At 51.3% G+C, this 64,241-nt stretch overlaps 4 protein-coding genes across 4 annotated transcripts; 3 read left to right on the forward strand and 1 right to left on the reverse strand.

Annotated features, from left to right (window-relative positions):
* Nucleotides 1–8,804: 8,804 nt before the first annotated feature.
* LOC144942694 (uncharacterized) lies at nt 8,805–18,352 on the forward strand. Its single transcript, XM_078869531.1, has 5 exons — nt 8,805–8,831; nt 11,513–12,056; nt 13,090–13,188; nt 13,975–14,076; nt 14,632–18,352. Exons 2-5 carry the CDS (start codon nt 11,585–11,587, stop codon nt 15,438–15,440), a joined length of 1,482 nt encoding a protein of 493 aa, XP_078725657.1. The 5' UTR covers nt 8,805–8,831; nt 11,513–11,584; the 3' UTR covers nt 15,441–18,352.
* A 13,421-nt stretch (nt 18,353–31,773) lies between these two features.
* Nucleotides 31,774–34,700, forward strand: LOC144942839 (phospholipase A and acyltransferase 1-like). Its single transcript, XM_078869846.1, has 3 exons — nt 31,774–31,909; nt 33,176–33,444; nt 34,596–34,700. Exons 1-3 carry the CDS (start codon nt 31,774–31,776, stop codon nt 34,698–34,700), a joined length of 510 nt encoding a protein of 169 aa, XP_078725972.1.
* A 1,747-nt stretch (nt 34,701–36,447) lies between these two features.
* On the reverse strand, nt 36,448–41,278 carry POLR2D (RNA polymerase II subunit D). The gene is made up of 4 exons (XM_078869532.1): nt 41,169–41,278; nt 39,288–39,468; nt 38,635–38,730; nt 36,448–37,983 (listed from the first exon to the last, which is right to left on the reverse strand). Exons 1-4 carry the CDS (start codon nt 41,239–41,241, stop codon nt 37,905–37,907), a joined length of 429 nt encoding a protein of 142 aa, XP_078725658.1. The 5' UTR covers nt 41,242–41,278; the 3' UTR covers nt 36,448–37,904.
* A 1,156-nt stretch (nt 41,279–42,434) lies between these two features.
* Nucleotides 42,435–51,757, forward strand: SSR3 (signal sequence receptor subunit 3). The gene is made up of 6 exons (XM_078869533.1): nt 42,435–42,710; nt 45,062–45,188; nt 45,754–45,852; nt 46,942–47,073; nt 49,016–49,106; nt 51,599–51,757. Exons 1-5 carry the CDS (start codon nt 42,575–42,577, stop codon nt 49,077–49,079), a joined length of 558 nt encoding a protein of 185 aa, XP_078725659.1. The 5' UTR covers nt 42,435–42,574; the 3' UTR covers nt 49,080–49,106; nt 51,599–51,757.
* Nucleotides 51,758–64,241: the final 12,484 nt, after the last annotated feature.

Consider the following 64,241-nt stretch of genomic DNA (forward strand, 5'->3'; position numbering starts at 1 on the left):
GGTGACAGGCAATAACGTTGCCGTTGCTTTGTCACATGTTTGGAAGAAGTAAAAACCTTCCTGGGCAGCAAAGAGCTCACCTTTGCTGAGCTGGAACAGCCAGAGTGGCTGGAAAAATTACATTTTATGGTAGACATGACAGCACATCTAAACACGCTAAATACAACCCTTCAGGGGAAAGGAGGCACAGCCCTGCACATGCTGGAGGAGGTTTTGGCATTCGAGCGCAAGTTGACAGTGTTTGTCAAAGATTTACAGAGAGGTACACTGTCTCACTTTCCCTCTTTGAGAGAGTTCAAACAAAGTCATGATACGATAAATTTGGAATATTTCAAGTCTGCAATCACCACAATGCAAAGTTCGTTTGGGAAACGATTCTGTGAGTTCAGAGAGGAAAAAACGACATTATCCTTCCCTGTCACTCCCCTGGCGATCGATCCATCCCTATTGAATATGACTGCATTTGCAGGTGTAAGTCAACCTGATCTTGAGATGGAACTGGCCGATATAGCCGACAAAGATATATGGGTGTCCAAGTTCAAATGCTTGACCGCTACTCTTGAGGATGTTGCCCGTCAGAAGGCCATTCTGGCTCAGAATCATAAATGGAGTGATATTGAAAACCTTCCCAAACAGGACAAACTTGTATTCGAAACATGGAATGCCATCCCCAACACTTATATAAACATGAAAAAGTATGCATTTGGAGTCCTGTCGATCTTCGGCTCCACATATGTATGTGAGCAGGTCTTCTCCAACATGAACTATATTAAAAACAAACATCGATCACGCCTCACAGATGACAGCTTGCAAGCCTGTGTGAAAATGAAGGTGACGTCTTACAGCCCTGATGTGCAGACACTGTGCACTGAGGTTCAGGAGCAAAAATCCCATTAACCAGGTAATTTAGCTATTAATTTGCAAAAATATATTTTACATTGTTAAGTGAAAAAGTCCTTTTTTTATTCAGATTGACAGCTGACTGCACGATCCTGTATATAGCAATAAGGTAAGAAACAATATATGCAGTGTTATATTTGTTTTAAATGTTGCAATGGTTTTGCGGCTCCCAGTTTATTTTTTCCTTCGGAAACGGGTCCAAGTGGCTCTTTATGTCTTAAAGGTTGCAGACCCCTGCACTATACCATAAACCGTCGCGTGAAAGGTACTAAGAGGAAGCAACGAAATATGTCAGTGGGAGAGTGGTGATAGGAGCTTGCAGCGGAGCAAAGAATCCATTCCCTGCGGAGAATACAGGATATATAGTCAATGTCAGTGAGTGGAACGCGGTCTGAAAGTCACCGTAAACGTGGACACAATCAGTTAGGATCCGAAATGGTTTATTACGTCCTTCAGATGATTGCTAAGCCGGAATCCATCTTCTCGGTTGAAATTGTCTCTGTGTTTGTATATGTGGATCGCCTCATGAACGAATCTCTCATGGTAGCCAGATGGCTTGCCGAGAACCTCTGTCTTGGAGAAGTCAATATCATGTGAACCCACTGAATTGTAACAGTGATCTGCCACGGCTGAGGTGTTTGTCCAACCGTGTTTCAAGTCAGCTTTATGTTCACGGATGCGGTCCGAGACATGTCGTTTGGTTTCTCCAATGTAACTGCTACCACAGAGGCAACTTAGTGTGTAGACGCCAGGGTACTGTATGTCTGGAACCACATCTTTTACAGACGGGACCAGATCACGGATTTTATGTACTGTGTTGAATCGGACCTGGATCTTGTGTTTAATCAGGATTTTGGAGATATTTTTTGTGACCCCAGCTATGTAGGGTAAGGTGATGGTCTTGAGAGGCTCCTCAACAGGATCCTTCTTAATGGTTGGAGTGATGGCTTTGCGGATTGTGTAGTCGGAGTAACCATTAGCCTTAAGAGCTTGGCGTACGTGTTTGAGTTCACTGGCAATGTGTTCCTGGTCGGAAATGCATTGGGCTTTATGGTATAGAGTCTTGATGAGGGAATTCTTCTGGGATGGATGGTGGTGGGAATCCGGTTTTAGGTAAGCATCCGTATGGGTGGCTTTCCTGTAGACAGAGTGGCTCATTGAACCATCAGGTCTCCTTTTAATTAGGACATCCAAAAAGGGTAGCTTGCCATTTTTTTCGACTTCCATGGTGAATCTGATGGCTGGGTGTATGGAATTGATGTGGTCGAGAAATTGGTCTAGAGCAGGCCGGCCGCTCGTGACACGACATTAATAGCACGATATCAGTATCGTGGAGATAAAAAAGCCAATCAACATGCACAGTATTCCTATAGCGCACTTCACGTCAATAAACCAGTCTCAGAACCATTTACACAACATTTACCTGAATGCCCAATACTCGGAATGTATAATTTACAAGCCATTTAGTTAAATATACCAAGTGTACCCTAGGCAGTATAATTTAAAACGAATAAAAGCTTTTTCTTGGTTCTTTCGGTAATGTCACGTAGAAAATGAAACATAATAAAATAAAATTCTCACGACGTTTCAGCCACAACGCAAGCAGCCGTCCTCAGGTGAAGAAACAGGGCTGTCGGAAAGACAGCGTTCTGTCGGAAAGACAGCGTTCTGTCGGAAAGACAGCGTTCTGTCGGAAAGACAGAACGCTGTCTTTCTGACAGCCCTGTTTCTTCACCTGAGGACGGCTGCTTGCGTTGTGGCCGAAACGTCGTGAGAATTATTTTATTGTTTTATTTTTATTATTTTATTACTTCCCTTCTACGTGACTTTACCGAAAGAACCAAGAAGATGAATCCCTGCATTCACGAAAGCTTTAAATCGAAACATAATGAATCAGTTATGAAAAAAATTACCTTTCTACAGGGAATACAATACCTACCATACCTGCACGGTCAACTCAACACATTCATCATTGGCAGTGGTGCACTGTTGGAAGAAACAAGAGTTTCTCGGGCAATTGTCATTCTTCATAGCACATTACATGATTTACTTTCGCGCTATACGTGTGCTAAATTGCCGGCGTGGAAAATAATGCGTGTGTATGTAAATAAAGAAATATATTGCGCGTGCTCCGAGGCAGGGCCATCGTCCGAAACGTCGCCTGTTGTTTTCTTTTAAGGCCCACAGTGTTAGGTTTGTTGTTGTTGTAAACTTGACATTGTTTGTTTCGTTATTATGTGACGCATGTGGTGAATTGGAGAACGTATTGTTGATAATTAATATCAAGCGTAATAATATTGCGCGTAATATTAATCGTAATATTAATATTGAGCCTAATATTCATCTTAATATTAATATTGCGCGTAATTTTTGACTTAAAACTTTCGTGACTGCAGGAATTCATATTCTTGGGTCTTTTGGTAAAGTCACTTAGATAGAAAATATAATAAAAAAAATAAAAGATAATAAAATAAAAATTTCAAATATTATTTTAAATATATTATTTTAATTTGTAATTTTAATTTTATTATCTTTTATTTGTTTTATACTTGTTAATATTAGTCTCTTGATATTACGCTCAAAAATGTATATTACGATGAATATTACGCTCAAAATTAATATTACGCTCAATATTCTTGGTTCTTTCGGTAAAGTCACGTAGAAATAAAATAAAATAAAAGATTAAAAAATCAAAATAAAATATTATTATTTTCAATGTATTCTTTTTGATTTTATTTAATTATCTTGAGCGTAATATTAATTATGAGCGCAATATTGAGCGTAATATCAAGAGACTAATATGAACTAGTATCAAAATTTATATCAAAATAATATGGGAAAATGTCAAAACTGGGTGGTTTTTAACTTTTGCCGACAAAACTGGATCCCAAATGTCAAAACTGGGTGCACCCTGGGTGGCCAAAAACTTGAGTTTTGGACACTCAGGGTGCACCCAGTTTTGACATTTGTCAAATACACTTGATAATTGTATACTAGCACAGTGTGCCAGCACCCCATTCATCCAAACACTTGGTATTTGTATACTGGCACACTGTGCCAGCACCCCATTCATCTAAACACTTGGTATTAGTATGCTGGCACAGTGTGCCAGCACCATATAACTACACACACTTGATATTTGTACGCTGGCACAGTGTGCCAGCACCCCAACGACCAACATTTCAAGCTACGGCTCGGACTCGGAAGTGAGCTCGGGGCGGGCTTGCGACCAGGCGGGCGCACTGCCACCTTGCGTGATGACCTAGACTAGTGACTCGCGTCAATACCAAGCTTTTGGATTGTTGGTTGATGCTACGCGCTACTGTACACCCATAAATTTGCCATGCATTCGACCATAGCCCGCCAAACGACCAACATTTCAAGCTACGGCTCGGGCTCGCAACGGACATGCGCCATTACAGAGGAATCGACATTCCAAGTGCGCTATGGCCAGGTTTGTATACTAGTACCAAGGCCATAAAAACACTAACTAGTACTGTATGTATCCTTCGCCAGCCGCCACCAAGCTCCTAGTTTTGGCAATATACAATAATGACACTGCACATTTAAAGAGCGTGTCAAAATGTTTTCTATTCCGAAATGCTACCAGCAACAATGCACCTGCGCATGCGCTCACGGTAGGTGTCCATGGTGCGATCGTTCATGTCCGTCACGGTGGGGTACGCCTCCTTGATAAACATCTCGGCGACTGCCGAGATGTTTATCAAACGCCACAACTCGTCGTGTCGCACTGGTTCAGCTCGACGTGCGTGATGGACCATGTCGTGTCGGACGGGCTGCGAGCGCGAGTACCACTGATGGCCTTGAACTCCCAGCGGGAGCTATCGAGGCCATACTCGGTGCCTTGGTCGCGCACGTAGGCTTCCAAAAAAGGCAGCCAGCTGCCCAGTCGCCTGACGAAGCCCAAGCCGTCGTACATCACGATGCGCCGTGCGCGGATGTCGATCACGATGAGGCACCAATGGCACTGTGCGAGGTTGAGCGGGAGCATCACAAAGTCGTGACGGAAAATGTTGCGGCCGCCCTCGCGGACGGGCTGGCCGTTGCGGCGCATAGCCTCCCACCGAGAGCTGTTGATATACCGCGCCCTCGGCGCAGAGGCGACGAAATAGAGCCATTCATTAATGACCTAGTCAAATAAATAGTCTTGATAACCGTTGATCTGAACATATACGTAGATCATAATATACACTTACCCCATCACAGAGCCAAGACCCGCGGTTTAGGGTTGCAAGGTCCTCGGCGCTGAGCTCAAATCGACCTAACGTTGCAATGTACGTTAACGTCAGTCGGCAATATTGCAGCATAACGATTTGTACCGTCGGCATGGGGGCTCGAGTTCAGAAAGGCGCCGTGATCGCGGCGGCGCCGACTAGTGGGCTCGACATTACCACTGCTCGAGCTCTTCGGCGCTGGCGTAGTGCTCGCCAAGCACAGAGACAAAGGCGACGTCCTTGGGAGATGGACCAGCCTGCTTGACGCTCCTGACCATGGTCCCAATGGTGCGGAACAAACCAACGAATGCGCATCTCGTTGATTGGTCAATCCTTTGGCCCACCGTTACGGTGATTGGCGGAAATATTGTGTGAAAAATCAAATTGCTGGCAATGAAAATAGACATATTGTCTCGTGAAAAATTGAAAGTAGACGTAGAAACGTGATTTTTCACAAGCATTTTTCACGAAACAGGTGGAGGAGCGGCTCACATTCGAATGGCAACCCTCCACCCCAAGAAGACTTTTACCACGCGCCGCGAGGCCATCCACGGCATCCAAGACTTTGCTTTGCAACAAGGCAAGCGCGCGGTCCTTGACCTCAAGCGAAGCGGCGGACGGCACGTTGCCATCGTCTGCTCTAGTTCAACACCTTGTTCCTTCAAGGTGAAGCTGACGAAGCTCACGGGGGAACGACGCGGCTTCCGCGTCTTGGCGCTGTGCACGGATCACCACGGCTGCACGGGCACTACCAAGATCACGCAGCGCCAAGTGGAGGCGAACACGACAGCCCGTTCGGCCTTTCGCGCCAACCCCCGTACCTCCGCACCGACTGTCATTGCCCAGGTCGCCGACGTTGCTCGCGTCATTGTCCCGACCCGGATGATGTACCGCGCCAAGGACACGTGCATCGCGGCGAACGAGAGTGCGGCCCATGCAGGCTTCGAGTTCATCAACTCACTGGTGGAGACGTTCGGCAAGCTCAACGCGACGACCTGCAGTGTGCGAGAAGACGCGGGCATCTTCTGGGGTGCGTTCATCTGCAACCCGATCGCACGCTCGTTGCAGCCAAGTCTTCAACGCGTCGTCGGCATCGACGGGTCGCACATGAAGGCGCGCGCCTACAACGGAACCATGCTCGTCCTCGTTGGGCGCGACGGCAACAACCGCAACGTCCTTCTCGCCGTGGCGCTGGTGCCGTCCGAGACGGCAGCGGCCTACGACTGGTTTCTCAACTGCTGCACGACCAACGACATCGAGCTCGACGGCACGCCGGTCTTCTGCGATCGTGGCACGGGCATCCTAGCCTCCGACTGGAAGGACCTCATGCTCATCCACTGCACGCGGCATTTGATCTGCAACGGCGTGGACAACATCGGCTCCGCGTTCACGCCCGACCTCCAAGGCATCATCTACGATGCCCAATGGTGCGCCTCCGAGGCCGCGTTCCGCAGCTCCTTGGGCTGCTTGGGCGTAGCTCTGCCTGCGGCGGCCACGTACTACAACAAGATCGACCCCCACACGTGGGCGCTCTACCCGCACCTGCACACGACGCCATTGTACGGCTGGCGCACGACGAACTTTGTGGAGTCCACGAACAGCGAAGCCCTGCCGGCTCGCGAGATGGACCCCTTCCACTTCCTCATGCACCACATGGAAGACATGATGACGACGGCCTTTGCCCACCGCAGCGACGCCGAGAAGTGGGCCGCTCAAGGGCGTGTCATTACGCCGTACGCTCAAGGACTCATCGACGCTCAGCAGGCGTTGGCCCCGAGGTACAAGGTCTGCGAGAGTACCTCGACGCGTGCATACGTCAAGGATCCAGACGCCTACGCCTCTGCCAAGCGCCGAGTCGATCTCAGCTCTCGGTCGTGCACGTGCGGGTACATGAAGCAGATGGGCTTGCCGTGTCGGCACTACATTCGTGCCCTCATGGCGTTTGGGCGGATGCCCGAGCTCTACGACGCATGTGCGGTGTGTTACCAAGTCTCTGCCATCAACACGACATGGACCTCGGTTGCCGGTATCGAGCTGCCCATTGCCGAGGAGCTGCAACGCGACAACACCATGATGCCACCTCCTCGCCAGAAGAAGGCTGGCCGCCCGAAGAAGCGTCGGATTCGCAACCGTGGCGAAGGTGGCCCATTGGGCCTCACGCGGTGCTCCTTCTGTCGCGCCAAGGGCCACAACAAGCGCTCTTGCCCGTCGAAGTAGTTATATATATGTAACAAACATGTTTTGTTCTAAGTGTGCAGCACCATACTTCTCGACGCAAACACTATCTACCGTTGTTCTACTGTAGTAGGTGTAGCATGCAAGCTGGCACACTGTACCAGTATACAAATGGCAAGTTCGTGTATGTTCGCGAGCTGAAAGTGTTACTGTAGTTGCAAGCTGGCACACTGTGCCAGTATACATATGGCAAGTAAGTGTTACTGTAGTAGCGAGCTGGCACACTGTGCCAGTATGCAAACGGCAAGTAAGCGAGCTGGCACACTGTGCCAGTATACAAATGGCAAGTTAGGGTATGTTCGCGAGCTGTAAGTGTTACTGTAGTTGCAAGCTGGCACACTGTGCCAGTATGCAAACGGGAAGTTTGTGGTGCAAGGTATGGAACATGAGCCACGAGAAACATCATTTGGAACGCTCTAAATCTGTGGCGACATATGGATGAATAACGCAAGGACCTAAACGTGTACAAAATGATACATTAAATCGTACACCTTCTTCACCCAGTTTTGACATTTGTCCACATTGAACATCACCCAGTTTTGTCATATCAAAAAGCACCACCCTGTTTTGCCTGTCGTTTTCCAAGACCACCCAGTTTTGACATTTGGGATCCAGTTTTGTCGGCAAAAGTTAAAAACCACCCAGTTTTGACATTTTCCCAAAATAATATTAATGTCAAAATAGCGACTAATATCGACACCAGAGCGATGTCAACACAAAAGCCCAACGCGATCCAGGAATCTGCAGGTGCATCGATTCTCCCAACCTGCCACTACCGCATTGTTTAGTAATCGAGGAATCGACCCGTGAGCATTGAGCGAGAGTGTAATCTGACGACGCGATTCGGCGCGCGCGCGCGAGCACTGAACGGGAGTCGAATCGAGGCGCCCGTGCACCGGAAGCGGAAGTCACGCGAAGCCGGGTTCACGCCGTGAGGGTGAGAGGATGGAGCCCGCGAGGTCCCCGCGTTAGAGGATTGGGGACCCCTCACAGCAACAGCAGCAGCGGGGGGGAGACACAGAGAGGGGGACCCCTCACGGCAGTAGAGGGGGGGAGACAGAGAGGGGGGAGACAGAGAGGGGGGAGACAGAGAGGGGGGGAGACAGAGAGAGGGGGGGAGACAGAGAGAGGGGGGGAGACAGAGAGAGGGGGACCCCTCACGGCAGTAGAGGGGGGGAGACAGAGAGGGGGGAGACAGAGAGAGGGGGGGAGACAGAGAGAGGGGGACCCCTCACGGCAGTAGAGGGGGAGACAGAGAGAGGGGGACTCCTCACGGCAGCAGCAGCGGGGGGGAGACAGAGAGAGGGGGGGAGACAGAGAGAGGGGGACCCCTCACGGCAGTAGAGGGGGAGACAGAGAGAGGGGGACTCCTCACGGCAGCAGCAGCAGCGGGGGGGGAGACAGAGAGAGGGGGGGAGACAGAGAGAGGGGGACTCCTCACGGCAGCAGCAGCAGACATCGGTGAGTGGGAGATCCCTCGCTGACATCAGCGGGGTGGAGGAAACGCGTAGCAACTGGGGGTAAGCACGCGGCCGCGGTGATAACGCGCGACGAGACCGAGACACGGGGACACGGAGGGAGATACGGCGAGACCGAGACACGGGGACACTGAGACACGGGGACACTGAGACAGAAGGAGACTGGAGCAAGGCACGGGGAGACTGAGATACACTGCGTATTTAAGGAGATACGGGGAGACTGAGACGGTGGGAGACAACAGGGGATTGAACGAGAGACCAGATTGAACGAGGCACAGGGAGACAGCGGATTGAATGAGACACAGGGAGACACATGGGATTGAACGACAGGGGATTGAATGAGACATAGGGAATTGAACGAGACACAGGGGATTGAATGAGACAGGGGATTGAATGATACACAGGGGATTGAATGAGACGGGATTGAATGAGACACAGGGAGACACATGGGATTGAACTACACAGGGGATTGAATGAGACATAGCGAATTGAACGAGACACAGGGGATTGAACGAGACACAGGGGATTGAATGAGATACAGGGGATTGAATGAGACACAGGGGATTGAATGAGACACAGGGGATTGAATGAGACAGGGGATTGAACGAGACACAGGGGATTGAAAGAGACGGGATTTAATGAGACAGGGAGATACATGGGATTGAACGACACGGGATTGAATGAGACGGGATTGAATGAGACAGGGGATTGAACGAGACACAGGGGATTGAATGAGACAGGGGATTGAATGAGACACAGGGGATTGAACGAGACACAGGGGATTGAAAGAGACGGGATTGAGCGAGACACAGGGAGACACATGGGATTGAACGACACAGGGGATTGAATGAGACACAGGGGATTGAACGAGACACAGGGAGACGGGGGACACGTGAAGTAACACCAACGTCGACTGAACGCGACTCTCGCTGCGTCTCCAACTTGTCATTCAGCTCCACGCCACCGCCGGCGCCCGGATCGGTCGATTTCAGAGTCGCCGCCAGCTGTGGATCGAATCGAGATTACCTCGAAATCCGGATTAATCCACTCGCTGCCGTCCAGCATTCACCGAGCGGGGTGGTGCCGAAACGTCGTCGCTCGTCAGAGGGGGGCTCTGGGTGGAGCGGCGTGCGAGCCCCGGTGTGTGGTGGTGGTGGTGGTGGGGGGGAGGGTTTTGGTGAAGTACGATGGCTTGTGTCCGCTGTGGCGGTGTTTTGGATTTCATCTCGGACTGAGAGGGTGGGTGGTGGTGGTGGTGGCTGCTGCCTTTGGACCGGATCCGTGGCCTGCCACGCTGCGTCCTTTGTCCTCGTGTCGCAGCAGAACGCAGCCCTTTAACGCGACTTTGTTTTAACACATTTAAAAAAAATGTGGAATAATCACCCAAAGGGGGTTATCGTCACAAATGATTTATCCTACGTGTATATATTTCATAACGCCTTATTGCAAAGCGCTTTACGGCAATTAGAACATTGTACACGAGGTGATAGTGGTTGAGATAAAGTGACATTAAAAGTGGCGATCTAAGTCACGGTTTTTGTGCTCAACACCGGACCGCTGCCTGGAGTCGAACCTACCCGCCTCCCGCTCAACTGCATGTGCCGAAGCAAGTTGGGGGCAGCGTTGTCCGTGTCGTTTTAAAGTCCACGCTCCAGTCGCCGCATTCTCTTCTGCGAGCTGCGGTTAAAGCGTCAGATCCCTCGTGGTTAATCCAGCAAAGTGTGGTACGCGGCTGTCTGCGGGGATAATTCCGCCGCGTTCCGTGGCTGTGGAGATGAACGCCAGCGGTTGCCGACGATCGATGCATCGTTGGCACAGGTGACTTATTTTACGAAGGCACAGGAGGAAGAAGAGGAGCCGACGTTTCGGGACCGTGGCTGGGCGACACTTTCCCCACGCCCTGCATTATTTAATGTCCTCCCCCTTTTGCATGGCAGTGTCTGGTGTCACCTTCTCACAGACTCGTTCACACTGTAGCGAGAGAGAGAGGAGTGCGGATAGGGTTATAGGAGTCTTAACATTTGGACTGCTATTGAGACGCCTGGGAGGTGTGGGTGTGATGCTGTGTAGCTTTGTTGCGCCTTACATGAGGTTTTTTTTTACTTTAGGCTGACCGGTTTTACAACACAAGACCTGTGATTTTACAAGAACAACGTGCTGTAGGAATTCTCGACGGCACAGTACTGCAGTGTTAGGTGCGGAGAGCAGTATTAGAAGCCAGATGCAACATGGTGAGTAGTGACCGGTGTCCGGTAGGATGGTTCATTATCAAATGTAACTACGGCTGTGAAAAACGTGGACACACAAATGTAGGACATCTCATCACTGGAAGTCTGGTTAAACCAAGTGAAAGGAGCCACACGTGGCCACCTCTGCCTTCCACGTGCTGACTTTGAGGTGCATCGCGAGGTATTCATTTGAGGAGGCTCGGCAAAGTTTGGGGTAGTAGCACGTGCCGCTGTTGTAGTGCGTGGTTGAAACTCAATCCCATGTCACTGGGATCATAGTGCAGTGCGCGAACGACTGCAGCAGCGGTCCATGTACACGGACGCATAGAGATACGGGCACACACAGACATACACTCGCAAAAATCCACACGACGTAGACATACAGACGCAGACGATAACATACAGACGAAGATAACGCGCATACAAACCGCCGCAGACGAACATCAATGGGCATCGGCCATTGAGGACGCGTCTGGCGGGAGCTGCGGGCCCGTGGCACGCGGCGGCGATGGAGCGCTCGAGAGAGATGCCGGCACCCGGCCGCTTCGAGGGCGGCGATACGTCGCGCACTCGCTGGACCCACGAGGAGACGCTGGCGCTGCTCTCCATCCTCAAGCAGATGAACGTGGGCGGCGCGATGGACGCGCGCAACCAGCGCAACACTCCCTTCTTCCTGCGCGTCATGGAGCTGCTACGCCAGCGCGGTATCGCCTGCTGGACCCTGACACAGGTGCGCGTGCGCTGGAAGAACCTCAAGGCGCGCTACCTGATGGCGCGGAGGGCTCGCGAGCGTGGCGGGGGAGGTGGCGGTGGCATTGGAGGTGGTGGAGCGAGGGACCGCGGCAAGGGCGCCTTCGCCTACTTCAAGGAGATCAACGAGATCATCGGAGGGCGGCCGTGCATGGCCATCACTCGGGAGGGCGACGGTGCTGGCGTCGCTGGTGATCGGCACGTGGAGACCGACGAGCGACGGTGCTACGGTGCGGACTCGGCTTGAGTTTCTATTTTAATCTTTTCCCTCGGTTCCATCTCGTTTGTGCTGTCAGTGTAATGTCAAGAGAGGAAGGATCGGTTCGGATCCCTCGCAGAGCAGGGCAATGCTGCATGCTGCAGAATGGTCCGTGGAATATCAGAGAGTTGCGTCTGAAATCTCATCACGTGACCACTGGTCCACACAGTAGGAGACGACACTTTCCTACTCGCTCTGCCGCCAAGAGTAATGTTTGCTGTACGGTATAAAAAAATATTTTAATTCTCAGAGGTAGAATTTTGTCAATTTAACTGTAGAATTGTATGATAATGTTAAAAAAACAATTCCAGGCTGAGACCATCAGCTCGTTTCACCAAAGAACCCAGTTTAAGCACAGGCAGCTGCTACTCCAGCCCATGATCTGAGTGGTACCACCAGACACTTACAGTTTTATTTATGTCCTATGGTTTTGTGGTGATGCTGGGTCGCCAGTTAAAAAATAATGTCATCCATTTGTCCAGGAGAACCTTACTGAGTCTCAAGACTACTTCTGGAGGGTCCTGGATTGTGATGATTTAGTCGACTGTATTGTTTTAGTAAATTGCTTTATCTGGAAGGACACTGATATACCCTGACGGAGAACTCACCATTCACATGACAGGATAGCACCCACAAGTCCACAGAGATGGGTTCACAAATCCACTTTCTCTAAAAAAACTATCTTGCTCAACCAAGCTGAGGACAGAGATTATTGGTGGGTCATGGTTAAAATATAATGGGCAGCACTAGGAGCCAAGCTAAGGTATTCTAATAATACCAGGTGGTGTGGAAGGAATGTTACGCGGATGAGGGCGTGTGTTTGCCCAGAGGGGGGGCTCTCTTGGAGCTGAGGGGTTGTAAAGGTGAAAAGACCCTTTTTGACTTGGTGATGGCAGAACATGAGCAAAACAGCTGCAGATGATGAGAACACATCGCCTGAGAGCCGACGGGGAAAATGTACACTGAATTGGCGATGCTGATGTGTTGCCCGCGACGTTGAACAGAGTTCCGTGAGGAAGACCACGTGGAGCCTAATTTCAAGCAGGAGGCCATGGAGTCGAAGTCTTGTTCTCCACCGTACTTCGCGGAAGTGGAGGTGTCTGGTGAGTCGCAGTATGTTACTCGTGGCCGCACTCGATCAGTTTAACGAGACATTCATCGCCAGAGGCGGCCAGAGGTCCAAGTGCTGAGCTGGCGTGGCTGAGATCCAGGTTTAGAGTCCAGGCGGCCGCATGTGATTAAACCGGCCTCCCCTGTGTGTAAGGAGTTGATGGGTCTCAGCCTGATCGCCAATTACTATTAAAAGCCCATCGCATAAAACTTTATTCTGCGCCTAATTTGGCTTCAATCCAGCGCTGGAGTATTAAACATATCGGTTTCGCCATCATGCGACGGAGATTACACCCTCGACGGCAGAGTGGTTGGAAAAGGGCTGCCCGCTATTGTTTGGACCAGGGTCACTTGAAGGCATCTCGGAGGTAGGTCTGTGATATCCACTTCTGTGGGCCATTCTCTTAACATGTAGGTTGCACTGCATGTCATGAGATCTGAATGGATGGATTCTTTGCATCTTGATGTGATGTCGATAGCATGAGATGAAATTGGTAAAAAAATATTTGTAAATAATAATAAAAAACGAATCGCCAAACCCAGGGCGCATACACTGTATACAAACATACATGCACAAGCGTACAATACATACGTGTGGATTAGAATCGCGACCTCGTGAAGGGGAGTGAATTGTTCCATGCCTGATGGTAAAATATCCTTCAATTGTCATTGGTCACTTCTGTCCATGCTGCTATTGGATGCTTGTCAGGGATGAACAGCAAGAATGGGGGGAGAGGCTCCCATCTATTTATCTCGCGTCTGACGGGGATTGGATGCAGGGTTTACGGATCACATGGACATGGCACAGGGAGTGAAGGAGGAGGTGGAGGGTGATGTCGAATCCTACTCGCCCCAGTGCAACTTTGAGGGCGACACAGCAGGTGAGTGGGTCTCCGTTTCTTGGTTCTTTTGGTAAAGTCACGTAGAAGGGAAATAATAAAATAATACGTGACTTTACCGAAAGAACCAAGAATATTAATCCCTGCAGTCACGAAAGCTTTAAATCAAAGAGTGGGTCTCCGTCGCGCGCCCTTCCTGAGCCGAGTGCCAAGCGGATCCCACGGAGGTGACATTCATTTCCAGCGCTGCTATGGGCGTACATTTAACTATTTCCCTTTCCGAGATGTCTGCAAGTGGCAGGGTGGGTGTTCTGTTCACCGCTGAATCCCGCAACGTGCAAGCGGTTAGCGTTCATTTTATCTAGAGAAGCGTAGTAGCGCCGTTGTTTTTAAAGACATTGTACTCACCGCGGAGAACTGTAGCGACACGACCACATGGCCTTGTGGGAGTCTCGATACCAATAACGTTATTTTAGTTTTTTCTCTGGTTGCTATTGGAAAATGGTTAATCGCTCCATCCCGCCCAACGCCGTCATTCTGACAAGTTGTTCGCAGGGAAACGCTTAACATCCTTAGCCTCTGACTTCTATTTGCCAGGCACCGCATGCATCGTCCCACGGGGCTGGACGTCGAACGTCGATGTGACCGGCGAAAGTGCGGCTCCCTCCACGTCGTTGGGTGGCGCCACCCCCGCACCGCGGCCCTGCAGCGGCGGCGACGGCAGCTCAAGCGACGGCTCGGGTGCCGGGGACTTGCCGGCACGGCAGCGCGCGTACCTCGGGGCGCAGGAGCGCATGCTGCTGCGGCTGCAGCGCAGCAGCCAGGAGGCGTCGTTCGCGTTCCAGCGCGAGCTGCAGGCCGACGAGATGCGCCTCCTGGAGCCGCACTTGCAGGCGGCCGCCGGCGTCGCCGCCTCCTTCCTGGGCGTCATGGAGCGCCTGTCGTCGCTGCTCGAGGCCACCGTGCGGGACCTTCCCTTTGTCAACTACGCGGGGACGGCGGCGGCGGCGGCCGGCAATGACCGCACGCCATCGTCGCCGTCGCCGACGCCACAGACTCCGGGCCAGGCGCCCCCCACCTCGAACCAGTCGCGCGGAGAACAGACGGCACCGCCACGCTCGTCCCCGCACCACCGTCGCCACCGCCATCAAGGGCTGCTCGCGGACGCGGACGTGGACGGACCCGTGCCGTCGCTGGGTCCGCACGGACGCGCGGCCAACGGAGCTCGATCTCACGGCGACGAGACGGCGACTGAGACGCCGATGGCGGCTAGTCCTGTGGCGGGCACGGCGGCGGCGGCGAGGAGGGACGCGCGAACCCCACTGCTCGCCACGTCGTCGCCGCCTCGGCGCTTGGGCTACGGAGGACACAAGCTGCCCGCGCGGTTCAGGACGGCGGAGAAGTAGCACTCGCACCCGGCACGGGGTGGGCGTGATGAGAATCCGTGCGTCGCGCGGGCGCTTGGAGAGAAATTTACTTCGGACGCTGATGGGAAGCGGATGCTTGTCTTCGGATGCTCCCAGCCCAGGGTGCAGAGCCACGCTCTGGCTTTCTCGGTTTACCAGTTGGCGGATTGAAGCAAAACACGGGTTGTGGACTGGCTACCACTTGCATTTCTTGTTGCGACGTTCAAGTCTGAAGGTGCCTTGGTGATTCGTGCGCAAATGTTAAGCGTCTTTTCAACCTCAACTTCATCCTATTACGGTTTGCATTTACTTAATAGTGAATACGCTGAATTGGTCTTAAAAGCACTGTTAACTATTTTTTTTCCTTCCATTATACGAGAGTTCTCATTGCGATTTCTGCTGTAGTGCGGTACCTGTGGCTTGAGCACTTTGACCCCGCAATCGTAAGATTGTGAGTTTAAATCGGAGCCTGTGGAGAACACGGGCCCCTTTCATAGAGATGTGGAATTGACGCCACTGGCTCAGAGCCAAAATCATGGAAATGAACGGCACAAACCAATCCATCTCATTTTAGCAGGGAGACACTTGTGACGTTTGTTTTTACTTTAACTGAAATTCCCCAAGTTTTGGACCAAGTGAGCGAGCTGAGCAGGGGAGCTTGCATGAGCTGGCACGTGGCTGTACGCCAGCTGGTAGAGCAGTGAGCGTCGTGACGTGGACCGAAATTTGACAGAGCAGAAGTTTTATTGAGCCATAGTGAGACTTAATTGTTGCGATTATTGGTTTGCAAGGTAGAGAAGAATTACGTTTTTACTTCATGTACGTATTGTGCACACGTGCTACACTGACGTTATTGTTTTCAATGTTAACATCGTATCATAGCAACACTGAATAGTAAAGATTGGTGGATGTGTGGAAAGGTTGGACCGTCAAGGGGCGTGAACACTAGCTTTTGAAATTAGCCATCGTCACAATTCTTAATTGTTGAGAAAGTAAAACCAAAAAGTGTTTTTTTTTTATTCATTTAAGTACAAACAGAGCGGTTGTAGAAATGCGTGCAAAGAACAAACCTGGCCCAAAAGTGAGAACATTAATTGTCTTTAGGGGCAAAAGCAGTTTAATGGGTTTTTTTCCCCCCTCTCGCATGTCAATTATAAAAAAAAATAGTGGATAGAGCAGACAGGCATGCCTGACTGTGCGCTACTTTTATTTGTTTTACTGTGACGTTAATTTACTGGAATGTAATGCTGGTCAGTCTCGGCTCACTTGGGGTTGATGGGAGCGTTGTAATGCTTTTGTGATTTTGTTTTTCTAGACAACTGCCGGTTGATGTCGTCATCCGTTGTGAGCTGTTGTGCCATGACGGATCGGTTGTGTGGGACACGTTTTTCGGAGCATTTGCTCTCCTTGTCAACTTGATTCAGCCTAATTCTAGACGAGGTCAAAACAACATCACGGTTCCCAACACAAATGTGTGTGGGGTGGTCCCGTGCCGGAAGGTGGAAAGCAGCCCACGTTTTGACCGCTCCTGGTTTCCGGTTGTCCATGTCACGTTTTGGAGGTGGCTCTGTTTTTTCCCCTCGATACTGAATGCGAACAAGAAAAATGAAAGGGGCCTCTCACGAATTTGCCACAGGTAAGGAAACACATTCTTTGGTTTGGACAATTAATCAGAACGAGGGCCAACAATAATTTCAACTGAACTTTTTATTTTATTTTTCCAGGAAAGGCCCACTGAGCTATGCAGCTCGTTTTTCAGAAGCGACCTGGCCACAAATGATAGCTCAACGAAGTGGCTCATCAGGTGGAAATGTATAGCAGCAAAAAACTCGAGATGCATATCGATTCTAAATGTGGAGGGAAAAACCCGGAGAAAAATCCACGTGACCATGGGGAGAGAGACACGCAAACTCCAAATATACAGGCGTCGGGTTCGAACCCACGACCTGTATCCCAGGCGAGATACTGAACATTTCGCCACCGCAGCGCCCATCGATCAATGGTCTTGCACTGCCATCTGGAAGGATCAAGAAGTCGAGGCTGCCCATGTTCGAGATGCAGTGACGGCCTCAACAAGCGGGAACTTGCAAGGCAAGAATGTAGATCTTCAGGAAGTGGCGATCGCCATGGCCAGAGATGGGAAGTAGCGGACGTTTACGCATACTTCACGTCAGCCGCCATGTACCGACTGACGAGAAGAGGCAAAGGCAGGATGCCATGTGGGCACGCCGCGGCAGGTTATGGGGATGTTTCTAAAGCTGTGGTGAAAGTCTTTAAAGTGTCTCCATGCTCGAGCATTGGGGCAGCATCCATCTCCATGATTGGCAGCCCTGGACCAGTGTTGGAAATTCCACTTTTTCATGGTGGGGTCCATTGACTGCGTTAGATGACCACTGTTAACTTCGCAGAAGTGGTGCTCGTTTTTACACTTTGGAAGGACGATTGGCTGAGCCAAACTCCCGATTTAACAAAAACGGTTTTAAAAATGTAAAATGTAATATTATTGAGATGTATTGCAGAGATAATGACAGGAGCCAGTCGTGAAAACATTGGCAGATGCTGATCCAGCATAGGGCACGCTTTAGAACCCAATAACATTTTACAGAAACTGCTGCTGTGCTGCATTAGTATGAGAATGAGATAATTTTGAGGCAGTGGCTGGTGACAAGTATTAAGATAAATGAATTAAGTATTTAATAGATGGATGCATCGAGCTCAAGTTCATGCACACACACGCGGTCTATTTTCGTCAACGAATTCAACCACTCAAAGTTTGTCAAGACTGTAGTATAATTTTTTTTAGGAATATGAGACTGTAAAAGGTAACATTTTAAGAGAATTTGCAAGCCGTCGTTCTTCATTTGTAAATTGTTGGGGAGGGGGTGGGATTTGTAAGAAAAATAAACACGTTGTGAAGACCTTGTCTCAGCTTTGCCGACTTACCCCTCGGCACTGCCTTTCGACTGCTTGCACCACGATTGCACATACGTCATGAACTCATCACAAAAGCGGCTCCTCTTACCGCTTCACGGAAGGGGGTCCCGTTACAGCAGCGTGTGAGTAAAATGCATGGCTCTTCATGTATAATGCAGGGCGCCGCTTGTGCACGTGCTTGAACACGCCGGCAGTGGCACTTGGCCCAGGATGTAATTCCGCAGGCGAGGTCCTGTACATTGGGCCTGCCATTGTAATCGGCGTTGCCCATCGCTCATATGAAGCTAAAATATGCTCTGTTTTATTATCACTACGCTTGGTTTACCCAGGAAAGCCTCACCGAGTCTCAAGACTCTTTTCAGGAGGAGCGTGTGGGTGGAAAGTCATACCAAGTCGTAGGACTTTTTTAGGAGGGTCCTGCCGCGCTGAATATAATGAGATTAGTGGGACAAAACCGGAGCACCCGGAGAAAAACCCCCACGCGTGCGAGAGGGGCCAACACAGATGGAGTGCACAGACGGCGATTAGTCCACTTGCCGTACTGCCTTCTTGTCCGCGAGGCAGGGAGTTTCACAACGTGGGTGTGTGGTGATCTGCCGACCCTCCCTGCTACATCCACAGGTGCTGGGTTAGAGGCCGCCACGTGCAGCATCATAGCCGCCCTGCTCAGCTGTCACTGCGCCATGCACGCGGTTGCCATTCGGGAGGTTCACGTCGCCGCGATCTGCCGTCGCGCGATGCCGGTCCGGTACACGCGTGAGGAAGGCGCGGGGCGTACCCTGCCTCGGGCCAATTGTGCAAATCTCACAGCCCCTGTGGCAGAAATCAGGGGTCGCGTTGATCAGCAAGAGCTCGGTGCCGTGCCCGTATTGTTATAGACACGTGTGCGGCACAAGGGTGGCACAGTCGGGTTTTTTACAATCGAGTTTAATTGTCTTTTTTATATTAAACCCGATCATCTGAGATTGGGAGAAATCCGGGTTAATTGGTTCTAATTGCGGCATCCGAGCGGAACTTCTCAACGATGGGCTTCATCCATTCCAAGCTAAGGAACTCACTGGCGCCCACGATTGTGGAGAAGCTCGTGTTCATCAAGACCAACCTGCCCGCCGCATTCTACGACTACCCCGTGCCCGACGGCCCCCCCGAGTACGATAACAGCACCGACGAGGAAGCAGCCTAAGCCTTGGATGAGAGTTTCGTATTCATAACACCAGGTTTTAATTCCGCGAAATCGGGTTTAATTGTGTAATGCGGGCGAAAGCGACCTTCCGGATGTGACGTCACGAGGAGGCGGAGCCAGGTGACGTGGGTGAAAGGTAGGGGGTCCTTAAGCGCGTAAACCGGAAGGAGAAGTCAGTCGGGGTGTGAGCGGAAAAGAGTGAGGCCACGCGGGCGAGTGTGGAGAGGGGGGGGCGCCGACGGCCATCGGGAGCCAACCCCGAAGATAAGAGGAAGCTGCGGAGTGGTGTGCAGCTGCAGAGGAGACAGCCAGAAGGGCTGCGTGTTAGAGGCAGCGGTGTGGCTGCCAGGAGGAGCTGCGGAGAGAGAGAGAGAGGGCTGCATGTTAGAGGCAGCGGTGTGGCTGCCAGGAGGAGCTGCGGAGAGAGAGAGAGAGAGGGCTGCGTGTTAGAGGCAGCGGTGTGGCTGCCAGGAGGAGCTGCGGAGAGAGAGAGAGACAGCAAGAGGCTGTCAGAGCTGCGGAGGGAGAGGAGTTACAGCGAGTACAGCCAAGGGGGGCTGTGTGAGAGAAACAGCAGCGGAGCTGCTGTTGTGGATCGGGCCGACATTGGAGTCAGCACCGTGGAGAAGCTACAGAGTAAAGACAGCCGTGTGGGTGTACAGCACGAACCGAATAAAGGACACTGAGCCAGACATCGTGGTCCAGTCGTTTATTACACTGGTGTCGGAAGTGCAACGGCATGTCGAAACAAGTGAGGAAGAAAGTTAATCCGGCGCCTGCATCGGCTTCTTCGTCCGACGACGACGAACTCCCTCCAACCACGGATCCTGTTGGGGTGGTGGAGGAGAGCCCGGCTGAGGCGACCACGGGAACGGGAGTGGAGGATGTTGGCGCGGTGGCGGGTCCGTCGACATCATCAGACGCGGATCAACGATGGCAAGCGATGGCGGTACAACTGGAGGCACTTAAGGACGTCCTGGCGCATCTATGCCATCTCGTCGCGCCAGGGACGATGGATGATGCAAGTGGTGCTCCGCGGGCCGCCACGTTGCCTGTCCTGCCGCCGCCATTGCCCACGCGGCAAGAGGCCGCCATTTTGCGCGCTCCGTGGCGCCAAACCGCCATCTTGGCCACGCCGCGGGCCGACGCCATTTTGAATTTGCCATCACAACCACCACCATTGGAAGACGGCGGGAAGAGGAGTCGGAGTCGCCACCTTACAACGGTTAAAGAATTTTCCGTCGGTGGGGACTGGAGCGCGTTCGCCTGCCGCTTCTTGGCGGCGGTACGCACAGCAAGATGGACCGATGCGGAGGCTTTGGAGGTGTTGCCGACTCTCCTGGACGACGAATCTGTCCGATTCTTCCGTTCCATAACGACCGATAAGAAGGCAACTTTATGTGGTGTTTTTCAAGAAATGGCCGATGCTTATGAGCCACCAGATGATGCGCATCGGCGATTCGCTCAACGACAACGAGCACCAGAGGAGTCGCCCGTGGCGTTCAGGGGTGCGGTGCTGGAGCTGGCCATGGCAGCTTATCCTGAGACGCCACAGGACCTGCTCGAGCCTCTCATATTAGGGAAAATGTTGGAGCTGTCTCGGGATCTAGGGATCCCCATGCCTGTGTGTGGGCATGAGAAGCTAACTTCCCGGACGGCTGCTAAGTGTCTCGATGCGCAATTCAACCTCCGTCGCTGGAAACAAGCGACGGCGTGGACGGGGGGGCCCGTCAAAGAAGGGGATGCGCTGGGGTGGAACCCTGCGCAGGCTGTCTATGTTCCGGATGACCGGGGCCCTCAACAACTGACGGCCGCCTCCGCTCCATGGACGGGACGCGGCGGGCCGAGACCGCGCGCGGCGCTACCAGAACGGGGCCGTCAGGAGGCGAGGCCTGCGCTTCGGCGCAACGAGGCCGAATGTTTCCGCTGCGGGCGTAGGGGCCACTACGCCAGAGACTGCTGGGCCCGCTTCCCGGCTCCGCCGCAGCAGGAGGCCTCGGCACCGGTCAAGTCGGCTAAAGATCCTCCGAAACAGGCATGTCGGCACGCACCAGACACTCGGCAAGGCTTTACACCTCACCCATCACCGTCGTTGCGCCATCCTAACGTTGTGGTTAAAGCATGCCCTTCGACGGGGCCTTGTCGCTCGGTCACGCAATGGCGCAAGTTGGCACGGAGAGTCGTCGCGGCCGCTACGGGCTCGTCCACTGTACCGGGGTCTATACAAGGGGTGGACGTACGCATTTTGGTCGACTCCGGCGCGTCTGCGACTATTATTTCGGATGTCATTTTTCATCTGTTGGGCATCCCGCCGGGGGCTGTGCGTCCGGTTTATGGGTCGTGCGTCGCTGCCAACGGGGGTAGCATGGGTATCGTGGGTCAGGTGGATGCTAAGATATCTATTGGGGATGTGTCGGCCTCGGGTGTTGTGTTGATATCGAGATCTTTGGCGGTTCCTTGTTTGTTAGGCACCGATTTTTTGGCTAAGATGCCCATTTTGATCAAAATCAATGAGAATTGTATTGAACTGCCGGGGGGCCGTCAAATCTCGTTTCTGCCGTCGCCCTGGGGGCGACCTGCTTCGGCCGTACAAGTGCAGGCGCTGTCCGTCGCATCTGTGGACATCCCACCTGGTACACAGATGCTTATACCCTTGCGGTATCGGAAGCCCCTGCCTGATCGGCTAGGAGCAGTAGGGGTCTTGTTGTCACCGTCCGCCGCGATAACAACCGGGTTGGCGTTAGTGGGGGCACAGACCATCGTCCGGCCGGATCAATTACCGTTTTTACAGGTGCTTAATGCGGGGGGAGAAAACGTCCGTGTCCCGGCCGGTACGGTTGTGGCACATGCCACTACGGCGTTTGCGACCCATGATTGTCCACATAGCCGGGGAGTTGTTGCTGGGGTTTCCGAGCCAAGGAGTTCGGATGATCGTTGGGTTGCTCATTTATGTGACGAAAATTCTTCCCTGTCCATGGAGCAACGTGGTGAGCTGCGTAAATTGTTGTTGACATATTCCGATGTGTTCAGCTCCGATGATTTGGATTTGGGCCGCACTTCGTTGCTTTACCATCACATTGAGACGGGCGATGCTGCCCCTATTCGATTAAATTCGCATCGGATGAGTCCTGCGGAGCGAGAACACGTACGGGGGGCAGTGGAAGACATGTTGGCTGCGGACATTATATCGCCATCTAACAGCCCATGGGGCGCTCCAGTCGTCTTGGTTAAGAAGAAGGATGGCAAATTGCGATTTTGTGTTGATTTCCGCAAATTGAATAAGATATCGGTGGCAGATGCGTACCCCCTGCCGCGTATGGATGACTCCCTCGACGCATTGTCGGGGGCTAAGTTCTTTTCCACACTGGACCTCTCTTCGGGATTTTGGCAGCTTCCCCTTGACGAGTCCTCACGGGAGAAAACCGCATTCCGTACGCCGCAGGGGTTATTTCAATTCAACTGTCTCCCGATGGGATTGAATGCGGCCCCTGCTACATTTCAAAGATTGATGGAGCTCGTTTTGACGGGGTTGCAGTGGGAGACATGTCTTATATATTTGGACGATATCATTGTCTTCAGCCGCACATTCGATGAACATTTGACGCGGCTGGAGACAGTGTTCACGAGGATGCGTTCTGCCAAATTGAAATTCAAACCAAAGAAATGTCACCTACTGCAACGGTCCGTCCGCTATTTGGGGCACATTGTGAGCGCTGAGGGAGTGTCCACGGATCCGGAAAAGACGGCGTGCGTCCGGGATTGGCCGACTCCGGCCACCGTGGGGGATGTTCGGCGGTTTTTGGGATTTGCCTCGTATTACCGAAGATTTGTGCCGGGTTTTGCGACGATTGCGAGGCCTTTGCATCTCCTTACGGGTAAAGGACGGAAGTTTGTTTGGGGACAGCCGGAGGAGGCGGCCTTTCGGAGTCTGCGTGATCTATTGGCCACGGCCCCAACATTGGATTATCCCGATTTCGATCACCCATTCATTCTTGATACGGACGCGAGTGACACAGGTATTGGGGCGGTGTTATCACAGTCTAAAGGGGGTGTAGAGCGTGTCGTGGCGTATGGTAGCCGAGTCTTGTCTCCTGCGGAAACCCGCTACTGTGTCACTCGCAGAGAACTATTGGCGGTTGTTTTTTTCCTACGGCAATTTCGACCATACCTCTACGGTCGTTCTTTTATTGTGCGTACGGATCATGCGGCCTTGCAATATGCCCTTAAAATTGACCAGCCATCCGGACAGTTGGCACGTTGGTTGGACACGCTACAGGAATTTTCCTTCCAAATTCAACATCGGAAGGGAGTGCGCCATGCGAACGCTGACGCACTTTCCAGATTACCGCGGCGCGCCCCTTGTAAATGTGAGTCGGGGACGCATAGGTGTTCGCCGATTCCAAACCCCCCTCAGCCGCTTACGTTGGCCGTCGAGAAGTCGGACACTCCGATGGAACCGGGACCGGCTGACGGGGTTTTGAATCTGCCGCGGTCTGTCTGGATCCGGGAACAGATGATGGATGAGTCATTGGTGTCCTTGCGGAAGCGGTCTGCTAAGGACAATGGGAGTCCGAGTACGGCTGTGGGGCCGCAAACCGCTCTCCGAGATGGTCTGCTTATGTGGCGGGAGGGGTTCCAGGAACGTTGGCGCCTGGTGGTACCAACGTCCTTGCGATTCGAGTTGATTAGAACCCTCCATTGTGACACTCTCTTACATTTAGGGGTGCAGAAGACCTTGTTGACGTTACAACGTCATTATTTTTGGCACGGCATGGCGACAGATGTCGTAGGGCACGTGCGCGCGTGCCCTGAATGCGCCCGGCGTAAGCCGCCTAAACATCCTTACGTGCCGCCTCTCCAGTCGATTCAGGTGTCTCGAGTCAATGAATTGGTGGCACTGGACATATTGGGACCCTTCCCACCATCGGCGAGGGGAAATAAATATTTGCTGGTAGGGGTTGAGTATCTCTCCCGTTGGCCGATGGCCTGGCCGTTGCCCGATCAGTCGGCCGCGGCCATCACCGACGCCTTTTTGTTTGGGTACATTATGGATAAGGGGGCGCCGGAGAGACTCCTCACGGACCAGGGCCGAAATTTCTCTTCTAAATTATTGGCTGAAGTGTGCGCAGGCCTTGGGACTAAGAAGATACGGACATCTCCATACCATCCGCAGACGGATGGTATGGTTGAGCGGCTGAACAGGACATTGTCTGCCATGCTTTGCCATACCGTGAGTGAACAGCAATCGGATTGGGATCTGCACATCCCCGGAGTGCTTTCGGCGTACAGGATGACGCCCCATGCGGCTACAGGGTATTCGCCGTTTTACCTTATGTATGGTCGGGAAAACGTGCCTCCGGTGGATGTGCAATTGGGTACTGGGGTGAAGGGACCTCGTAAACCACTCCCTGAATACATTCAGGACACGGTTCGCCGGGTTACGGAGGCGCGGGAAAACGCCCGCGTGGCTACGGCCAAAGCCCAGGCCCGGAACGAGCGGTATGCTCGGCGGTCTGAGGGGGAGTGCCCCTGGAAGGTGGGAGACCTGGCCTGGCTCCATTGCCCGCAGGTGCGGCCGGGGACCTCTCCTAAATTGCACAAACCTTGGCATGGTCCTGTGCGCCTCATTGAGGTTCCCAATCCACAGTCGGCGCGCGTTCTGTTTGGTTCTCGCCGTTGGTTTGTTCATACGTCGCGGTTGAAACCATATGTTGCTCCCCTACGTGATGCGTCATCTCCCAATGTTGCCTTGCCGGGGTCTGTTGCTGCTGACTCTGACTCTTCCCCGCCTGCGTCCATTGATCTTGCTGGAGCGCCTGTCGTACCTGTTCCAGACAGGCCGACCGTGACACCGCGGGGGAGGAGTGGGCCTGTTCGGAGGGCGCCTGCCAAGGCTGCGGGACCTTCTAGCCCGGCGACCCTTCCGACCCCGCTGCAGGCGCATTCGCGGAATATGACCAAGACTGATTCGTCAGGGACACGAGATGTCGGTGGACTTCCAATCGCAGCAGGGGAATTACCCCCTGTCATTTCTCGTGTTCCATCGCGTCCCCGTTCTACAAGCGGGCCGCCGACCGTCCGGGACGGGCCGGCGACCCGCACTCGTTCCAAATCGCTTACGTTTCGTTGATTGTATGTTGTTATTGTTCTTGTTCTTGCCGTCGTATTTATCGCATGCTTCCGTACGTTCGTCGATGTTACTTGTGTGTTGTTCTTGTTGTTATATTGCATGCTTAGTGTCCTTTAAGGGGGAAGGTCGGTTCACCGCATTACGCTTTGGTGTTGTTCAGCCGAGGTCGGCTGGGTTTTTTCTATGGGGGAGGGTGGTGTAATGCGGGCGAAAGCGACCTTCCGGATGTGACGTCACGAGGAGGCGGAGCCAGGTGACGTGGGTGAAAGGTAGGGGGTCCTTAAGCGCGTAAACCGGAAGGAGAAGTCAGTCGGGGTGTGAGCGGAAAAGAGTGAGGCCACGCGGGCGAGTGTGGAGAGGGGGGGGCGCCGACGGCCATCGGGAGCCAACCCCGAAGATAAGAGGAAGCTGCGGAGTGGTGTGCAGCTGCAGAGGAGACAGCCAGAAGGGCTGCGTGTTAGAGGCAGCGGTGTGGCTGCCAGGAGGAGCTGCGGAGAGAGAGAGAGGGCTGCATGTTAGAGGCAGCGGTGTGGCTGCCAGGAGGAGCTGCGGAGAGAGAGAGAGAGAGGGCTGCGTGTTAGAGGCAGCGGTGTGGCTGCCAGGAGGAGCTGCGGAGAGAGAGAGAGACAGCAAGAGGCTGTCAGAGCTGCGGAGGGAGAGGAGTTGCAGCGAGTACAGCCAAGGGGGGCTGTGTGAGAGAAACAGCAGCGGAGCTGCTGTTGTGGATCGGGCCGACATTGGAGTCAGCACCGTGGAGAAGCTACAGAGTAAAGACAGCCGTGTGGGTGTACAGCACGAACCGAATAAAGGACACTGAGCCAGACATCGTGGTCCAGTCGTTTATTACAATTGTATTAAAGAAAAAACCCGATGCCTGTCGCTGGAAAAAAATCGGGTTTTTTCCACCCATGGGGCATGTGACGGCTGCTTTACAAAAAAACTATTCAAATCTATTTGACCAGATAATGCCCCACTTCGCTATACAGCTCTTTTTCAGAAGCGACCTGGCCACAATTGATAGCTCAACGAAGTGGCTTATCACGCGGCAATATATAGCAGCCAAATACTCTAAACGCGTGTTTCTAAATGTGGAGGGGGAAAACCCGGAGGACCCGGAGAAAAATCCACGCGACCACGGGGAGAAAGACACGCAAACTCCAAATATACAGGCATCGGGGTCGCGATCGAACCCACGATTTCCTGTATACCAGGCAAGGTAGTTATCATCTCGCCAACGTGGCGTCCATGTATACTCATGTATATTGTACATGGGGCGGACGTGTTTGCTATTTCAGCGGTAACTCATGTTGCGGGAAAGGAATTTCAAGTTGCAAAATCGCGTACAGCGTTGTGCTTTGTGAGCTATCCCCGGGTTTCCCGCGGTGTCCAGCGGTTCTTATTCGGCTGCTCAGTGCTGGTTGAGGCTCTGCTATTAGACACCAGCGCCTCCACCACCACCCGCCACCACCACCACTACCCGCAACCACTATCTGCCACCACCACAACCACCACCCACTACCATCAACTACCAAAATCATCACCACCACCGCCACCACCAACCACCACTATCGCCACCCGCCACCACCATCACAACCACAATCCAAAAGTGCAAAGACAAGGATCCACCGTATAGCTTTAACAGACTGTTGGGGCAAGTGTTGTTAGCGAGCACCTTTGAAAGCCGGCACTGTGGCACACGAGGGGGTGGGTGGCCAGCACCACGCCCGACCGCCTTTGTCTCCCTGAGTGGCGATGTTTACTACACACCGCACCAGGTACTCATTTGAGACTGAGTCGACCTAGTGGAGGCCCAAGGACCGGTTCAGATAATCGTCACTGATATTGGCCGTTGGTGGGAATCGAACTCTGGCCGCATGGGTTCGTAGCGCTAACCGCTCCACCATGCACCGCTTCCCCATACACCACTTCAGCGGTCCACTAGCGGCCCCTGGTGACCTTTAGCGCGCCCCCCCCCCCCACACACTGACGATGTCTCATCGGCGAAAATGCCCCCCACCTCCCCTCTGAAAAGTAGTGAAGAACACTGAACTCGATCCATCTCCAACCACCGCCGCCGCCACCGCTGCAGGCTGAGTACCGCTCGTGTTGCCGGCGTTGCCGAGTCAGAGGTTCCCCGCCTCAGTGGAGCTGACTCGGCAGGTCTACGACTCCCCCACCACCACCACCAGCACTACCCCCGAGTAAACAATGGGACGTTTTCCACTGCGCGATGCGCGCTTCGCATCAGTGGTCGCGAGCCCCCGTGTGGCATTCGGGACCCAGGCAGAGAGAGAGCGGCAGAGGGCATGGTCCTGTCCACTGCGCGTGGCGTGATAGCCTCAGCACTGCACCCCTAACTGGTGAGTTGTTGTGTGTGTGTGCAAAAGAAATACCTACTTACATACACGTACTATACGGCCCTTTGACAATCCACTGCTGGATGAAGGCCACTACAATCGGGTTGCCACTGGTCTGGGGTTGACCCGGACATTCCGGGTATTAGCACGTATCTATTCGGGGTGGCAGGAATTGCTTTATATCGCCACCTGGTATCCGCAAAGCGTGAAAAACAATGTTTTGCAGTTTTCTCAATAGACATCGGTGACTGAAAACGATGCTTGGGGTTTGGCGGAGGGTGGACAAAGTTGTTCTGTTCTTGCGTACGATGGCAAGCAGCGATATGTTCGAAATGCCAATGTGTAGGTCTGCTACGAGAGGGCTTCACGAGAGAGAGAGAGTTCGTGGAGTTTTGCTGTTCCTCCTCCGTCGAAGAGGCGCAGACGACAGTGGGTTTCTGAGTTTTGTTTTGGGTTAGATCGCGTAAATATAGAAATGTGTCGTTACAACCCGCCACTACCCGACACAGCCAACTAGTAAGGGTTGTCACGTAAACAGAACGTGGCCAATTCGTCACTAGTACAGCACTAACCGGTGTGTTGGAGAGCCAAGCCACAACATGTACGATCTGAGTACGACGTTTCGCCAGTAATTACAACTAGCTTCATCAGGCGACAGCCAGATTTGTGGAGAAGTCCACCTGTTTCTGTCCTTATATAGAGGTGTAGATGTGGTGACCACGCTTCTGCGCTCTTGCGAAAAGTGGGGGGGGGGATTAATGAGTCAAAGTACATTATGCATGCCTATTATGCGAACCCTTTGATCTTATCCTTCCCAGTCAATTGTGTGTATAAAAATGGGGTTATAATAACACACCTGTGTGCTGTACTAGTAACGAATTGGCATGCTCTGTGTACGTGACACACCGTACTGATTGGCTGTGTCGGGTGGTGGCGGGTTTAACGACACGTTTATATTTACGCGATCTCACCCAACAACAAACCTATATTATGTATGATATTGGTCGCGAGAGGCTGCGTGTTAAACCACAGTGGGTTGACGATATGGGTCATAGTTTGGGGTCCATGGCCACAGAATCTTATATATATAATTTATATGTACGGTATATATTTACAAAATTGCTTCCTCATTCGCATCAATGCGTTACACGCATCTATACACGACGTGTTATTCTTTCACAAAAGTCGTTCGGGATTCACGGCGAGAGATTGTTGTGAAATAAGTGACATCTGGACTGGTTCACGTCACAGTCGGGGTTGAGACGTGTAGGGGGGGGGTGGTGCAGATGCAGAGACGACAACCAACAATTTCACAGTCAGGTGGTCAATTGAGACAGCAGATAACCGCATCAGGAGTAGAGCAGAGTGCATCGCTGTGAAGATGCCTCCTTCAGAAGTTGTGTATGGGGGCATTGTGTCCGTTATGCGTTGTTACGGTCTGTTCCGGATGACCACAGTGGCACACTCCTACCGGGGAGTTTTTTTTATTTCCCATTTGTGCATCAGGTATCCGCACCTGACATGGTTTGTGCAGTGGATGTGGTTCAGGGTGGACCGTGAGCAGCTTCGTGGAGTATCTCCTGCGTCGGCTCCTTCACATCGGTGTCCGTGAGTTCTTTTGAACTCCATTCGGCTCCCTAGGCTCCATCGGGGTTGTATTTCGCATTGTCGATGGTTAAGCGTGCGGGTTCCGGAAAGGGGCTTGCGTGGCTTTCAAGCGACGACGGCGAAGGGGGCATTGTCGACGTCGTCCTCGTTTAAATTGGGAAGGGGGCGACTGTTTTCCTCCATTCGCAGGACTTTCCGTGGGGGGGGAGGGGGGGGAGTCGCAGCGTTGCGGGTGGACGCGGTTGGGGTGAGAGATTTGTGACACAACACGTGGGCGTGATTGTTAAACCACGAAGTTCGAGATCACGGTTTCGGAACGGTCTCTATGCCCCATGGACTGTGGCAGCAGGCAGGCAGCAGGCAGCAGCACGGCCGTGCGGTGTCCGGTGAGCGGCATCAGTTAGCACCACCACCAGCAGCAACGCTCTTGTTCTTGCTGCCGTCGCTGGAATCCGCTGGAACGCTGCTGGGTCATCATCACGGGGGCGGGTGGCGATCTCCGGCCACGAAAGCGCTCGCGCGGCACTTTGCATTGAACGGCAGCCGACAACAACACGGGGCTTTGAAGGCAGCGAGGGACCCGCGATTACGCTGCACCGGCCCCGTTTTGCGTCAATCCGCCGCTGCATGGAGGGCCCAACCACGGCCCGTGCGTGGGTCACGGCCGCGCGGGGTTGTGTGATGGAAACAGACGCGTGGGAGCGTAGAAGTGCAGCACAACAAATACATTTCGTGCGCGCCGCCCGCTGCAGCCACGACGCAGCCGTGCCGGTGGCCTCCAACGACCTCGATTTGGTCGAGGCTGGGAGCGTAGAGATTGGGCGGAGTGCAGTGCAACACTGGATTTTGCTGCACTGCCCTCCGTTGACAACGTAGCCCGCAGCAGCAGCAGCAGCCTGTGGCACCTGTTTCGCGCATAGCGGTTGCTCCATCCAAGCGCTATGCAGGCTCAGTCCTGCTTGGCTTCCGATATCTCGGAAGCCATGGGGTCCATTCCCGGCGATTCCGGCAAGTGAGGGAGTCGTCGATCGCTGTGGATCAGGCATTACGTTGCATTCATTGCCTTGTATAAGCTCCACGTTCGAGGCATTTATAGGCTGATAAAGTACAACACGGATACCAAATTAAACGGACAGCTCATGATTGTGTATATGAAATTTAGGATTGAAGCTTTCGTGACTGCAGTCTTTTGAATACGCGGTCAACCAGGTTAGTGTCTAACTGTGTTGTTGGCCGACTGGTTTGCGTCACATTAAGTTTCTAAGGTCTGGTGAGTTTCTCGTCTCCCATCTTCTTGTTGCATTTGTTTACGTGCAGTTTGCCGTTCTCTATGTGCCATGTACGTGGTGTCCCCCTGTGTGTTCCCTCGCTACGTGTTTCACCCCATGTCCACCTGACGATGAGCGCTTGTGTTGCGTTCGAAACGTCGTGATTTATTTATAAAATATATTTTATTTCTACACACGTGACTTTACCGAAAAAACCAATGAATATATGAAATTTATCAGCCGATGCGCAAATGGGAAATTAAAACCGCGGTCATCCAGAAGAGACCGCAACAACGCTTAATGACGCAATGCCCCGATTCACAAACACGAAGGAGACATCATCACAGCGAAACACTCCGCGCTGCTCCTGACGCCGTGGTCTGGGCTTGACCACCCTGGATGTGAAATTGTAGTCGTCGTCTCTGCATCGACATCAGCCATACGAGAGAAGAAGAAGAATAACAACAGTAAGTGTTTTACAGCTCCAGAGACAGTTGCAGAACCTGCACGAATGTTGGACTTCTTTCGCACCGTACGTAGCCAACCATGATCATGAATCACCCCGCGTCAGGGCCGCCAGTGGCCCGCTGGCCTTGCAAATGAAGAACCACTGCCGTAGCCCTTCGATGGCAGTGTTCCTTCTATGGCGGAGGGAAGACTTTCGAGAGGAAGATTCACTGCATCTTTTCGGCAAGGAGAGAAGGTTACCACCACCGCCAACCTGGCCCTCTCCCGCTCGCTGTTGTTGCCGCTCCCTGCCGCCCACCACACGATAACCCCCTCCTCCTCACCACCCCGCCGCCCCCCTCCGACCGCCCCCTTCCTCAGCGATCGAGCGAGGGATCGATCGTCGATGTTCGCGCTGGAGCCGGTCGTGCCCTCCGGGGACCCGCCCCAGCCGGGCGACCTCATCGAGATCTTCCGCGCCGCGTACCAGCACTGGGCCCTCTACCTGGGCGAGGACCTGGTCGTCAACATCGTACCGCACGGTGAGCGACACACGTCGCCGACACGCCGCGCGCTTGTCTCTCTCTTGGTCCGTGTACTCGCTACGGCTCATTTATTTTTGTTCGACAGGATGAGAACCCAGATAGGCCAGGGATAATGTCATTTGCATGAGTTACCTTGGGAATTAGAAATACACTAAACACACAAAAGCATTTCTAAATGATAGTCTTCGATCGAGATTTAACAGCAAAATTAAATTGTGCTGAAACAAAAAACTATTTTTTATTTTGCTCGGTAAGGCCCACTGAGCTGGATAGCTCTTTTTTAGAAGCGACCTGGCCACAAATGATAGCTCAACGAAGTGGTTTATCACGTGGACATTTATAACAGCCGAATACTCGAAACGCACAAAAGCAGGAAACCCCCAACGTGCCATGCCCAGCGTGATGCGGCTGATGATGCCATTGATGTCACAAAGCCTCGCACATCACCTCCCGTACAGCGGCACACGTGGGCATGCTGGAACATGTTACGTAAACCATGCGTGTGGATTCACACTGCGGGTGTACTGACCGTGTGAACGTGCGTCGCCAGCGTCACAGTGGACGTTCAAGATCCCAGTGACGTTATCAGAAAGAAACAAAATGAAGAGTAGGCCGTGCAGGTCGGCGTCATGGTCCGAATTTGTCAAATTTGAAAAATAATCAAAAGCAACATTCGCCACTTACCGACACTTGCAGGCCGGTGCTTCGTCATTTTGGACATGAAAAAGAGCTTCATTGCTCATCGGATTCCTCCAGTATATTGTGATTGTGATGTTGTGCCACACAGGGACAGCTGTCTTCAATGCTGAGCACTGTAGTTCCAGTCTGTTCTCGTGTAACGCGGTAGTTGCGTTCCTCAAGAACACAGCGTTACGGTGCGTACGCAGGCTGAACAAAGACGGAGACGCGTGGGTAGCATCTAGAAGCATCCAGCAGCATCCCACTGCCTCGTGCGACGCTACGCCGGAGCAGCCATACATTCCTACTCGCGCTGGGACGTAGTTCCGTTCACTCAATCGCGTTATATCCAATTCGCATCTGCGTTATAACAAAAACGTGTCCCCTAATACATTAATCGCGTTATATCCAATTCGCGTTATGAAAACACGCGGCGTTACAGGAGAGCAGGCTGTGTTGAGACGAGGTGTGACGTAAGGCGCCTCCAAAACGTGCATTAAAGTGCCACGTAAATCCGCCAAAAAAATCATTAACTTTTATTGTTTGGGCCTCACCGTACCTCGACGGCGAATTCCGTGCCGCAAGACTCGGGCGCGCCGGCCTGCTCGGCGAGCGCCAAGTCAGTGCTGTCCCGGCGCGCCGTCGTGCGGCTGCAGTGCCTCGCCGACGCGGTGGGGCCCGACGCGTTCCGCGTCAACAACAAGTACGACGACCGGCACGCGCCGCTGCCCGCGGCCGAGATCGTGCGGCGGGCGCGGCGCCTCGTCGACCGCGACGTCTCCTACGACCTCCTGGGCAGCAACTGCGAGCACTTCGTGACGCTGCTGCGCTACGGGGAGGCCGTGTCGGACCAGGTGAGGCCGCTCGGGGGGGGGGGGGGTGAGTGAGGGGCGACGTGGGCACCAGGGTGGGGTGGGGCCGGCTGGCTGGCTGGCCGGCCAGGCACCTACCCAACCACCCAGCTAGCCAGCCACTAAACCAGCCACCTACCCAACCAGCCAGACAGCCACTCAACCAGCCAACCAGCTACTCAACCAATCACCCAGCTAGCCACCTACCCAACCAATCAGCTAGCCACCTAGCCAACCAAGCAGTCAGCCACCCACCCAGCCATCCATCTAACCAACCAGCCACCCACCCAAACAACCAACCATTAGCACGGTTGGCACCTCAAGTAAGCACAATTGGCTACGTATGGTGCGAAAGAAAGTTCAGCTTACATTCCGTAACGTACGTCACGTGCGACGGCGGGGGATTGCAAAAAATCCGCAGGAGCCTGTGGAGGTAAATCAAACCAAATGGGGAGAAACGTGAAAACAACAAAACAAAGACCGTCTCGCCAAAATCGGCCTCCCAGTGACTTCCCGTACGTCTCCACAAAGATTCGCCTCGCGGGGAACGCGAACTCATTAGCGACGGTGAAGCGCTGCGGCTCTGCGAGCGAGTGGCTTGAGCAGCGGGCTCTTCCCGGAGGGCATTGAAACCTTGAGACGTCGTTCTCGGCACGAGGCTTTGATAAGACGAGGTCAGTGTCGGTGTTTGTGAAGCGGCTTGCCTGGAGGGGGCCCCTCTTGCTCCGGCTTCATCGTGTTCATGATTGGCAAGCGGAGACCGAAAATTACAAAACAGCTCGCAGCAATTGGCACGACTGAAGTTGTAATGAATAAGGGTTGTTTCTTGGGTTGCGCAAGACGATAGAAACTTGGGAGCAGAGCATTGCGACGTAAGTCTTGTGGCCTGCAGTGTGGCGAGTGGGTTCGTGGGTGGGTGTGTTGTTTTAACCTGCAGTGCGGTGTTTGAGCAACAGTACGGATGAGACAAAAAACAACAAGTCTGCTAGACCAAGTCGTCAGCATGGGTGGAGAAATCAATAAGTGAAATTCACAGGAACAGTGACCACACTCGGAGCAACAAGATGAGTGATGTGGAGGTGTCCGTAAGCGAGCGAATCGGTGAGTTTGTGGGATCATCCGTCCACCTGCTTAACGCTGAACGCTCGTGGCAGGTGTCGCACGCCATGGGCGCCGTGGGGCTGGTGGCGACCGTGGCCGGACTCTTCTCCCTCTTGGGCATCATCCGCAGCCGCACGGCCATGCGAGACTCCTCCTGACTGTCCCTCTTTCACTCACACAGCCTCAACGCCCAAGGGCTCACACGCGCGCGCATCGATGTTCGCAATCCACAAAGGGGTTAGCCGACCGCTTGAGGATAGGGGTGCCGTGGCGGCCTCTGCCAGGCTGGGGGGGGGGAGGTCTGCGCGTTACGGCGTCGTCCCCCATCGCAATTCTCGAGAGGTCCGGTTCGTTAACAACTGCATGCTCCCGACTTATTCATGCAGTCTGTTCTCCTATAACGCCGCGTGTTGTTTTCATGACGCGAATTGGATATAACGCGATGAATGTTATCAGGGAACACATTTTTTATAACGCGGATGCGAATCGGGTATAATGCGATCGAGCGAACGGAACGACGTCGCAGCGCGAGTAGGAACAAGCGGTTGTGCGGCTGCCTCGGCGTAGCGTCGCACGAGGCAGCGGGATGCTGCTGGATGCTTCTAGATGCAACCCACACGCCTCGGTCTTTGCTCAGCCTGCGTTACGCATCCCACGTGTTTTCGCGGACTTTACCTACATTATTTATTGTGACGCGATTTTTCCAAAACGCGGTGTTTTTTAGGAACGCAACATCTGCATTATAGAACACGACTGTTCGTACGCACATAACCCGACCCAAACCTACTCGACATGAACACGTTTAAAGGTCAAGAGGTCATCATGCCATATACTGTTGATGCCCCCCTCCAATGCCTGACCAGTTTCCTTCCATCTGGTCCGGTGTAGCTATTGTCCATTGCCGTCTAGATTAAGGGCTTCAGGTCTTCTCCCTGGTTGACGACCGCTGGGTGCCCGATCCAACGTCGGTCGACCCCCACGCCCCCCGATGTGCCCACACACCAAACATTCGCCTGACGCTCCCCCCACCAGTGCCTACACCCCCCGTCATGAATATTGTACAAGACGTGTATTCCACTGCACCTGGGGAATATCGTTATAGCCAAAGTAGACGCTCACAATCGGGCCCGTAACAACTGCCCACCATGCAGCGCAGCGGTGCCTTTGACCTCATTCCAATATCATCGCCACGGTGAGGTCGTGGGTTCGATCCAGATCCTGACGCGTGTAGATTTGGAGTTGGCGTGTTCTCCTCGCGGCCGCATGGATTTTTCTCCGGGTCCTTTCCCTCCACATTTAGAATCAACATGGGTTTACATTATTATCTACATAGCTCAGTGGGCCTTACCTGGTAAAATAAAAATCAAATAATTTGTTTAATAGTATTATATGAAGCATCGCAATTTGCGCAAGGTTTCCATTTAAGAATCGATTATGTGCGATCCCAGTTGTACTGTCTCGTTTGTTCTGCCCGAATTGTAGCCTCATGCTGCTTAAAAAATGTTCGTTCGTTCCATTAGCCTAAAAATAACACTTGCATTTGATTTGCATGAATAGTACATACTGCTGTTACATATATACGACTCAATGGATGTACCTTGAAGGTAGGATTCCATTGTAATGGACGAATCATTCATTACATGCCTACGTACGACCCAACGTGTGTTGATGCCGATTGCCCCCCTTATATACAAGACGCGTGTCAGTGACGGTGATTTAAACCTCATTAAGGTGACGATGTCCTGACACTTGTCCTGATGTTGACGTGGGCCTCACACCGTCACAACTGGGCTTAGTTCACATTTGCGATTTGAAGGTTTAAATAAAATGCTTTGCAATCCATAAAATGTTGTGACTTGCCGTCGGGTGGATACGCACTAAGAACAACACGAACAAATGTTGCGAACAAATTTTTTTTTTATTCAAATGTAAGAAATAGAATAATTTACACTTTTCAGTCGTTCAGAAAATCTTCATAACTTGACAAAAATGGTGACATTCCCATAAAACTGCTTTGTACTGAATAGTAAATACTGTGATGTAACACACGAAGAAAAACCTGGACTGCATTCTGCGCAGCCATTCTGGCAACGGTCTTTAGAGTTGCCCGAGGCATGACCAATGAACTTTATTTTATCACAAAGAAATACAAATACATTTCTTAATAATCGACCAATATTTGTAATGGATAAAAGGCGACGGTGACGGATGTAGAATGTATTTGATTACGGTATTGATCTGCGTCAACCACCACTGCTACACATCGCAGAATGTTCAACCGCTCCCTATCACCTGTGGTTTTTCAATTGGGGAATATCATTCTATGCAGCCTGGTTTTAATGAATGATGAAAAATTAGGTGCCGTGGTGGCGAGATGTTATCTGCCTCACCTGGTATACAGGATGTTGTGGGTTCGACCCCGACAAAGGACCACTGTAGTTGAGGGTAGTTTCTTCTGTACTCGGTGGCAAGGTTATCACTTCTACCCACAAGCGATCCGGCAACTCACTGCAGTGCACACATTTCACTGCTGGATTGATAGTGATTGAACGATAAACCCAATGGTGCTAGTATCAGTGGTGCGATCATCACCAATTAGTGACCCTAGGCTTCTGTGGAAATTCAACGTTTCCATAGGAAAAGCAATTTTCTCAACAGTGGTTCATACTTTATAGACTTCATCAGGATGATTGACCGAGTTGGGCGGTGGTAGCGCATGCCTGTAATGCAGCACTGTGGGTGCGAGGGTCGGTGGATTGCACAGATGTGGCGAGACTCTCTTCCCATGGGCGTCGAGGAAGTGCCGTACCCTGGCTCGCCATAAATCGGTACAACTAGACTCACCGCCATGTGTTGCCATCTGTATTGGGGAAGAGTGTTGTGCCCTCGCACTCGTGGGTTTCCTCCCACTTGTATCAATAAACATGAATTGGCTGAAAACATCTTTAAAATAAAAGCCCAATGCTGGACCCTTCGATAATTTTTAATATGCAACATTTAGCACCCATATATACAAAGTATTAGCCAGGTGATAAGTACTTTCCTTCCTGTAATGAAAGGTCTGCATTTTCGTTTGAGGCAGGCAAATGTATCTGGCTAATTTGCCTTCACAAATGTTCCCATGCTATGTACCCCCATCTCCTCTAAAGCAGCATCTCTAGATTAAATCTCTCGCTGCTGCATCTCGACAATTTAATTTTGTTTTGCTCATCCCCACCCCCCACCAGCTTTTAACAAAGCCACATGTTAAACAAGTATACACTCAGTTGAACGTGTTCAGCGAAGATGCGTTTTTTTGTACATTATCAGGCAGTGGTGTACGGAGTGAGACGTCAGGTGACTTTGCAATTCTGCCATCCACCTCAGTACTGGAAGCTCCGTTTCGTCTGAATGTCGTCCAGTATCTGCTGTAGTTCATCGTCCTCGAATCGACCCTCCAGGCTGCGAATGGCCAGCGTTCATGCACGGCATGGGTAGCAAGAGACGGGGAAAGTAAAAACACAGGATTTGAAGTCAGATGAGAATGTCCTGCACAGGTGCACATGCGTTATGTGAAACTCCACTAAAGTAGGGGTGAGATAGGAAAGCACGAAACAGGGGGTTTATTTATATACATATTACTTTCCCCAATTGTATCCCCCGATTGTGCTATCAGTCATGTAAAATATCCATTTGGATATCTCGCACACATGTTAGAGAACAGCCCAAAGAATTCGCTACCACAGAGCTACTTCCGAGATTCCTTCATGATGCCCTCTACACAGTACACTGTAGATGACATGTGTGGGCATCACTTTTCCATTTGCCTTGCCACCGAGAATAATGTTCATCTCATCACAGTAAAAGTGACACGTTTCATTCTCAGAGATGAAATTTAGTCCAATGAAGTGGACAACTAAATGCAATAAAAATATACATTGGTGACCAGACCGAGACGATCAACTCACTAAACTCAGGAATCTGGCGTAATCGCAGGCAACAGCCTGAACTCGAACCCAGGCTCTAAGTGGTTGGTGCCAGCTCAGCACTCTGACCTCAAGAGCCACCCAGACACCTCGAGCCCCGTTCTTAGCAGATAATGCGGGAAACTACCTGGGGATGAGAGCCTTGGCCTCCTCAGCTGTCTCAGGACACAGGTTGGCCAGACTCGCCAGCTCAAACTTGTGCAGCTTCTTCTGCAGCAGCAAACTGGGTCCGGGAGCCACAGCAACAACAAGTAGCCATCAGGCAGGCCAATGTGATGTGCTCACTGGGTGTGTCACAATCCATACATTGAGCACTGGTGGTGTCAGAATCCGTATACAAATCATTAGAAAAATTATAGAACAGCCTGTCCAACAGACCTGACCCTCACCACAAACCAATTTTAATGCAATGGGAAATCCCATTAAGATTCAATGGCTCCCACAGATTTTGAAACATTACAACATGTCTCATGCCAGGCTATTTTAATGGTAGAGAATATTAGCAGTGTCAGGGCAGATAAAGTGAAGCGTTGGATCACACCATAAATATAAATCATAATTATCTACGTAACCTTTAATATGACTTGTCATTCATTTAAACCAGTGGAACAACGTATACGGTCTTCGCATAGACTAGCCTCTTATTATATCGACCCCTACGACCTACTGATCACGCACTCTGCACAACATTACTCTCATTCCCCTAAAAAACAAACGCGTCTTGAGTGACGGTGGCTCCCTGGTTGTTCCCATGAGGCGACCCGGGGCGAGGCAGTCTACCTGCGCACGCTGGCGATGGTCTCGCGGTTCTTGAAGCGGCTGAAGCGGCCCGTGTAGTTGAGCGTCTTCATGAAGAGCTCGGACAGCTCCTGCTCGTCCTCGGCGCTCTCGTTCTGCTGCTTGCGGTGCTCCAGCAGCATGTGCACCTCGGAGATGAGCAGCGTCTCCGCGTTCTCAAACTCTGCGCGGAATTCACAGAACCCACCCCCCCTCGCGGGATTAAAGGCGGCAACCTCAGAGACCGTCGATGAAAAAGCGTCGCTCTCAGACTCTGCATAGAAGTCGTTTTGCTGCTCTGCCCACCACGTATTCCCGCAGACTGATAAACACGTTATGCACGGTGGTCACTCGTCCGAGCACAATCCGTGCCTCCGATTAGCACGGTTGGCTACGTACGTCGCGAAAGAAGTTCAACATACACCCAGGCTCAGTACTGATTAGCGTCCGAGATCGGGTGCAGTCCAGGGGATTTGGTCAATTTTGGCCACAGGCATATATGACAGTTAATCATTATAATGTAGCGATATCCCTGGTGCTGCCTATATAAACTGTTGGGGCAAGTGCTTTTAGCGAGCACCTATAAAGGCGGGCACGACGCACGAGGGAGGGGTGTGTCCTGCACGAGGTGCTCATTTAAGGCCGAGTCAACCTCAGGAAGGCCCAGGACCAGTTAACATAATCACTCGCCACTGATGGTTAGGGGCCGTCCATAAATGACGTCACGCACCTGGGGGGGGTCAGACATTTGTGACGATGTGTGACGAGGGGGGGGGGGGGGTTCTTAATTAAATAGACTTTTAATAAATGTTTTCTCCTACAACATCAAAGTGCAACGGCACATTAAATACGCACTACAATGACAATAGTTTAAAGCGATTTGAAGCATGTTTTATTTTGGGGGGGGGGGCAGAGCTTTGTGACGTCATATTTGAGGGGGGGTCTGACTTTTTGTGACGAGGGGGAGGGGTCAAAAATCGCGTGACGTCATTTATGGACGGCCCCATAGCGGTGGTTCCCAACAACTGCCCCGTAGCTCCTCCCCCCACACAGCTGCGACTCTGCGGCCGTCTGGAACGCTCTTCCTCCCGATATAAGGAAGCCACTGGAGTTATGCACTTTTAAATCATCTAGATTTTAAACTAATTTCTTTAGAACAGCTTTCTGCGTGTAGTGTGATATCCTTCCCCGCACCCCTAATTAGCACGGTTAGCTACGTGCAGTGCGAACATACATTACACATGTGTAAACACACACTTTAAGACATCTACAGTACACAATGACCTAGATATGTACAGCCCGGTTAGACAACAAGACACCTCCATCTGAACATAAAATATCACAACGGGTGGCTCTCAAAACCACATCAAATTGAACCAGACGGAGTAAATTACCATTTGTATAACATGTATGAAGCATTGCAACCACTGTACATTTGTTTTATATCGGCTAACACCGCTGATGTGTTACTGGCATCATCTCTTGAGCCTCGTGGGACGATGAACTCCACGACTCGACACATGCGTCAACAACCAATGGTCTTAAACTAACAAAAACATATAACAGGCAACGTTTCGGACAAAGGTCCTTATTCATAGCACATGAATGTCGAGGCCAGACAGAGTGGATACTCGGAGTCGGAGACTGTGGGACTCAATTAAAAGTAATTTAGTTAGAACTTCTCGTTATGCTTAGTGTAGTTATCCTCTCCCCGCACTTCCGATTGGCGCGGCTGGCTACGTACGGTGCGAAAGAAGTTACAAGACACACACGCGGTACGTAACAAGGCTGATCTGGAGATCCAAGACCCCTCATGCCGCTCTCTCTGGGCTTGAGCTCCCGTGTCAACCCCTCCTGCTGCCACCCCCCTCCCAGGCGGCTCACCCTTGGGGAACTGCAGCTGTGAGGCGTCTTCCTCGAAGTCGCCCTGCTTCGTGTCCACGCCGCCGGCCGCCATCGCCCAGCCCTTACGTTGCCTTCCCCGTGCCAGGCAATCGATTCGTGAGAATGTTAAGGGAATCGATTCCACATCCCGTAGGCGCAAAGGGTTTCCGCGCTGAGGAATCGATCCGCGGAAGAATCGCGAGTGCCTCGCGGGATCGAAGCTCTGTACTGTGGAGATTGGATCGAACTCGTACGAATCGATTCTTTTGGGATGCGTGACTCCGACGAATCGGAGCGTGTCACTATTAGCCGACGATTATGAACTTAAATGTTTTTTTTAGATTCGAGGCTTTCGTGACTGCAGGAATTACTCTATTTATTAATAATGATAATTATTTGATTTTCTACGTGACTTTAACGAAAAAACCAAAGAGTAAATGTTTTTTTCTTAAGTGTCACTCCCATTGGAAATTTTCCAAAATACAGTAAACGGATGAGCTGCCTGGCTGACCCTTAAAAACCAACACAATTTCGTATTTCCCAGAATGCTGGACGTAAATTATTTCATTTACATGTTATTAATACTGTACACCACTTACAGTACGCCGTCGTACCTACAATATTGCACAATACACCATTATACAGTACATCGTTGTACAGTGCATCGTTGTTACAGTAATAATTGCACAGCACACAGTAAAGCTCCATTGTTTATTTATTAATTTAAGTCGCCGCCGTCACTCATCACCACCACCTCATCGACACCGAAGCACTTGGCGGCCATCTTGCTCGGGGCACGCGGCGCGTCCGTCCAACGAAGGCCGAGCGAGCCGTGACGTCACAATAGCACCACGCCCCTTTCTCGACAATAAAGGGGGGGGCGAGGTCCTGGGCGGGAGGGTTTAGGGGGAGGGGTTGGGGGGGGGGTTGGGGGGGGGGTTGGGGGGGGGGTTGGGGGGGGGTTGGGGGGGGGTTGGGGGGGGGTGTTGGGGGGGGTGTTGGGGGGGGGGGTTTAGGGGGGTCGGGGGAGTGGTTTGGGCGGGGGGTGGTTTGGGGGGCTCTTGGGGGGGTGTCTTTGATCGCGTTACATTTACGCGATCAAACCCCCCCGCCCCCCCAGATGTTAGTCGCGAAATCCTGCGCGTGCCGAACTCACCCAACCCCCTTACCCAAGATGGCCGCGCCGCTTCACAACACTTCACAACAAGAACGCGCGTCCCGACGACGTCTCACCGCCCCCCCCCCCACGGCGAAACGTTGACGCGACACTTCGCTTGACGCGGGTTGGGGGACGGACCTCTCCTCCCCTTTTGCCGACTTCTCTCTCTCTCGCCCCCTTCCTCTCCCTCCTTCCTCCAGCCGCAGCAGCAGCAGAAGTCGTCCAAACCCTCCTCCCCTCGTCGACCATGGCGCCAAAGCAGAGCGGCCGCGGAGCCGCCTCCGAGGAGGAGCTGCTGCTCCAGGACTTCAGCCGCTCCGTGTCCACCAAGTCGGCGGCGCTATTCTACGGCAACGCCTTCATCGTGTCGGCCATTCCCATCTGTGAGTGAGAGAGAAGAGATTTGTGTGTGTGTGGGGGTTTACTTTTTCATTTTTCCCCGGTGGGGTGTCTTCACTCGCGAGGAAAGTAACACGCAAAAAAATAAAATGAGCCAGCGCGTGCTTTTGGCAGAAGCGTTGAAAGCTCCTGTCGCGAATTGAGATTTTAAGAAATGTAAAATATATATAAACTCATCAGGCGGGTGTTGTATTTACTAATACGGATAGGGCAAACGCGACATGTCGCTGTCTCTCATTGGCTGGCTGTCGGTCGAGGTGGCGCTCCTCACCCAATTGGAGCGCGCCTCGCTTTTGGCACCGCCTAAGCGCGTGCGGAATTGTAATTGCGACTTTTAAATGGGGGGTCAAAAAAATGAAATCTTCACTTTAGCTACTGTTAACTTTAGTCGGTTTTGGTTGAAATGAATACTCAACTCTTGAAAGAAATAGCTCTTCAAAGGAAAGTCTGTGTCAATTTTTATAGACGGTTTGGCGACGGTAAAATGATTTTTTTAATTAATAACCCTTTTGCCACGTCCAGTCTGTGGGCCCTGTGGTACCGATCCATATGGCGGTGATCGAACGCGTTCCTCTATAGGCACATTGGTTTTTGTTGATTTTCGGTGTCTATCCTTGGTCTGTTTCTCATTGCCACGTGTGGGAAAGTTGGCGCTGAGAGTTTGGCGTCGGTGGGAATTATTAATTTGAATCTTCACCCGTGTGAAATAAACTAAACTTTATTTTTTTTTATAATTTGCCAGATAAAAGCCACTGAGCTACGTAGCTCTTTCAGCAGCGACCTGGCCACAAACGATAGCTCAACAAAGTGGCTTATCATCACGTGGAAAGTTATAGCAGCAGCAGCAGCCAAATGCTCTGAACGCGTGATGTTGATTCTAAATGTGGAGGGAAAAAAACCGGAGGACCCGGAGAAAAATCAACGCGATCACGGAGAGAGAGACACCACAAACTCCAAATATACAACAGCAGGCGTCAGGGATGGGATCAAACCCACGACCTCCTGTACACCAGGCGAGGTAGTTAACATCTCATAGCCACCGTGATAATGAAAGAGAGAGACACGCAAACTCCAAATATACAGCAGCAGGTGTCAGGGACGGGATTGAACCCACGACCTCCTGTAGACCAGGCGAGGTAGTTAACATCTCGGCAAGAGCATCGTGTCGGTAAACGTTGACGACGCCGTGTTCATGTTGATGACGCTATGCTAATGAGCTTTCGTGGTCGTGGCTGTTGAACCTGAAGCGAAAGATAACTTGGCTCTGCTGACACGGACATGCTACCCCCCCCCTCCCCGGCCAGCCACGTGGACAATCAAGTTAGCGACGCAGATGATTTACTTTGAAAGTCGCGTCCGTTTGGTTACGATTAGCAGGCAGAACGTGGTAAAATTTCGATTTAAAGCTTTCGTGACTGCATGGATTCATATTCTTGGTTCTTTCGGTAAAGTCACGTAGAAGGGAAATAATAAAATAATAACAATTAAACATAATAAGATAAAATTCTCACTGACAATTTTGACTTTACCGAAAGAACCAAGAATAAGAACGTGGTAAGTTGCACATATATATATATTTTCGATGGTGAAAATTTCAGTTTGGTCGAATCCCTGTGACTGACATGGTGTATGTGAGGCCTTGGTCTTATTGTTGTCTATTGACTATGTACGGTGCGAAAGAAGTTCAACATAAATACAACATAATTTTTTTTGGGTTATTTATGACTTGTGTTGCAGTTAATGTGGTCTCATTGGGATGTATAGGTTGCACAACCAACAACAATCTATGGGTAACAAGAACATTAGTCCCAATGACAACATCCTCTTAACAGTGGCTCTGGCATCAGAGCACTGATCAGCGATGACTGAGATAGTGAATTTGTATCTGGGTTTTGACAGCCTGTCATTAAACCGGGTTCCTAAGTCTCGTGAGTTATTGGTCTCGGCAGAATTAACAATGACTGCAGGAGACAATATTAATTTGTTTTTTTTTCCCCAATGAATTTGATGCGAACAAAAATAATAAATTTTTGGGCATGGATGGCTTGAGCAAGGGCATTCTAGACAATGGTGGGTGGGATTTGTTGTGTATTTGCTCTCCAACACACCGGTGTGCTGTACGAGTAACGAATTGGCATGTTCTGTTTAAGTGAAAACCTTACTAATTGGCTGTTACAGGTGTTGGCGGGTTTAACCATAGCTTTATATTTACACGATCTAACCCAAAAAAAAACTATTTTAGGATCTTCCATTTACCACATCACGCACGCATGCTTCTTGCAAAGATGTGCTGCCTATGCCGTTTCCATGCGTGTGCGTTGCCCTTCCCCTGCAGGGCTGTACTGGCGGATCTGGCAGATGGATCTGTTCCAGTCGGCCGTGCTGTTCGGCGTGATGACCATCGCGAGCACGTGGCTGGTGGCCATGGCCTACAAGAACATGAAGTTCATTCTGAAGCACAAGTGAGTGTCTCGCACTGTGCAATGACCGGCCCACGCCAAGTATATCTGCACTGTTGGTTGAAAGCCTACCACCGCCTTGTATCAATCGTGGGGTTGTTTGGCCAATCTTCAGGCTGGTCAGTGCGGGTCGGTGAAGTGGAATGCTGGACTGGTTCGGTTGAATTTCTTTTGCACCGTACATAGCCCAGCGTGCTAACCAGAGGTATTATCACTCGCCAATGGCGTTCACCGGAGCCAGGAATCAAACTCAGTTGCCTGGATTTCATAGTGCATTGTGCTAACCACTGCACGATGAGTCTTGTCTTATGACAGCCACTGTTGACTTCCTTGAAGTGCATTTAAATGCCTGAAGAAGAGTGCTAAATATGTAGATTGTACTTTATTATGATTATAACAAGGATAAAACGGTGGTGCTAACTTTTCTAGAGAGAGTACTAACCACCGTTGTCCATTCTACTCGCGCAAACGATATCCCCATCTCAAGAATCTTGATTGGTTTCATGGAATTGTGCTGCATCGCCTGGGAGTTGTCTGAATCGCGTGGGGTGGTGCGCATTCTGCTCAGGGTGGTGCAGAAGCGAGAGGATGCGGTGGCACGTGAGGTTCTCCGCAAGCTTCCCGAGGCTGACAACAAGAAGATGTCCAAGAAGGAGAAAGATGAGAGGTGTGTTAATGCGCCACTCGTATTGAGCGATTCTCACTCTCACGATGCTTGTATTCAGTTGTGTAAGAATCGGTTATTGACAATTTATGAAAATGTTTGCACGGGTTGGAACAAATGAATCGGAACGAATGAGTTAGCCAATAAAAGTGAGACAGTACAAACAACGTCAACATCAACCCACAAATCATTTCTGACTAAGCTGAGACCCATCAACTCATTAGACCAGTCAACCCGGTCTAATCACAGGCTGCTGTCTGGGATTCGCACCTGGGACCTCGGCAGTGCCAGTAATAATTTGTGAATGAAACGTGATTGTGAATCATTTCTCAATGGTGGTTGCCAATAAGGTTTGTGAATGCAAATGAGATTGTGAATAATTTCTCAATGGTGGTGCCAGTAAGGTTTGTGAATTAAAATGAGATTGTGAATCATTTCTCAATGGTGGTTGCCAGTAAGGTTTGTGAATGCAAATGAGATTGTGAATAATTTCTCAATGGTGGTGCCAGTAAGGTTTGTGAATTAAAATGAGATTGTGAATCATTTCTCAATGGTGGTTGCCAATAAGGTTTGTGAATGCAAATGAGATTGTGAATAATTTCTCAATGGTGGTGCCAGTAAGGTTTGTGAATTAAAATGAGATTGTGAATCATTTCTCAATGGTGGTTGCCAGTAAGGTTTGTGAATGCAAATGAGATTGTGAATCATTTCTCAATGGGCAGCACCAGTAAGGTTTGTGAATGAAAATGAGATTGTGAATCATTTCTCAATGGTGGTTGCCAATAAGGTTTGTGAATGCAAATGAGATTGTGAATAATTTCTCAATGGTGGTGCCAGTAAGGTTTGTGAATTAAAATGAGATTGTGAATCATTTCTCAATGGTGGTTGCCAGTAAGGTTTGTGAATGCAAATGAGATTGTGAATCATTTCTCAATGGGGGGCACCAGTAAGGTTTGTGAATGAAAATGAGATTGTGAATCATTTCTCAATTGTGGTTGCCAGTCAGGTTTGTGAATGAAAATGTGCAGGTGAATAATTTCTCAATGGGGGGGGGTCTCTTGTTTTCTCGCGATTGAACCCCGGTCCCCGCAGGATCCTGTGGAAGAAGAACGAGGTGGCGGACTATGAGGCAACCACCTTCTCCATCTTCTACAACAACACCCTCTTCCTTGTGCTCATCATTGTCGCCTCGTTCTTCCTGCTCAAGAACTTCAACCCCACAGTGTATCCTTGCCCTGCCCTCTGACCCCACCGGTTCTCCCTCCTGCTCGGTTTCACCGGCGCTCCGCCTGGGTTTAGCCGCGAACTCGTACGATGGAGTCTTTGGTCGTTGGAATTATACGCAAAGCTTAAATGACTCATCGGTTTAAGAAGTTAAAATAGATTCTCACGCTGGGAATGTACAATCCACGGCTAGATGAGGGCCTCCCCACGCCGTGCAGGACAGGGGCCTTATTTGACCATACTTCACGCTGGTCAGTGTCTACGGCAGGCAGCACATGAAACCTTATGGCGGGACCCCAGGGTCCCGAATAAACGGAAGTCAAAATCGTAATGAATTAATTTTTGGCGACTCCGTCCCACCGCGCACATAAATGCCGCGACCCACCTGGCACGGATCATTCTGTTGTCGTGTCCAAGCGCAGCAGCGAGGACGAATGCGCAGGAGAGCTGAACAATGGAATGCACTCCATGCTCGGGTATGGGCAGGATCATAAGTCTTATCCAAAGCTGCTCAAACTGCCGACACGACTTAAGTCCTTTATTTGTCATCACGGTATGCATAATGCGGTGAAACTGCTCTCTTATCTTCATTATTTTTTGTGACCTACTAATGTGTGCAGCCAGGATCAATCGATGACAATCCTATTACCTGCAGATATTTAACAGATGAGATGCGTTGCACCGTTAATTCCTCCTGTTTGATAATTAACACTTCTCTTGTCCGTATCCGCCTGTGCAGATAGGTTTTTGTTGCGGTTAAGCCATAGTCCCCACATACCGCTCGTATCAATGCGGATAAGAGGAGCGGCAACCCACTAATCTGTAGAGTAACATTGGTATAAACATTTGTTACAATATGAACAACGCATTGAAAACGCGTACTATTTTATGTACTGTTTACAAAGTGCGTTCACAAATCCACATTGAGAAACACGATGATTGACAGAGGGGTGTAAATTATTTTTTCTATAGTCTATTTAAATAGAGGTACTGCAGGTAAGTAGTTTTCAGGTTTAAAGGCATAGTTTAACAAGACAACACTTGCCACCATCCTTCAAACCCATTGGTGAAAAAGCAAAGTTTTTGTTTACTTAATATAATGTTTATGCGAGAGCCGGGAGCTTATGGGATCCTGAGGTCCCGCCATAAGGTTCATATGTGGGATCATATAAGTAGAGTACAACTATGGACATTGTGAAAATGAGCTTCATAGTTAATTGGATTTCTCCAGGACAAAGATTTAGATTCTGGTATGGATTTTGCTACACTGCCCTCTCAACTACCTTCCATGGAGCCCCATTATTGACTATGACAACTTGTTGTGCATGGTGGTCACCCCTGCGTAGCTTCTGGGTGGTGGTGGCGGCGGCTATGCACGCCTCATGCAGCACTGTAGGCGGGGATTGGTGGACTGCACAAATGGGAAACGCCTTTCTTTAGGCATTTAGGTGCGATACCCTGGCTTGCCAGGAGAAGGCGGTTCAACAAAAAAATGAGTGGATACCACCTGTATGGGATATAGTGTTTCCCCCTCGCACACATTGGGTTTTCCCAGAGTGCTCAGAATTTTTCCCACATGTAAAAACCCATTCATTGGTTGGCTGCGTACAGTGTGAAAGATGTTCAACTTGCGTACATGTCGACTACCGCAGAGCCTGGGCAATTGTTGGTGCCGGTTCTCCGCGTGACTGCACTCCCACTTGTCTATGGTTCCTCATGCCTCCAATGGTCCTCTCTCTCTCTTACAAGTTTAAATTATTTATTGTAGTATTATTAGTATTGGCTTCTGAGATCTGTTGAGAATGGGCGCATTCGGGGTATTTTGATCTTAGCCGCTCTTATTTGTCAAAACCTCCTTACGTAGGGTATTGCTTCATGTAAATTAACATTTTGCCTGTGGCCACTCTACAACTGTGACCTTGACTGTGATGCCTGCAATCAGAAACTACATCCTGTCCATGGGTTCCTCGGCCGGTCTCATTGCCCTGCTGTCGACCAGCCGCTAACATTCCTCACTCAGCGCCACAACTCAGGTACGTTAACTCTGCTCCGTTAATTATGTCCTCGACGAGCAACTTATCCCGCAGAAAAATTGGGTACAGCAGGATTAACTTGAATACCAACGCAGTATTCATCCGAAAGAAGTTCAACAGATACATATACACAGCCCTGCAGTAATGAAAATGTATATACAGGTAGTCCCCGACTTACGATGGTCCGACTTACGATATTTCGATCTTACGATGGCGATAGCGATATGACAAAATTGTAAAATATTTTACATTTCGTGCGGCAGGCAAACGCAGCAGCGTACGAGGTACGATACTGTACGTTGGGACGCTGCCGGGATGTACTGTACGCATATAGTTTATACAGTACGCATATAGTTTATACAGTACGGTACTGTAAATTGCTATGTTTTGCTAAATTATCACCATTCTTTAAGACTCCTGGGTAGGCTAGGCCATCTTCAACTCACGATATTTTCGACTTACGATGGGGTCGTCGTAACGCATCTCCATCGTAAGTCGGGGACTACCTGTAGTTATATAGAGAACTGCTGCTTGACCTGGGAGCATGGAGTGCTGTCAGTAGTGTATGTGCTGGACTCCACCCGGCACCTGCATTACCCTGACATAGCCAGATGAATGGGACTGACTCTATTATACTTGCTGTATGTGGGTTAGTGTGGAGGCTGGATTGGTGTCAAGGCTGTAGGTTCGTGTTGGGGCTGTATTTCTGTTGACAGCTGCATATCTATCTTTACAGCTGGATGTAGTACAGACATGGCATGCAAATGATTCTGGGGAGTGTTGGGCTCCCAGTATGCAGGCAAATGCCCCACCAGCTGTAATGTGCGTTATCCATAATATAGTTTTTTTTTGGGTTAGATCTCATTAACATAAATGTGCCGTTAAAACCCGCCACCACCTGGCACTGCCACTTAGTAAGATTTGTCACGTAAACAGAACATGTCAATTTGTTACTAATACAGCACACCGGTGTGTTAGAGAGCAAATCCACAACATTTACAATGTTAACGTGTGCGTTATGTCAAGCAGTTTCATCCGAGTGGCTCCAATAGAGGGCGCTGTGGCAGTGTATTTAAAGGCCACTTGTTAACATGTTTCGAACTTAATCTTAAAGTGTTAATGCAACCCTCTGGGATACACACACAGCCTAAGTAAGTGATTATAATGTAACATGGGGCCAGCTGAGTTTCATTTGATTGACATCTACAGCAGTCGGATGACAGGAGGGATGTCTGCTCACATGATACTTGTGAGTCCCTGTGATTGGCGTGGGCCCGAATAACCCCTGAGGAAGACTGGGCAGACTGTGCCGCTGCTGTAGCCTGGCAGTCAAAATATATTTTGCCGATTTTAATAATGTCTGAAGTGGAAACTGTCTGCTTGTTTGGGCCCAGCAAAAACTTCTTAATACATTTTATTAAATAACACTGTTGGAAAAAGGTATAATAGGTAACATCCTGGGCAATTGCCATTAATCGCACATAATTGACGTGTTTACATTTTATGGCAGTGGTATTGATGACTTTTTTAGTTATTTGTCCTTATGCACGAGTGTCGCCACAGCATTTCTAATTTTTTTAAAGTTGGTGTTCCCCCCCATTTGTATCCCTGCTGAACTACTGTGCTATTTGAAGTGAGCGGTCATTATTTTAAACATAGCGTATATTTATCCTTTTGACTTGACCGTTTTTTTCATGACAAGTAGTAATCTATGAAAAATAAGAATAGGTTTTACCCTTTCTGACAATAAAACAGGAGGTTTTAAGATGTTCAAACAGCAAATTGATTCCTTTTTCAAGTCTGCATTAACCACACTGTGGTGAATGCACATTATCACCAGCGCATGTTTGTTTGAATCTCACCACAAGTACGTGTGGTTAATGCAGACTTGATTCCTGCCAAAAGGTTTCTATTTGCTGTTAGAACATCTTAACACTTCCTGTTTTATTGCCAGGAAGGGTAAAATCTATTCTTATTTTTCATACTTTGATACTGGCAAAAAGATGCCGTAAAATGTGTTTCCTGTTGCAAAAATCAGCTGCAGGATGCTTTATAAACACACGTATTTTACAACTTGTGTTAGTTTTGCAGTTAACAAACCATTTAAATGCTCGATTTAAAGCTTTCGTGACTGCAGGGATTAATCTTGGTTCATTCGGTAAAGTCACGTAGAAGGCTGCTTGCGTTGTGGTCGAAACGTCGTGAGAATTGTATTTTATAATGTTTTACTTTTATTATTTTATTATTTCCCTTCTACGTGACTTTACCGAAAGAACCAAGAAGACATTTAAATGCTGTTGGTCTTCCAATATTATATGCACCATGTATACGTGTTCATAACGTATCCAAAGTATTGGTGCAAAACTGCGTTTAAATGTGAGGTTCTTTATCATCTGCATTTTTGTCTGACTTTGTCATCTGTGTTTGTGTCTGTGCACACCCCCTTCTGGACTGCTGGTGGCCCTGGACGACCACCTGCTTGCCCCCATTAGCTGCAAGTCTTTGGATGGTGTTTGGAAGCCACACGCCATCACTGTCAATTGCATTTATGAAGTTTTATGGGGGGCCCCCATTTTATAAATGCAGCATGTCTTGAGGTCCGTGCTGAGATTTGTCGTCGAACTGTCAATAAAAGCCGGTTGTTTACTTAAGTTTGCATCACCAAATGTGTTATTTTTAAAAAATAAGAATCTTTATTTAGACTGTCGGAATCCAATGAGCTGTGAAGATCTTTTTCGCAGATGTCCAGTGGGACATCTTTTCACAATGCTGGCAAAATGTAACGGTACTCAAATTGTAAATGTTGTGGATTTACTCTCCAACATCACCAGTGGGCTCTGAAGTACTAAATAATTAGCACGTTTCATTTACGTGACAAACCTTACTAATTGGCTGTGTCGGGAGGTGGTGGGTTAACGACACATTTATCCATTACGTAGGTTTTTTTTTGGGTTAGATCGCCTAAATATAAATGTCGTTAAACCCGCCACCACCCGACACAGCCAACTAGTAAGGTTTGTCACGAAAACAACGTGTCATTCGTTACTAGTACAGCACACCGTTGACAGCCAATCATTTACAAACAGTACGACGTTTCGCCAGTAATTACAACTAGCTTCATTAGGCGACAGCCAGATTTGTGGAGAAATCCTCCTGTTTCATAATATTGGCAAAATCGATCTAATCCAAAAAAAACTTTTACTATGAAAGCTAAGGAAGTTACTAAATATAAATACAAACTTTTGAACGGGCACGCCCCCTGCATCATCTTTAGTTTGTGGGACTTTTTTTTCTTCCAAACATTTATTATAGTGTTGGCAAGGGAATTTACATGTCTGAAAGGGAAAACGAGCAATATATGAACGCAAGTAAACAATATACAACCTCAAGGGTGGGAGTGTGGTGTTGGTGGCACAGTGACAAAGCGCACCAATAACATCTGGCAATGGCGTGTGTTTAAAAGGTCTGCTGATGATAGGTAGAAATCTGAAACGAGCCCGAAAGGGTTCCTTTGGACGAGTTGAAGGGTTGTCCCTGACGGTCATCGCGTCATCCTGGACCGTGGCACTGTGCTGCTTGCTTCTCTCGCCCCACGTTTCCTACCCTGCCTCCTCCCCAATCGAGTGCCACATGTTAACATGTGATGCACAACAAAACCCAACATTCTTCAATAGCACTGCCTTAAATAATTATATAGGTGACATCAAGGCCGTAGCCATGGAGTCAACATTGGGGGGGACCAAATCTTACAGGGGGTCTGGGGTCCCCCCCCAGAACAATATGTAAATTTGAAAACGAATTTCCTGCCTAAAATATAATAAAATTCACTAACACATGGGATGGACTTTTTATTTATTTTTTACAATAATGTCTAATAGTGTATTGTATTACATTGCTCTATTTTTTTTTATTTTTTTACCTTTTCTTGTTTCATTGTATGTAATGGCAGAGATTAGGGATTAATAAAGTACAACCATAACCACAATCATATAAACAGAAATCTATTTTATAGCAATATATTGGGGGGGACATTTTGAGCATATTTGAATATTGGGGGGGATGATTTTTATTAATTTCCTCGTGGGCGTTTGCCTCTTGGCATCCCTTGCATAACTGTCGTTTGTAAAGCGTCTTGAGAAGCGATTTCACGTAGATGCTGCTGCTGCTGCACGTTGAATTTGTTGCTTGAACAAAAAAGTTGCTGTCAAATTTGTCCAAAAAGACCAGTCGTCTGATGGGGAAGACCAGAATTGTGTCTTAAGAATCGTATTAATTTCTCTAGTAGTTGCATCAATATTCTATGCTGCCTCTCTCATACAGTACTGCACCGTGGCATCTTCATCAGCATCTGGTGGGAGAATAAACGATAAAACTATTAACTATTTTACCAGGAAAGGCCAGCTGAGCTATATATAGCTTTTTTTCAGAAGCGACCTGGCCACATGATAACTCACGAAAGTGGCTGATCACGTGGAAATGTTTAGCAGCCAAATACTCTAAAACGCACGTTGATTCTAAATGCGAAGGGGGAAACCGGAGGACCTGGAGAAAAATCCACGACCACGGGGAGAACATGCACACTCCAAATATATAGGCGTCAGGGTTGGGATCGAACCCACGACCTCCTACATACCTGGCGAGGTGGTTCACATCTCACCACCAACAGGGCAGTGAGGGAATGTAACGTGAACAGTGCATGTGAATGCACTTACCCTCGCTATCAAAATATGCTGACACCAGTCACCGACAGGCCTGTGCACGTGAACAAAACAACCTCATTAAACATTCATTGTAATGACCGTGTGGCTAATTAAAGCAGATGGCTGCACAAAGCACACCTCAGTCGTTCAGCTAATTAAAGGGCATTCGATTCACGAGCGCGTGTTGGTTCTGCTAAAGAGCCCGCAACGCATCTGCTATGGATTAGATGTTTGTTGACCGGACGATCCATTGTGCCCTCCCTGGACCCTGTAAGCAAAAGCAAATGCTGAACCAGGATTGTGGAGATAAATAATACACTTTTTTTTTATTTTATCAGGCAAGGCCCACTGACCTGGCCACAAATGAAAGCTCAGTGCAGTGGCTTAATTACACGTGGAAATGTATAGCAGCCAAATACTCAAAACGCATGATTCTGAATGTGAATGGAAAAACCGGAGGACCGGGAGAAAAATCCACCTGACCACGGGGAGAGAGACACGCAGACTCCGAATTGACAGGCGTCGGTGTCGGAATAGAACCCACGACCTCCTGTATACCAGGCGAGGTAGTCAACATCTCCGAGCCACCGTGGCGCCCGACAAGACTCGCCTGCTCTCTCTTCGAGGCGAGGCTCATTCCTGTTGGCGTCACTCAAACAGTGGTGGGAATTCCTCGTTCTCATGGGGGGGGGGGGGGAGCAGGTTTTCTCATCGGACGGACAAGCTCCACTTCCCACGGAGTGGTGGTACGACTCATAAAGACATCAACTCATTGTTTATGTGTTTATCGAGGGACGATGGGGACGAGTTGACCTTCTGACCAGAATTTGAACTTGTAACCTTTTGATTTGCGGGTTGAGTGCTCTGCTCGTTCCACTGCCTAGCCAAGGTCGGTTAAACTATGTTGAACATGTAAACTTTAAGTACGTGTGTATACTTAACACATTGCTTGTGTCTCTCCTCCACGAGTGAGAGTGTGCATTAGCGGTCTCGCGTGTTCACTCGGAATGTGTGTCAAGTGTTGTGAAGTTTCGTGTTGAAAGTAGGCCATGCTGCAGACCTCGCTGTTGGCACGCGTGCCACATTGGGCAGTTGCCGTCCGCCTGAACATGGCGATAGGCATGCGGCCGCGTGTCAGACACCGACGAGGATTGCCACATTCGCAAACGGCAAATTTGATCACTTACCACAAACCCATACGTGTGTAGTGGTGATACGCGCTGGGTGTATATGTCGTGTGCCAGCGCGTATGTACGGGTGTGTGTGTGGTGACGCGCGCTGACGGGGAGGAGCAGGCGTCAGTGCGCGGGTGGGGGTAGTGCTGCTGATTGGCTGTGTGCCGGTGACGCGCCCAGAGGGAGTGATCGGGTAGCAGCGCGGTGTGATTGGTCGGGGAGTGGAAACACGCGCTGAGCGGAACCGGATCGTAGGGATAGCGCGTGGGGATTGGGTAACTGAGGAGCGGTGCCGACGTTGAGGTCCGCATCCGCTCCGTCTCCCGGGAAGAAGAGGTATATAAGGTGATGCACAGAGGAGCAGGGGGCAGAAGTGGAACCATCTAAGAATGAAGACGAAGGTGTAGAGATAGAGCCCGGAGAGGAGAGTAAGGGAGAGTAGAGGAGAGTAATGGAGAGTAGAGGAGAGTAAGGTATAGTGTGTAGCCAGCGAGAGAGAACGGTCTACACGAGCTGAGTAATGTATAGTGTGTAGCCAGCGAGAGAGAACGGTCTACACGAGCTGAGTAATGTATAGTGTGTAGCCAGAGAGAGAGAGAACGGTCTACACGAGCCGAGTATGCATACGGTGTAGCCAGAGAGAGAGGAAGGTCTACACGAGCCGAGTATGCATACGGTGTAGCCAGAGAGAGAGATGCAAAGTCTACACGAGGCGAGTGGAGAGTGTAGCAGAGGCGCAGAGTCTACACGAGGCGAGAGAAGAGTGTAGCCGAGGCGCGGAGTCTACACGAGGCACAGAGAGCCAGCAGCACAGAATCCAGAGAGTCAAGAGAAGCGTAGGGTGAAGAAGAAGAGGTCACGAGTTGTACCGTTGTATGATGACCGCATTGTGAAGAAGAGAGGCCACGCGTTGTATTGTTACAAGTCAAGATTTAATAAAAGAAGTGTGTTCCCGTCAAGGAGTTTCCTGCCGTTATTTTCCAATACTTCATCTGGCGTCAGAAGTGAAACGGGCTTCCAAGTATGGAGACAAGGAAGACCCGTAGGACCCACGGGATTGACCGCGAGGAAGACCTGGACGACTCGGGGCCGCTGGTGGCGGGGGGTGAGGAAGAGGACTTGCCCACGCTACAGGGTCCGTCGACGGCGCCGGCCGAGCGACCGGGGACCGACGCCGGGCTTCGTGAGGCGCACTCCCGACTGGCGGAGCTGCTGCTCGCCGCCGCGTCCATCTTGGCGGAGATCAGCTCGTCGGGAGGAGCGGGGACGGTGGGGGACATTTTACAAGGTCGCCCCGCAGATTCCCGCCAAAACGAATGGGGGATTCCCGCCATTGCGCCTGGGCCTACTTTTGGCGGGAACGGCGAGCGCCACGTGGTGGTGGGTTCCCAAGCGCGCGCATCGACGTCATCAGCGCGAGAGGGGGTCCGCCATCTTACGTCTGCTGCTGGAGCCGCCATCTTAGACACCGACGGACAGGCGGAGAGGAACCACGAGGCGGATGACTTCATTTTTCAGCAGCGCCTGCCCACGTTGTCAGCCTTCAAGGCGGAAGGCGGAGACTGGGGCCAATTTCAGCGAAGGTTTTTGGCGCATCAAGAGATGTCAGCGTGGTCCGATGCTACGGCGCTGCGGGCATTGCCCGCCATGCTGGACGACGATGCGCTCGCGGCCTTCAGGGCTGCACGGAAGTCGGACCGCTCCACGCTGAAGGATGCGCTGGGCTTGTTGGCCAGGGTCTACGGACCTCCCTCTACGTGCCGCCATCAGTTCTACGCAAGACGGAAAGCGGCCACGGAGACTGCGCTGGCCTATCGCACGGCGTTGCTGGCTCTTGCTGATGCTGCGTTCCCTCGGATGGACGAGGAGGGCCAAGACGCGATGGTTTTGGAGCAGCTGCTCAAGTTGGCGCAGGACCTGGGGGTCCCTATCAACACAGCTGACGAGATTGATATTTCTTCTTTGAGAGTCGCCACGAGTATTCAAGCGCACGAGGCCCTACAACGGAAGCAAGGCGTTGGTTGCAACGCTGCTGTCGTCGCAGCCCCGGGTTTGGTGGTCGCCGAACCCCAAGTCGTCAGCCCACGAGAGGAGGCGTTCGCCACGGGACGACCAGGGGACTGGAGGCCGGGGGCCCGGTCGCCTCTGCGATCGGGCCGAAAGTCGGAGCAACCAAGATCTACTCCGACCCTCGTCACGTGCTATAACTGCGGCCTCCGGGGCCACGTGGCGTCCGGGTGCCGCGCTCCGCGGCAGCGCGCCATGGGAGCTCGGCTGGACGACGACCGAGAGCCCAAGCCATCTCTACAATCCCCGGCAAGTCGCGGCACCTCACACGCTCGGCCTGTTTATTCGGCACACATGGGACGCCGCGTTGCGGCGGAGGAGGGCCGGTTAAGATTCGGGGATTCGGTTCGGCGAGGGGGGTTCGGCCGGGACCAGGGAGACATTGAATGGGCGGAATTGGGGCATAGAATTGTGGCTGCTTCGGCGGGTTCGTCCGTTGTTACGGGATCTATTGATGGGGTTGAGATTAGGGTGTTAGTGGACACGGGGGCATCGGCAACTATTATATCGGACCTCATTTATAATATTCTTCCAGTCCAATGTCGTCCGCTGCTTCCAGTGGATGTGCCATTTTACGCCGCTAATGGGGGATCGTTGGGCATTATCGGTCAGGTTAGGGCGTCCATTTGCATTGGAGATATCAAATTGTCGGGACCCGTTTTCGTTTCGTCTTCTTTGGCAGTTCCGTGTCTTTTGGGCACTGATTTTTTGGCTAAAATGCCTATTAAAATTCTTATCGATCAACGATGCATTGAACTGCCATCGGGTCGCCGGATTTCATTTTTGACGGGCCCTACTGACATTCGGACGGCGTGCGCTACGATACAAGCGGTGGCGACGCAGACAGTGCAAGTGCCCCCGGGTTCACAGATGTTGATTCCCCTCCGGTTGCGGAAACCATGGGTGAGGGAGGCTTCGGGACAGAGTATGCTTTTGGGTCCTTCTAACAAGGCTGTCGGGGGTCTTGATTTATCGGTGGCTCACACTTTGGTGCGGGCTGATAGGGATCCGTTTGTGATGGTTTTGAACGCGGGGTCGCGACCAGCTGTCATTCCGCAGGGCACCGTGCTGGCTCACGCGGCGCAGGTCCCTGGGGATGATGGGTTGGTTGCGCAGGTGGGCTCGAGCCCCGCGCGGAACGTTGAGCCAAGGGAGGACCTCGAGTGGGTCCATTCGCTATGTGCCGCCTCGGACGATTTGTCGGCGGCGCAGTTGGGTGCGCTGCGCGAGTTGCTCATTGAATTCTCTGATGTATTCAGTAAACATAAGTATGACATTGGGTGCACGGATTTGTTGCACCATCACATTGAAACGGGCGATGCGGCGCCGGTCAGGCTAAATCCCTTCCGACTGAGTCCCGTGGAGAAGGAACATGTTCAGTCGGCTGTTAACGATATGCTAGAAGCCGATATTATTTCGCCCTCCTCTAGCCCGTGGGGAGCGCCTATTGTGCTGGTTAAGAAGCAGGACGGGTCCCTGCGATTCTGCGTTGATTTCCGTCGCCTGAATAAGATCTCTGTGGCTGACGCGTATCCGCTCCCCAGGATGGATGAGTCCCTCGATGCATTGTCTGGTGCGCGATATTTTTCGACTCTTGATTTGTTATCGGGGTTTTGGCAGTTGCCGCTCGACGAAGAGTCGAAACCTAAGACAGCATTTCGGACTCCAGGGGTGCTGTTCCAGTTTAACCGGTTACCCATGGGACTTCACTCCTCTCCAGCGACGTTTCAGCGACTTATGGAGCTGGTTTTGTCGGGCTTGCAGTGGGATACATGCTTGATTTATATGGACGATGTCATTGTTTTCAGTAAAACGTTTGAAGAACACCTCCGGCGATTGAGAGGGGTGTTCTTGCGAATGCGATCGGCTAAGTTGAAATTTAAACCGGCCAAATGTCACCTCCTTCGTAGGTCCGTTAGATACTTGGGTCACATTGTCGATTCTTCGGGGATCTCCACCGATCCCGCGAAGACGAATTGTGTCGGTTCGTGGCCGACACCTACGTCCGTTTCCGACGTGCGTAGTTTCATCGGGTTTGCTTCTTATTATCGGCGGTTCGTTGAGCACTTCACCACTATTGCAAAACCCTTGCACGCTCTAACGGCGAAGGGAGTGAAGTTCAAATGGGGACCGGAGGAGGAGGCCGCGTTTCGCTCCCTCCGGGACGCCTTGGTGGGTGCCCCACCCTTGTGTTATCCCGATTTTGCCAGTCCCTTTTTGCTGGACACGGATGCTAGCAACACGGGCATTGGGGGGGTGCTATCCCAAGTCGTTGGGGGGGTCGAAAGAGTTGTCGCCTACGGTAGTAGGGTGTTGTCTCCGGCGGAGCAGCGCTACTGCGTCACCCGTCGCGAGCTGCTTGCCATTGTTTTTTTTGTGCAGCAGTTTAGGCCATATCTCTATGGTCGTCACTTTACAGTCCGAACGGACCACGCGGCGCTACAGTATTCATTGAGGGTCGCCCAGCCCTCGGGCCAGTTGTCGCGTTGGTTGGAAGTCCTCCAGGACTATCAGTTTACGACTACGTACCGTAAGGGGTTGCGACACACGAATGCCGATTGCTTGTCGCGGTTGTTGCCTTGTGATGAATGCGCGTGTTTGTCGGGATCGGCGCGCTGTAAACCGACGCTTGCGGGGGAGATGGGGGCACTGGCTGCGACAGCGGGCGCACCGATCGGGGATGATTCCACTGCCTCTCAGGGTCGGGACTCGCTGCTCTCGCTGTCACTCAGCGAATGGGGCCGCCTCCAGATGGCGGACAGCTCGCTGCTAGCATTGCGCCGCAAGGTTGGGGGTCCCGAGGGGGACCAGGAGCGTACCGGCTCCTATGTACTTGAGCAGGGCGTGTTATTGAGATGGGACAGTTTGTCCCGGCGGAACGCACTCGTGGTGCCTTCCGCTGTGAGGGGGAGGGTTGTCTTGGCGGCACACGAACGCCTCTTGCACTTGGGAGTTAACAAGACGCTTGCCCTGCTTCAGCGTGACTATTACTGGCCGGGAATGGGAAGTGATGTGGTACATATTCTGAAGGGGTGCGTTGAGTGCGCCAGGCGTAAACCACCGGCCGTGGCAGCTAATCCACCGCTGCAATCTATTCAGGTCTCGCGTACCAACGAGCTCGTTGCACTCGATATTTTGGGGCCCTTCCCAGTCACGCCGAGAGGGAATAAATATTTGTTAGTGGGGGTCGAATACTTTACCCGATGGCCTATGGCGTGGCCTCTCGCTAACCAGTCGGCAGCGGCTGTGACGGATGCCTTCGTCCAGGGCTATGTCCTGGACAAGGGGGCTCCCGAACGCCTGCTGACCGACCAAGGTAAAATTTTTTCGAGTAAATTGTTGCAAGAGGTGTGCGATCTGTTGGGTACCAAGAAGGTGCGTACCTCCCCGTACCACCCGCAGACTGACGGGATGGTGGAGAGACTCCACAAAACTTTGACTTCCATGCTGTGCCAGCAGGTGTGCGAGGCACATGTAGATTGGGACCTGCAGGTCCCGGGAGTCCTTGCCGCGTATAGAATGGCCCCCCATGCAGCTACGGGGTTTTCCCCATTCTATTTGATGTACGGTCGGAAAGCTGACCCGCCAATGGAAACGCAACTTGGCCTGTCCGCTCCACGAACTAATTCTAATTTGGCAGAACATATTAAGTTTAATATTCACAAGCTGACAGAGGCGAGGGAGGCCGCACGGCTTAATTCGCGGGCTCGCCAAATTGCTAATGAACGGTTGTGGGCACGGAAGGTGTCCACGCACGAATGGAAACCAGGTGACAGGGCCTGGCTGCATTGCCCTCAGGCACCCTTGGCTACGTCGCCTAAATTGTTGAGACCGTGGAGGGGACCCGTGGAGGTCGTGCGCGTTGCACGGCCCCAGTGCGTTCAGATAAAGTGGGGAAAGCGCCGTTGGTACGTTCACCCCTCCCGACTGAAACCGTTCTCGCCTCCATATGGCCTCCCCTTGTGTCGTGATGGCCGGGCGTGTGACGTGACCGGCGACCCAGAGGGGGAAATGTCTCTGCCTGATCCACACGTATTTTCGCCTGATCTGCTCCCAGGTGTCTCGGAACTGACAGCTGCCGATCACCGGCGGCCGGATCTCCGCGGCGGGGCCGGCCCTTTCAGGCCCGTTCCGCGCCGTCTGGAGCAGCCGGAACCGCCGGACGGTCGTCAGTGTCCCGCCCCATACGATGGACCAGCCAGACGGACTCGCGCCAGGTCGTGCTACTTTGCATGACCTGCCTCGTGAGGAGTCGGGGCAGTTGGAGCGCCTCGTCACTGCGTGTAGTCGCAGGGACGGGGGGCGCGTTCGCTTTCAAATTTGCTCGTATCGTGTTATTGTTGACTTTTCGTGTTCATTGTCAATCTGTACATAGTTATTCTTGTTGTTGTTGTTGTTGTGTTATGTTACGGGGCACACTCGGGGGGTTAAGGGGTTTTTTTTTGTTGGTTGTCGTTTTATCATCGTGGTTGGTTGTTGTTAGCAGCCGGGCCGGCTGCGAGCTATGTGGGAGGGGGTGATGTAGTGGTGATACGCGCTGGGTGTATATGTCGTGTGCCAGCGCGTATGTACGGGTGTGTGTGTGGTGACGCGCGCTGACGGGGAGGAGCAGGCGTCAGTGCGCGGGTGGGGGTAGTGCTGCTGATTGGCTGTGTGCCGGTGACGCGCCCAGAGGGAGTGATCGGGTAGCAGCGCGGTGTGATTGGTCGGGGAGTGGAAACACGCGCTGAGCGGAACCGGATCGTAGGGATAGCGCGTGGGGATTGGGTAACTGAGGAGCGGTGCCGACGTTGAGGTCCGCATCCGCTCCGTCTCCCGGGAAGAAGAGGTATATAAGGTGATGCACAGAGGAGCAGGGGGCAGAAGTGGAACCATCTAAGAATGAAGACGAAGGTGTAGAGATAGAGCCCGGAGAGGAGAGTAAGGGAGAGTAGAGGAGAGTAATGGAGAGTAGAGGAGAGTAAGGTATAGTGTGTAGCCAGCGAGAGAGAACGGTCTACACGAGCTGAGTAATGTATAGTGTGTAGCCAGCGAGAGAGAACGGTCTACACGAGCTGAGTAATGTATAGTGTGTAGCCAGAGAGAGAGAGAACGGTCTACACGAGCCGAGTATGCATACGGTGTAGCCAGAGAGAGAGGAAGGTCTACACGAGCCGAGTATGCATACGGTGTAGCCAGAGAGAGAGATGCAAAGTCTACACGAGGCGAGTGGAGAGTGTAGCAGAGGCGCAGAGTCTACACGAGGCGAGAGAAGAGTGTAGCCGAGGCGCGGAGTCTACACGAGGCACAGAGAGCCAGCAGCACAGAATCCAGAGAGTCAAGAGAAGCGTAGGGTGAAGAAGAAGAGGTCACGAGTTGTACCGTTGTATGATGACCGCATTGTGAAGAAGAGAGGCCACGCGTTGTATTGTTACAAGTCAAGATTTAATAAAAGAAGTGTGTTCCCGTCAAGGAGTTTCCTGCCGTCATTTTCCAATACTTCACGTGTTATAAGTCCGTCTCTTCAAGAGGTTGCTGTCACGTCTGAGACACCGAGCCGCTGCTGCTGAGATCTCGGGGGTCCGAGCGCTTCGACCTGATTCTCAAGCTTAGCAACTCGACGATCGTCTCGCCACGGTCAACAACGACGACAGCTCACAATCACAATCACTCCGCAAGGCATGTAAAGTCGCCCCCCCCCCAACTAGTGTGGATAACGAGGCGATTTAAAGCTCTAGAAAATAAGTAGCTTTGTGACGTTATCTTCGGGGGTCGTTCTCTGACAGGGTGGTGCACTGCTCACTGCAAGAGTTCCTCATGGAGACGTCTTCGTCTCGTGCTGTGACACCAGCAACATTTCACTCGAACTCGTCAGCTCTCGGAAGCTACGCAGCCTGAAGCCTGGATAGCCCTCGGGAGGGTGACTACCGTGCACAGCAGGCGGCATAGGCTGGGTGGCCACGTGTGACGCAGCACAGGGGCAGCACAAAGCATCGCTGTCCGCATTCACCAGCCCGCATCGACCGGCGTGGTGAACCAAGTCCGGTCAAGTTACTCCCACGACCCCACGCGGTGTAGGCCGGCTCTAATCCAGCAGTGGATTGACACAAATACAAGTCGTGCCGCGCGCGTGCAACTCTGCGGCGACGGCGATGGAGCAGCGGTGAGGAAATCCCGCAGAGGCCTGCCTGCACCGTGGAGGGCATTGAACCTTGCCGCGATGAGTAAAGCAATAATATTCCGTGAATAATTGAAGGGAAGGTGAGAGAGGTGAAACTCCCTCGGACCGCTCGCACAGCTCACGGCAGCGCGGGCGGACACCGATACCCCCCTGCTCCTTCGCATGCCACCCGATCCCGAGTGCTGTTTCTGCAAAAAACAACAACCCCCCCCCACCCCACCTGACTCACTTTTGCCCAAGTTACATCGCAACACTCGAACCCCACCCCTGCGACGTGCCACGCAGCGGGCGGAAAGGTGAAACAAACGAACGAGACACAGCGGGGAGAGGGGTCGCGTGGATTGACCTTGACGCTGACCCCTGGCTCGGCTCGGGGCGCTGTCCAGCCCTGACTCTATCCGTTGTCCATGCCGGGCGAAGCAATTGGAAGTGACAGAAGACAAAGGCGCGCGTAGCGCTCATTTCACCGACACCTTGATTAAGACTACCGGCCAGGTGGCGCCCCAGGACGAAACAAACAACATCGAACGTTGGTTCAACGTTGGCACGTTTACTGGTTCAGGTGTAGGGTCAAGCGGCTCGCAATTGGAAGGTTGTTAGTTCAAATCCTGTTTGAAGGTTGACATGCCAATCATCTCTCTCTAGGGTCGATAACATAGTTCTGGTGGTCGTGTGGAGAGACTCGCGTCTGCCATGGGAAGGTGGAATTTCCACCACACGAGATGTGCAGCGCCTCAATGCTCACTCGAGCTGGACATTACTTTGGTTTGACACGTAGGAGGCTTTCGCCAACAATATTATTCATAAATGTTTTTTTTAGTTAGATCGCGTAAGTATCAATGTGTCGTTAACGACGCATACGCCCGCGATCTAACCCAAACACCTTCATTATTCGAGCAGGAAATTACTTTGAATTTGGTTTTGTAACTTTATTCAGCAGAGTCCAGCTCTGAGGACTAAACAAAAAAAACCAGTTTAATTGGCACGTGATGAGCACCGCTAAATAGCAGCGGGGCATGTGAGAGGGGGCAGC

The sequence above is a fragment of the Lampetra fluviatilis genome, chromosome 28 (assembly GCF_964198595.1).
Source record: "Lampetra fluviatilis chromosome 28, kcLamFluv1.1, whole genome shotgun sequence".
Lineage (NCBI taxonomy): Eukaryota > Metazoa > Chordata > Hyperoartia > Petromyzontiformes > Petromyzontidae > Lampetra > Lampetra fluviatilis.

What these genes read in the sequence shown, in the direction of transcription:
- POLR2D (XM_078869532.1), bottom strand. Translation starts at nt 41,241, where the DNA reads ATGGCGGCCGGCGGCGTGGACACGAAGCAGGGCGACTTCGAGGAAGAC. An exon ending in ACAGCTGCAGTTCCCCAAGG is followed by an intron (nt 39,469 to 41,168) that starts GTGAGCCGCCTG and finishes AATTCCGCGCAG; the next exon opens with AGTTTGAGAACGCGGAGACG. An exon ending in GCCAAGGCTCTCATCCCCAG is followed by an intron (nt 37,984 to 38,634) that starts GTAGTTTCCCGC and finishes GGCCATTCGCAG; the next exon opens with CCTGGAGGGTCGATTCGAGG.
- SSR3 (XM_078869533.1), top strand. Translation starts at nt 42,575, where the DNA reads ATGGCGCCAAAGCAGAGCGGCCGCGGAGCCGCCTCCGAGGAGGAGCTG. An exon ending in AAGTTCATTCTGAAGCACAA is followed by an intron (nt 45,189 to 45,753) that starts GTGAGTGTCTCG and finishes CATTCTGCTCAG; the next exon opens with GGTGGTGCAGAAGCGAGAGG. An exon ending in AAGAACTTCAACCCCACAGT is followed by an intron (nt 47,074 to 49,015) that starts GTATCCTTGCCC and finishes GCCTGCAATCAG; the next exon opens with AAACTACATCCTGTCCATGG.
- LOC144942694 (XM_078869531.1), top strand. Translation starts at nt 11,585, where the DNA reads ATGGAGCGCTCGAGAGAGATGCCGGCACCCGGCCGCTTCGAGGGCGGC. An exon ending in CGACGAGCGACGGTGCTACG is followed by an intron (nt 12,057 to 13,089) that starts GTGCGGACTCGG and finishes GACGTTGAACAG; the next exon opens with AGTTCCGTGAGGAAGACCAC. An exon ending in CTTTGAGGGCGACACAGCAG is followed by an intron (nt 14,077 to 14,631) that starts GTGAGTGGGTCT and finishes TCTATTTGCCAG; the next exon opens with GCACCGCATGCATCGTCCCA.
- LOC144942839 (XM_078869846.1), top strand. Translation starts at nt 31,774, where the DNA reads ATGTTCGCGCTGGAGCCGGTCGTGCCCTCCGGGGACCCGCCCCAGCCG. An exon ending in CGTCAACATCGTACCGCACG is followed by an intron (nt 31,910 to 33,175) that starts GTGAGCGACACA and finishes CCGTGCCGCAAG; the next exon opens with ACTCGGGCGCGCCGGCCTGC. An exon ending in GGGAGGCCGTGTCGGACCAG is followed by an intron (nt 33,445 to 34,595) that starts GTGAGGCCGCTC and finishes CGCTCGTGGCAG; the next exon opens with GTGTCGCACGCCATGGGCGC.